Here is a 72089-nt window from a genome sequence, read left to right on the forward strand (position 1 = left end):
TATTGGAGATTAGATTTCCAATTTTGTGCATAACGTTGAATTTGACAACTCTTTTGATACCAATTTTTGGGCCATTTGGTCAAGTATTTTGTTGGCGAATGATCTTGATGTTACATATTTAAAGATAAAATTAAAGCTTCTATTAGCTCTAATGATGCAAAGAATTATATGCCCAACTTTAGGAAGAATATCAAGAGACTCGTCTCTAATTTTTAGAATGTTAAAGATCCATCATATTAACAGAGAGCATAATAAAGTCACTGTTGAACTATCTGACGTTCCTCGTGATTTTCCTTTTAAATGTCTCGTGTCTTGGTTTTCTTCCAGGACTATTCAACAACTATTGTTTGGCTGATTGTGTTGGAGCCATCTTCCTCGAGATGATTCTGGACTAGCATGTGTGTGTGTGTTTTTTTTTGTGTGTTTTATTCTATGTTGTTAAAAAAATGTAATATAATTTTAATAAAAATAAAATAATTCTTTTAATAGTGATTTTAAATTAAAATTATTTTTTTAAATAAAATTCAATTAATAATTATTTTAAATATTATTTAGATGATAATTACCAAATACATTTTTCAAAAAAAAAAAAAAAGTAAATCTAAGTATTTATTTTAGGAGACAATGAAAACGATTTATGTTAATGTACACATCTATGTGATGAAAGGAGATGAGTAAGGCCTGATTGGGAATTAGCTGTTAGCTGATTACATTAGCTGTTAGCTGTTAGCTGATTCCATTAGCTGATTTGATTAGCGGTTTGTGTAGACCTGTTTGGTAAAAATTAGCTGATTGATAATAGCGGTTTGTGCAAAAAGACGAATAAAGGCATTAATTTTGGCGCAGGAGAAGAGAGAGTCTATTTATTGGGGTTAAAAAAGTTCATTAATTTTAATATCCCAAAACGCTACTTGAAAAAGCTCCTAAAATGAGCTTTTTCAAAATTAGTGTTTTCATCTCAAAACGCTCTTCCAAACCTCTCTCCACCAAACACTCCAATCAGCGGTTTCAGTGGTCAAACCGTTAAAGTTGGTAAAAAACGCTCTTTTTATCCAAAACGCTCTTTGCCAAACAGGGCCTAAACCGCATAGCGTTTTTGAGAAAGATCACCGAGTATTCAGCCTCACCCATGCTGCCCACTGCTAAAAGAAACAATCATATACTGTAGCAGAACCGCTGCAGCAGGTGAACTCCATTACCATGCCCTACTTTTTAGTTTTTATTTTTTTAATGGCATCTTCCCTTCCGCCTCCGATCCATTACTCATCTGGGGTTTCCTTTTACTATCTTCATCACCACTTGGTATCGCTCTGAATCATTATTATTTCAATATTATGCCTCGCATTTTTATTTTTTTGCATCTTTTCTTGATCCAGCTGTGAAATTCTACAATTTCTTCTTCAGCTTCGTTTCCAGGAGAATTGGGGGCCAGAGGGAAAAACAAGATCATTTAAAAAGTGTTCTTCTTTAAATCAAGAGACAGCAGAGTAATGGGCGATTTTGAGGCTCGGGATTTGATCAGTGATCTGCCTCAAAGCATTATTGAAATCATTCTAACTCGATTGCCCATAAGAGATGCTGTAAGAACAAGCATCTTATCAACCAAATGGAGGTATCGATGGGCTTCCCTTACTCACCTGATTTTTAACGACAAATGTGTTCCAATTTATTGTGACAAAGGGGCTGTGGAAAGCAACCTTATCAATTTTATCACTCGAACGCTCTTTCTTCATCAAGGCCCCATTCATGAGTTCAAGCTTTCCACTTCTTATCTCCAATGTTGCCCTGATATTGATCAGTGGTTACTTTTCCTCTCAAGGTCTGGTATCAAAGAGTTGAATCTTGAATTAGGGGAAGGAGAATGGTTTAGGGTCCCTTCAAGTCTTTTCAATTGTACCAAATTGACCCGTTTGGAGCTTACTCGTTGTGAATTTGATCCACCTCCTAGCTTCAAAGGATTCTTATGTTTGAAAAAACTCAATCTTTATCAAGTTTTGGTTGCTCCTGAGACAATTGAGAGTTTGATATCCGGTTGCCCTCTTCTTGATAGTCTTTCATTGTCCTATTTTGATAGTTTGGTTCTTAACATTGATGCCCCAAATCTGAAGTACTTGTGTTTGGAGGGTGAATTCAAGGATATTTGCCTTCAAAATACCCCACTTTTAGTTGCCATGTCTGTTGCCATGTATATGACTGATGACATTGCTGAGCACTTCGAGCAAACTTCAACTTGTAATTTTATCAGGTTTCTTGGGGGCGTGCCGCGTCTTGAAAGACTTATTGGCCATATCTACTTTACTAAGGTAGCAACATGTTTCATGTTTTAGTTCAGATAGTTGATCCAGTTTGTCTAGGTATATATGTTTTTTTCATGTTCATTCAAATGCAAGCAAATCTTAGCATTAGCTAATGAACTAGAATGCTACACCTCATATTTACTTATTTCTTTCCTTTTGGTTTGAAGTATTTGAGTATAGGTGATTATCCAGGACGACTTCCAATTACTTATAGCTACCTGAAAAATATTGAGCTATACCAGGTTAGTTTTGAAGATATGAAAGAGATACTTGTTGTTCTTCGCTTGATCACCAACTCTCCCAATCTGAAGGAACTCAAAATTTCGGTAAGGGATCATGTGTTGTGGCTTATTGGTTTGTGATTCTGTGCATTTTATCATCTTGGTTTGTGTTGCAGGGGTCTTCAAACACTCTGGCTGCTATAGAAGCACCTGATTTGGATTTTTGGACAAAAGAATGCCCCAAACCATGTACTTTCGAAAACCTTAAAGCAGTTAAAATGACTGATATGTCTGGTGTGCCACATGAGATGGAATTTATCAAATTTTTGCTTGCAAATTCACCCCTGCTTCAGACCATGAGTATCACTCCCTGTGTTTATGTGATGGATGGAAGATTGAATATGCTGATTGACTTATTAAGGTTTCGGCGTGCTTCTGCTTCTGCTGAAATTGTATTCATCAAAGATTAACCCCTGTCTATGTCATGTAAAGTACCTTCTTTCTTCCCTTCATGTTTCCTTTGTGAGGATGATGGCTTTTATTTGTCTTTGTTTGTATGCATTACAAAATTATGGCTGGAGTAAATAAGTAGAGTAATAATGTGATTCCAATTTGCATATTGTCCAGATTTTAATTTTTTTGGCTTCTATCGCTGAAATTTCAGGTTGTGTAGGCAAGAAAAAGACAGAAATTAGGTGAGACAACAACATCAAAATCCAGTCTTTTCTTCATGAAAGCATCTGAAGTTTCAGCTGTACCTGTGGCACTGACTGTTGACGTCTCTTCCAAACGCAACATCACATTTATAGAAGCGAGGGGAAGAAACAAAAATTTTATTACAAGTATTATTTTTACAAGCAACCCTTGCAGAAAATCTCCATAGAGAAGAAAAAAACAATAGGAATAGAAGACATGCAACACTCAAGTATATGTCATTTTCAAATTTTGATTCTGTACATGTCAGAAAATATTACACAGTTTTTGACCTCCAATGTGTTTGATATTGTACATGAAGTTTGTTTTCACTTGGATGCTATCACAGATTCTTGTCATAGTGTAAAATGCTTCTCTCTATCTGTTACATAATCATGTCACCTGGGTCCTGATAGCTCCATAGCTTGGACGAGTAACGAAGAGTCATCGGTGAGATCGGAATATCTCTCCGAGGATGAGAACTCGTATGCTCTTGATCTGGTTGCTTCGGCTTTCTGAGATGCCTCCCATTTCTCTGCGAGTCCATCTCCTTCTAGCATCCGAACAACTTCGGACATTTTAGGTCTATGACTCGGAGTATATTGGGTACTCAATAGAGATACACGAACCATTTCTTCTAGCTCGATTCGATCATAGTTGTTCTTCAGATCCTTGTCAACTATCAACTCCAGCTTATTTTCTTGATGAATTTTCTTCACCTGTAATGATAATAATGAATTATCTAATATCATGAACGAAAAATGACTATAATGTATAAAGCCTCAATCTTTAACATACCCAATCAAGCATGGCTCCGCCTTTCTGGTTTGCCGACTTGCCAAACTCCAAAGCTCTCAAACCAGATATCAATTCGAGTAGGAGGATTCCAAACCCGAAAACATCTGTTTTCTCAGACGATTGACCCGTTGAGAGATACTCTGGTGCGATATGTCCCACAGTACCCCTCACAGCTGTGGTAACATGAGAATCTCTGTGATCTAAAAGCTTTGCCAACCCGAAATCTCCTACAACAGCTTCGCAGTCGTCATCTAGCAATATATTAGCGGCCTTCACATCCCTGTGAATTATCTTCGGGTCGCATTGCTCGTGCAAGTAAAGTAAACCTCTGGCAGCTCCTAATGCTATCCGTTTTCTTGTGCTCCAGTCCAATGTTGGTTTGGCTGCAGGAGAAGTAAAGTTGCATTTATTTTTCACCTTCAACATGCTATGATCTGATATATACGAAGAATAAAAAAAACAAGAGCTGAGTTGATAAAAGTTTTACCCTTGAGACGAGTAGCAACACTCCCGTTCGACATGTAAGGGTAAACCAACAGCCTTTCGCTTGCTGTCATGCAAAATCCATAAAGACGAAGCAGATTACGGTGCACCGCTAGGCTGATCATCTCCACTTCAGTCTGAAATTGAATCTCCCCTCCTGTAGATCCATTTCCATCTTTCAGCCGCTTGACAGCTACTATCGATCCATCATGGAGATGCCCTTTGTAAACATTCCCAAAACCTCCTTTTCCTATCAAATTCTTGTTGCTGAAGTTTTTGGTGGCTACCTGAAGCTCTTTGAATTGGAATTTCTTGAGGTTTCCGAGATTGAGTTCCTCCTGGCGCTGTTCTGAAATATCAGAATACACAGAAGCATTTATAAGAATCTGCATTCGTTTATCAATGATGTGAATTATTTGGTAAACTGAAGTTATGGCTTACTAACCATTAACATCAAAGAATATCTGTTGATTGTGTCTTTGCCTCCACCAAAAGAGGAAACCAAATCCAAGAAACAACAGGCAGATGCATCCCACGCTTGAACCGATTGCCAAGGCTATTTTGTTACCTTTTCCATTTCCAGAAGGCTGAGAATCTATAAAATAATAGCAAAATATGTAAAAGAAGAATGAATAATAGTTTTGAATTGCAATAGAAAAATACTATATCTGAAGCTTTTAAAAACATAAAAAGGATAAACAAACATGTATTTAAAACTAAAGTCAAAAGATATACATATTTGACCCAAAGGAACAGAATAACAGCAGCTTTTAGAACAAAAAGATTTGAACTTTAATCAAGTGGAAGAGGAATGAAATTAATTACTTTGTGAATTATTTAAGGACAAGGATTGTGGAGTTTGTATGAATCCAACACATTCTTCTTCAGCTCCACATATGAGAGAGTTTCCTACAATGCTGTGCCAATTCATAAAATAATTATTTAAACAAATAATGGCCTAAAAATTGTATTGTGTTGTGTCAACTTCATATTAGGAAGACAAGTGAAGAGGAAAATAAAATTTCACGATTAACTTACTTGAACGTTCTAACATGAAAAGCAGGTACTGGAGCACTCAGATTATTGTAAGACAAGTCCCTAAAACATCAAATTGAAAGGGAAAAAACCCACATAAGTTTACTCAAATTTAATTATGATCAGGAAAAGAGATTATCTTGATGCAGAGTTTATGAGAATTACAGAAAGGAAAGTTGGCTCATATTAGGCAAAGAGGGAGGAATTGGTCCATAAAGACTGTTATTGTTCAGCCTCCTGATTCAGATTCACAAAAGAGAAGAAAAATGTCAAATTCCAATTAACCCGGAAAAGAAGAAGAAGAAGACATGCGATATATACACTTACAAATACTGTAGATTTTTCAGATTGGATAGAGTAGAGGGAATTTCTCCAGTGAAGAAATTATTAGAAAGATCAAGTGTTTTCAGCTTTGAAAGCCTCCCAATCTCAGACGGTAAGTGTCCTGAAAAATTATTGTTCTGCAAAAGCCTGCAAAATACATTTCATAATTAAATAAGCTTTACTGAAATTAATTAAGAATCATACTTCTCCTAGAGTTATAATTAGATTATGTATACTCACACAAGCTGAAGATTTGTCAAGTTTCCTATGCTTGGTGAAAGAGTGCCAGATAAATATTGGCTTGGTGCTCCTCTGCAGAACAAATTATTTACTTCTTTTTTACAAACAAAAAATCATAATTTAATGGTGTATGAAGTATTTGAAAGGCTCTTACAGGCCAGTGACGAGACCATCCGGAGAACAAGTAATCATAGCCCAGCTGCATGGATCCACAGCAGTTTCATCCCAGTTTAGAACATTATGAGGATCAATCAGTGAATTCTTTATGCTCATCAAAGCCAGCACTGCAAAAAGGATGAAACTTTAAGCCTTAATTATACTCTTAACCAGATTTAAAGATACAAGAAATAGCTCATTAATTACTTACCTTCATAATTAACACCTTTAGGAGACAGCAATCCATAGGCAGTAGACCATAAGCAGAAGAACAGAATGATAATAGAACAAAGAGAACTTCTTTCCCTTGCTTCCATTGAACCCAAACCCAGATTGAATCACAAAGAAACAAGTAAATGGTAAATGGGAATTAAGGAAAAGACAATCTTGGTTTGGGGGTATTATAAATTAATATAAGGAAGGGTAACATAAGCATAAGCAGTAGAGAGTACAATATCTCATGGTTTCCTATAATTGCACACACTCACTTAACTTGCTTGCTCACAAACTTATGTCAGAGACCAAAGATAAAAATAAAAACTGAAGGGGGATTTGGTAGAATAAAAGCAAAAACAAAGTAGCATAGCATGCCTGCCATTGGTTCAGGTTCAGGTTCAGCAAAGAAAGAAAAAAGAATATATATATATAAAAGCTAAAATGCTATGGCCACTCTTCTAAACCAAATCTCAAAAGATGATTGTATAAAAAAGATACATATTGAAAATTCCTTCAATCATGCATTCTATTCCCTTGTTGATTATAAAATGTGAAAAGCAAGTGCAACTGTTAACCATTAATTGTAAGGGATTAAAATAAGTAATTAGTGAGTGAGTGGGTCAGAGAATTTGTTATTGTTGTCACGCATAGAGAGAAAGATATAGGAGCAGGTGTTTGAGATTTGGTAATTTCTACAGTGGACTATGGGGAATCCAACATTCCTTTAGCCTACCTCAGTTTTGAGGTTCTCCATTTTAATTTAAATTTAAATTCTATTCTTTTTCTTTAACTTTTACTTTAGTAGTTCTTATTTGTGAGAATCTCGAGGGATTGAAGTTGAGATGTTTGTTTTTGATGATGAATTATTTAGATATTGTTTCTAAAAATTTCATCTTTTACATTACCCAAGTAGGGTTGGGTTGGGTTGCTTTACTGAATCTGATACACTCTCTATGTCTCCACACTCACCAATATGTCGCTATAAAATATCCAAAAGCAACCAACTTTAATTAAAAGCAAAAGCTTTCATTGATTCTTCCTCATCTTTATTTTCCATTTAATATACTAAAATTGCATAATCTAATCTCTTAACCTTCCTTAATTCAGTATTATTTCATGTCATTTCATTCACACCACAATCCTAAAGATATTCCACATCTAACACAATATTTATATATTATTTAAATTTAAATAAATTACCCAAGATCAAAACTCTAAGGGTACTCTATATGGCACAATTCATTTCAAGCGATTAAATTACAACACTTTAAAATCAAACCATCGAAATTTTTATAAATTATACGGAAGAGGTCACTTCAAAACCCAGGATCCATTATGCTCCATTTTACATCTTCGCGTAGCATGTCAAAACAAGTAACCAGCTCATCAAAACCTCACAAAAACCAAACTAGAATATCTCCACATGATCAATTTGAAAATGTTGAGGATATATATTGAGCCAAGAAACTCTTAAAAGTTTTCATGTCTCACAAGCTCAATTCTTAGAAACACAAAAAGTAATGCAAGACGATCATAAAAAACTTTAGCAATTCTTTCATGAAAGAACAACAAGACCACCCCTTTAAATGAACAATCTACCATAGAAGATGCTTGTTGGAGGAATTCCAGTCACCAATCCATACCAGAATGAAGAAATACCTATGTGAGTACGGATTTACGGTTTCTATGATGTAACCTACATACCCTATAAGAAAAAAGCATTGATTGAGTCCTAAAAAAACATGTGACCAATGGAAACACAAAGGATCACTAAAAGATGGAGCTTCATAAAGTTTGAAATGTCTAGAAAAGCCCCACATTTTTTATGCCGTGAGAATTGTAAGTCATAAAAACCATTTATAAGGATTCTTTGAGTCTATTTGTCCCATCGAGATAGCCAGACCTCCTTCGAAAAGCCTAGTTTCTCTTTTGGGGAGGTCATGGGCCTCGACACCTCAGTTCAGGAGCCTCTACCTTCAGATTGGGGACCGTATAACCCTTATTTGGGGACCATCGACCCTTATAATGGGGTCTGCCAGCCTCTTGTGGTGGATGTTGGTCCCTTGTGTTATGAGAATAAGTTCGGGTTAAAGGAACTATTTAAAATTTTAAGTATTTAAGGTTGACTTGTTTTACTTGTGAGTTGTATTTTCTCACACAGATTAATAGCACAATGATACTGAGTGCGGTCAGAGGCAGCTTTAATTGGTCAACAACTAAAGTTGTTTCTGATATTGATCCAGGAGATAGCACTTATAAGTCTATTCCTGAACACATCACTAGATCAAGCAACTCAACAGGCTTCAGTTGAACGTTTTCTTAGCAAATATAAAAGCAAGCAAATATGGGAGATAAAGGATAGAAGATACTACTCAGCAGTTTATCCTGGTTCGGCCTTCTGCTTACATCCAGTCCCCAGAATTCCTTTTTCGAGCTTTAATCCACTACTAAGCTCTTTTAGGTAGAGCACAAACCCTTTACAATAGTCAGCGAGCAGTTACAGAGTACCGTCCTCTATATACCTACACTCAGCACTATCCAACTCTGATTGCTAAATATCGAATAACTCAGAGTCTCCTAATTGGATTTAGTGATTGATAATGCTTTGTTCTAAAACAAAGAACATTGAATGATCTAATCTATTGTTTACACAAAAGAATAAGAGTTTGTGTAAATATGTCTTTGCTTTGCTTTCAGATGGAACTTCAAGTATGAATTTTCGTAGAGCCTTCGCGTGTTGAAGATCAAGTCTGAATGAAGAAAATGACAGGCCTTTTATAGTGACACTTCAAGGCATCAGTCATTTCGAATTTTGAAATAACCGTTGGAGGGAAATGGCTCTGCTGTCCCTTTCGTCCTCAGCAGCCAGTGCCACGGCCAATCGTAACGAATTCTTCTATGTATCTCTATTTTTTGTTGATCAGCGCTTCAGTTGCTTTACTCAGTACGCTTCAGAGTGTCTCTCCATTTTGGGCAAAGATTCCCGAACAGTATAGCGACAGCTCGTCTGTCTTGTCTGAATCTTTCCTCAAATGGATAGCCTTTGTCTGTAAGTTAGGAAGTCAACTTGAGCCTTGTCTGCTTCCTCTTTTGGTCTTCGAAGTCAGCAACTTCGTTGTGAAGGCATAGGCTCTTCTTCTGGATCCTTCCTTCTACTAGGCTGAGTTGATCTGAAGGCTTTTAATCTGTTTGACTTTCTTCTTTGCTTACTTGGGCCTCAACTTGGCTTATGGACTTGGGCTTTACTTTTAATTTCTTTTTCACTTATAATTCAATTTATCCAAAACACTCAACAAACACATTAGTAAGAATAAATCAAAGCTTTTAAATTTAATGTGTTGAGAATTTATCTTGGGGATTTTGATTCTAATTTAAATAGATTCGTCAAATCAAAATTAGTGTGGAAATTGTGTTTCAACAGTGGGGTCTCCGACTCCCTTATTTGGCGACCACCCTTGTCGACCATTCCATTTTAAGGATTTGAGCCCTTATAAATAGGGGCTCCAAACCCCAAGTTCGAGAGGTGAGCTTTATATTGAAGAGATTTCATAAAGAGAAAAAGAAAACAGAGAGAGAGGGAGAGGGAGAGAGAGAGAGAGAGAGAATGAACAAATGAAAAAGAAAGAGAAAGTCCCCAAAATCTCCCAAAAGGCATCTCGTTCTGACATAAGGCGCCAAACATCAGAGATTTATAGAATTCCATCACAAATTCAATCACTCAAAAGGACTCCTAATAGTTTTAACACTTTTGATTCAACTCTCTTAACGTGTATTAGACAATTATTTCGCAGTTAACCCATGAACATTATCAAGAAAAAAATTTCATTTGTTTGTAGACCTCAAAAATAATGAATATATGCATTGAATAAAGCAAAAAAAAAAAAGAAATAACTTTCACACAAGAATGTTTCATATCACCAAGAGTAAGATTAAGACTATACAAGCACAAGGTATGCATAAACTTTTGGATTTATTTCAAGAAACCACTTTTGAATACCTTGGTGTTTTCCCTTCAAGTTGGAACCATTATCATAACATTGACCCCTCACATTATCAACATTAAGATCAAGTGATTTCAAAACATCATGTAGTTCATTAAAGAGTCATATTCCACACGTATCATCCACTTCTAGAAACTCCAAAGCGAACTCCTCAATTTTAATTTGGTTATTTGACATATTCACACATCAAATTACAAGAGTCATTTGTTCTTGATGACTTAAAACAAGGGTACATTCAAGAATTATGGAAAAATATGTTGCCTCTTAGATCATCTTAATGATAGAATTTCTAACACTTTTTTACAAAAGGGAAATAAACTCATTTTGAATTTTATGCCCAAGATAATGATAATAAATTTCTCGATCTTGAATGCGTCTAACATGGTCATGCATAAATGAGCTTAAACGACTCGGCAAGATCTTCACAGAAGAAGAGCAAGTGAAGAAAATCTTGAGAAGTCTACCCAAGAGCTGGCAAGCTAAGAAAATAGCTGTGGAGGAAGCTCAGGACCTGACCACGTACAAATATGACGAGATGATCGGATCTCTACTGACTCATAAGATCTCAATGAAGAACTTTGAAGCTAAAGAAAAGTCAGAAGACAAGAAACAAAAATCACTTGTCATGAAAGCTGACTCAACAGAAGCTGACTCATCAGATGATGAGGAGATGGCAATGTTTACCAGGAAAATGAAGAAGCTGTTCAGAAAGAATGATAAGAACAACAAAAGGCCATTCAGAAGAAGCGACAAGTACAAAGCTGAGTCCAGCGACAAATACAAAAAGGACAGCTCCAAGCCTGTCACATGCTTTGAATGCCACCAAACTGGGCACATTAAATCAAGCTGTCCAAATCTAAAGAAAGAAAAGAAAGGTAGCAGAAAAGCTATGGTGGCCACATGGAGTGACAGTGATGAGTCAACTTCATCAGAAGCTGATGCAAATGAGATAGCAAATATATGCTTCATGGCCGACGACGCTGCTGACCACTACCGAACTGAGCAAGCTGACCTCTCGGATGACACTGACCAAGAGGACCACTCCAATGAGGTAACATCTTTACTCTTGCTTAGAAATGAAATAGTTAACGCCCTGAGTGATTTATACACACTGACTAAAAAGTTAACAAGAAAATAAAGGCACTCAGCAGGCGATGTGATGAGATTGAAGAGGTCAAACTGAGTGACCTCCGATATCTTCTCCAAGACAACACCAGGCAAGATGAAAATCTAAAAGTCATGCATGGTTTTGTCTCGGAAGTCCAAACTGAGTCAAAGAAGCTGAGAAAGGACATCACAACCATACAGGACCAGCTGAGTAAATCGGCTAAGAAAGGGTTCTATCCCAATGTTGAGTACCAAGGTACTGGTCAGCATAGACGGTTCACTCAGTGTGACTGTTGTGGGAAAAAAGGACACACCATTGATGTGTGTTGGTATACTCGACGGAATGTCCAATGCAACTTCTGCGGAAAGAAAGGGCACACCACTAAGGTATGTTGGCATGCTCAGCACAATCGTGCTGACCAGAAACAAAATCACCCTCAAAAGGTGACCTATTGTGACTTCTGTGGTAAAGCTGGCCACACAATAAATATATGTCGTCACAAATTAAAATATGATGTTTCACCTGTTCATGCTAACAAACGAGGACCCAAAAAGAATTGGGTACCTAAAGATGAATAGTTCAAAATGCAAGTGAGCCTGAGGTGCGTGGAGAAGTCAAAGCTTTGGTATATTGACAGCGCATGCTCGAGGCATATGACCGGTGATGAAACTCAATTCATCACACTTGAGCGTAAACGAGGTGGAAGTGTAAGCTTTGGAGACAACAAGAAGGGTAAGATAGTAGGTTCAGGTACTATCAGAGGTAACCCTACTATTGAGTTAGTCTCCTTAGTCAGCGGCCTCAAATATAACCTATTGAGGTGGCTCAGCTATGTGACAGTGGTAGAAAGGTTGTATTTGATGCTACTGAGTGTCGGATACTCGAGGGAAAAACAAACAATTTGATTTTAACTGCCCCTCATGTTGATAATGTGTACATGTTGAGTTTAGAAAAGAATTTTTCGAAAAACATATGTTTAGTGTCAAAGGAGGATAACTCCTGGCTATGGCATAGGAGACTTGGTCATGTAAGCATGGATCTCCTTGCCAAATTAGCAAAAAAGCAATTAGTTGAGGGATTGCCCAAACTTAGATTTGAGAAAGATCAACTATGTAATGCTTGTCAGCAAGGTAAACAAACCAAAAAGTCTTTTCAAAGTAAAAATATTGTCTCAACCAAACGACCATTGGAATTGCTACACTTGGATCTTTTCGGACCGGTCCAGCCACTCAGCTTGGACGGTAAGAAATTCTCCTTAGTCATTGTAGATGATTTCTCTCGGTATACATGGGTACTCTTGCTGAGTAGCAAGGACGAAGCCTTTGAGATGTTTTCAACATTAATAAGAAAACTTGAAAATGACAGAGATTTAAAATGGCTCACATCCGTAGTGATAATGGCGGAGAATTCAAAAACCAACAGTTTGATGAATTTTGTGAAGTCAGCGACATTGACCACAATTTTTCTGCTTCTAGAACTCCTCAACAAAATGGGGTTGTTAAAAGGAAGAACATAACTCTAATTGAAATAGCTAGGACAATGCTGAGTGAAAATAGGCTTCTAAAGTATTTATGGGGTGAAGCTGTCAACACAGCATGCTATATACTCAATAGGGCTTTAGTTAGACCTATTCTTAAGAAAACCCCCTATGAATTTTGGAAAGGACGAAAGCCCAATATTGGATACTTTCGTGCTTTTGGTTGTAAATGTTTTATACTCAATACGAAAGACAACCTAGCCAAATTTGATTCTAAAGCTGGCGAAGCGATCTTTGTAGGGTACTCAACTAACAGTAAAGCATATAGGGTGTTCAATAAACGAACTCAGGTTGTAGAAGAGTCTGTCCATATAGAGTTTGATGAAACTGACCCTGTAGGAAAATCAAGTCAGTATGCCGAAGATGACCCAAGCTCAGCTTCCGCTGACCAAAATGGAGCCGCTGAGTCATTACCGCACGGGCTGACCAAAGGTAAAAGCGAACCCGAAATTACCTTTGCTGACCAATCTAAAACTGCAGAGATTGTTGAAACACCAGCTGCTGACAACTCAACATTACCCAAAGAAATCAAAATTCCAAGAGGACATTCGGAGAAGTCCATTCTTGATGCTGCTGAGAACAACCTGATGACAAGGAATCAACTCAGGAGATATCTTAGCAATGTTGCATTCGTCTCAGTCCATGAACCAAAGAATTTTGCTGATGCTGAGCACGACGAATTCTGGATCAACGCCATGCAAGAAGAGCTTGATCAATTCAAGAGAAATGAGGTATGGGATTTAGTACCAAAACCTAGGAATCAAAAGACCATAGGAACTAAGTGGGTCTTTAGAAATAAACTAGATGAGCAAGGCAATGTAGTCAGAAACAAAGCCCGACTTGTAGCTCAAGGCTATAGTCAGCAAGAAGGCATTGACTATGGTGAGACCTTTGCTCATGTTGCTAGGTTAAAGGCTATACGAATATTGTGTGCATATGCTAGTTTCATGAACTTCAAACTATATCAAATGGATGTCAAAAGTGCTTTTCTTAATGTATTTATAAACGAAGAGGTATATGTCAGTCAGCCTCTAGGGTTTGAAGATCCAAAATTTCCAAACCACGTTTATAAACTCAAGAAGGCCATGTACGGCCTGAAACAAGCACCACGTGCTTGGTATGAGAGGTTGACCAGTTTCCTGCTGACCAGAAACTATGTCAGAGGCAAAGCTGACACAACCTTGTTCATTAAGAAAAAGGGTAAAAATACCCTGCTGGCACAAATTTACGTAGACGATATAATCTTTGGTGCTACTGACGAATCTATGTGCAAAGAATTTAGTAAACAGATGCAAACTGAGTTCGAGATGTCAATGATGGGGGAACTCAACTTCTTCATTGGTCTACAAATCAAGCAAGGGAAGAACGTCATCTTCATAAGTCAGTTGTTGAGCGATTTCCGCAAGTGCACGGTATACGCTTGTAGTAATAAAAGATATCGATCCCACAGGGAACGTTTTTCGAAACAAAACTTATTTATAATCGGTTAAATTTACTTGAAGGTTTATAATATGGAAAATCGTTTAATCGGTTTTGGTTTTGAAATTGCTAGAATGAGAATTAGGTTAGAGTATGAAAATGTTAGAAAATATTCTGATTTAAGAATGAATTTGCAAGATAGGAACGTTCAGTACTTTTTAGACAAGTAAACAGATGTATTTGTTTGCATTAAGCAAAGAAAACAACTTTAAAATGACGGAACCTCTAATTATTTGGCTTTGAACATGACAAAACCCTATCCAGGATAATTGCCCTTAATCAAATTAAAACTCTTCCGAGATAATAATTTGCCTAAGTGTTCAACAAAGTTTTCTTGTAAAGATTTTGAATTAAATACGTTTTAATGAAAACACCAGCATCAATCCACTTCGGATCCTTTACCAAAGTGCTACATAAAAATCTATCGAATAGAACAGACTTTATTAGATGAAATATAAATTGATACAAGTTTACAGAGAACATGGAGCATGGAAACATTCAACGGCTTGCAAGTGAACAGGTTGTCAATCCTTTCCTTGGGTTTCGTTAGAGTTTGTCAGGCTCCAGGGCGGATCCTCTACTCAATCTTCTCGTTGAATCTTCGTAATAGAGACTGGGTCGGTCTACTACCAAAATAAAAACTAAACTGGAACAATGTCTAAACGCCACTAAACTTGTTATTATTGAATAAACAATGTGTGTACATCATATTGCTTTTTTACAGAATCGAAATCTAACTTCTGAATCACTTGACTCGGAATTTCTGCATAAATTCTATACTAATATCTTTCTTCTACATATCTTCAACTCTCCATCAACTCTTTATTTATAGATGTTGAAGAGTCTTGATTGAAGTGTCGTGTCCGTTGTGAAGGATCGTATCCGTTGTGAAAGGACGTCTTTATCCACCCGAACGACCGTGTTTCGTCGAAAACGAAAGTGTGTAACTAGGCTTCTACAAACTCCTGCTCGTACCGAGAATGTTAAATTCTCTACCGAGAATGGGGGAGCATCAATTGGTCTTCAAACGAAGGGAAGGAGAAGCTGAGGAACGCGTGTTGCGACCGAGAATATGGGGGCCGCGGTCGCGGCACGGAATGTTTTTCACCTCTTTGGCTTTCGTTCGTGTCCTCGATTTGGAGTTATTAATTTTTGTCGTCTTCGACTCCTTTTGTAGGGTTTTTCTTCTGTTTTTGAGCTCTTTTCGTTCCTATTTGGATTTTACCAAATATTTATGTACCTTACAAGAAAGAAACATAGTCGAGAGTAAAAGCTTTCTAAACAGTTATAAATAGCATAAATTCGTAGCAATATTGATGTAATTATCGATGATATTTTAGGTATATTTTGGGCTTAACAAATCTCCACACTTAATCTTTTGCTAGTCCCGAGCAAAATTTCTCTGAATTTATTCTTTAGCTAATCTCTTTATGAACATAGAACATATATCTTAGTATTACCTTTTGAATTAGTTAAGCCGAAAAAACTTACTTCGCATGGCAAATTTATACGCAAAACATCAAACTAACTTAGTACAATATACGATATATCACTCGTCTTGTATTTCCAATTTTGAATTGAAGCATTCGGGACGATATAAGCACACATGTTATTGAGTCTTTCGTCTCAAGGCATTTCAAAGCACAAAATTTCTTTCCCAAACCTAAACTAATATATGAGATATATTATACATTTAAATAAGTACTTGGGTTAATTATTTGCTTAGTTACGCCCGAGATAAGGGTGGTCTTGATCGTAACTTTATACGTATTTTATTGCTTTGTGTTTGCTTAAGAGGTACCGACTATGCCATGGGTGGACGCAATCGTTACTTTAAACTTATACACGCTTATTATTTTTTTTTCTTTTAACGTTCCTTCCATACCTCGATTGTGATAAGGGTGGTCGCAACCGTGGCCAAAATTAAACGGTACTTAATTATTCTTCCCTTTCATACCTCGATTGTGATAAGGTTGGTCTCAATCGTGGCCAAAAGTTAAGAATTCAACTAATTGATTAATTAATATGAATTTTGTAAAATTGTAACTTTGGGAAAAAGAAAGATAGCACATTCATCATATATTGACTTTAAAATTCAACATGCATTATGGCTAAAATTTCCTTAAAAACTTCAATTGGTGTTAATGTAAGACGAAATCAAACCGAGCTAAAAATTGTTAGTTCAATTTAATGCCTATAAACCTAATTGAAAACTTAAAATAAGATTTATTGTATCATGATTTGCATGATATAAAATAGAGATTGAAAATAAAGAATTTTTGTTACTTAAATACATTCACTCGAGACAGTTTTACTTAAAATCGTATCGGAGATTTGTGAAAAATTTAAAAAATATTACCCGTATACGTATAGAAATATTTTTTCTAACGATTGATAACCTAAACAAATAATCATATTAACTTATAGTTAATTTATGAACATATGAAAAATGTCAAGTTTATAAAAATAGTGTGAAAATAAAATGTGTTGCAATATATGTTGCATTTGCATAAAAATTATTCGTTGCATTTATTCGTTTTGCAAAATAATATTTTCGTTGCATTTATTCGTATATGTGGAAATGATATATGTATATCTCCTCCCACACTTAAATTGGACCATGTCCTCATTGGTGCAAAAATGGAGAAAACATATAAAATAAATACGAAATAAGGCATACGAAACAAAGATTGAAATTGTAGCAAATGAAATATTCAACATAAAATTAAAATGGAAAATTGTACCAAACATAGGAAAATTAAATTTGTACCAAATTATAACAAGATAAAAAGAAAATAAAGAAAACAACCTATGCTTGAGGCGGGGAATCCGGAGGTGTAGGTGAAGTCTCCACATTTCGGCGTCGGAAAAAGGAAAGCATCCGATGCCGAGTTGATCTATGCTCACGCCTCAAAAGGTTGAGGTTGTCATTCATCACCATGTTGTTTTCGACCAAATCATCAATTCTTAAGTTCATTTGACGATTGTTGGAATTGATTTGGTTCAAAATCCTCCGCAAATCCACCGGATCATCCGCTTGAGGTGTTTGGGGTTGTGGTTGAGCTTGGGGTTAATCCTCCTCTCCTTCTGCCTCTCCACCGCCTTCGGTACCTGCAAATTGAGAACTTGAAGTGCCACCACCCATAGTGCCACGAAGGTGGGCAATACGGGAGGTATACGAAATAAAGACGGGGGGACCTTACGGAAGCAATAAATGAGCCCGCTCAAGAGCCGAAATGTCCAAAAGTGGAACATACCCACGGTAGGTGGACATGTCAAAATCAGGCAATTCACCCCGAGCTCCCAACACAATAGCGGTGATAAAATTACAAAGAGGGATTTGAATGGTAGTAGCCCTCGAAGCACGGAACAAATTATCGAACAACATGCCAATGCTATCAATCCTCAATCCTTTAAACAAACTATCCAACACATACAAATCCCGAACCTGAACCTTTGAACTCTCAACACGCCCAAACAAGGAGAAACTCAAAAATTTGTGAAAGAAGAACACACAATTGTCCTTAACCAACTTGCTTGAAGTGTTTTTGGAATTAAAATAGTCTTGGTTCGAAAGAGTTTGCCAAACAGCATCATTATCAAAATCTTTAGGCTTATCATAAAAAGCAGAAGTAGGGAAACCAAACATGTTGCCCATTGCTTCATAATCAATGGTGTATGTGGTACCATTATTCCTAAAAGAGATTGAGGTTTTCTTCTTGTTCATGGTCAAAGTGACCAAAAATTCCACGACATACTCATTAATACGCGGAAAACGCATATTAACGAATTCTTGCCAACCCAACGCCTCAATAAAAGCATCAATTCTAGTAGAGAAATTCAATGCTCTTACCGAATGGAAGTCTAGGAAGTGCATGTCCACAAATTGGCGGTCGGCTTGTGAAAAATGTTTGAAACGAGCGGCTTCCTCCTCCGAAGCGATGTCGAAATAAGCTCCACATTGAACCCGAAGGCGATTAGCTTCCGTAACAGCTTGCTTGTTACCAACACGCTTAGTCCTTACCATGGTGATGGTGTTTAGTGTGTTTAGGGTTGGAGAAAAAAAAGGAAGAGGAACAAGGAATTGAGAGAGAAAGAGTAAAGCTTGAAGATGCGTTTGGGGGTTGTAATTGGAAGTGATTGAATGGAAAAGAGGATAGAAATTGGAGTGAATAAATTGGGAAGAGTAAAAGTAGGTTTTTGGGGAAGAGTTTGGAGTAAGGGATTGGATAAAAATAGAGGTGATGTGAGGTTTGTATAAGAAGTAGGTTTATATAGGGTGATTAGGTAGATGTATATGTAGAATAGGAATAGGAATGGGCAAAAATTGTGTCAAAATCGGAATAAAAAGGGCATATATCACGCGTGTCGCGACCGCGAATAGCAAAGTCGCAGTCGCGGCACGCGATTTTTAGGGAATTTTTCCCCTGAAATTCGTCCGTTTTTGCTGCTCATACCGAGAATTATTCAAAATGTCCAAAAGTGGAACATACCCACGGTAGAGAATTAGTCAAAATGGCCTATTTGGATTCCTATTTACTTGGTTTGTGCAATTTTTGTTGATGGAATGGTTCCTGAACTTAATATAAAGTGTCCCTGCACTTAAAAACTAAAATAAATGACATTAATTGCAAGGAAAACCAAAGGTTTAACCTTAATAAATTGAATTAAAGTGTAATAAATTGGTTTATGAAGAATTAATGAAACTTAAATATTCATTTATGCATATAAGTTAAGAGAATCATATTAAGTGCATAATAAGTGCATATAAATATATATTAATAATATGAATTTAATCAATTGAATGAAGTAATGTTTTTAAACTCAATGAATGAAGTTTGTGAAATTGGATTAAGTGTGAATATATGTGTGTTAATTAAGAAAACCATGATTGTTCAATATTATTTAACCATGATTATATAAGAAATGGAATCAAACATATATCTAACCTTTGTAAAATTAATAAATGAACTAAATTGAAAATAGAACTTTATTGAATAAAACAAAATATAAAAACAAAGAATGAAACTAAATAACACAAAATACACAAATATTTACAAAAAGAAAACCTATAAACCTAAACTATTCTATATACTCATCCCTATCAAGCGGGATATTTCTAGCCTTAATACGATCAATTTGAAACTGCACGAAAGTTTCACGTTCCGGTGCAGACAGAAAGTTAGGCCCTGCTCGAAAGACACGTTTCACAAGTCCTTCGTGCTCGAGAAATTCATAGTCAATTGTCGGGAAGAATTCATCATCACTCCATGGAACATCAATGGTACCCTTTGTACCAAGAATTATTCCACAGATTATATTGCCGAACCCAATCTTCTTATCCTTGGATCGAGAAGCGTCGACAAGACCCTCCATCAGAATCTTTGAAGAATCTACTGCATTTCCCTGGAATATATCTCCAAGAACATAAAGATCTGTGTCACGGACCACACTACTGAATGTGCGACCGAATAAACTGTGACACAGGAATTTGTGCAAATACAGCATGGAGTTGGAGCGAAAGGAGTGATTATAGGCGAGTTTTGAATTGAATCGCCAGAAACCGGTGAGCATTCTCCAAACATCCGTAAATGTCATGTCTCTTCCAGGATGACGTTTGATTGTATCCCTCGGGGGAAAACCAAACCAAGCATGCAACTCGGGATAGCTGAAAGTGAAGATTTCGCCATCTCGACGAAAACTAAAACGTACCCGTCGTTTGTTAGTGAAACGAACGGTACAAAAGAATTCGAGTATCCAGTCGCCTATTATTGGAAATCGCATTTTGGCGAATTTTGTCCACCCTAGGCGTTCCATATAACGGCTCATGTCATCAGTAATGCCAAGTTGGTTGTTAAGAAAATCATCCATACACAACATTCCAGTGAAGAATTTGTAACGAAGATTCCAGTAACGCCTACCTTCATCGTGATTGAAGATAGGAAAAGGCGCCCTATATCGTTTGGATAAGTCTGGGCGTTTGTTGCTTGAGGCAGCATTGTGCCTTGAAGGTTTGTATTTGGTAGGCATGGTGTTGAATTCAAAGAAACAAAGTTTATGTTACTTAATGAAAAATGGTGTTTTGAAGAAATCAGAAATCTGACAAAGATGAAAAGAATTGTAACAGAACTTGAATCCTCTAGGACTAATTTATAAGATTTTAGGATGAAGAGAGGTGTTGTTTTAATCATGAAAAGTTATAAAATTACACCTTTCGGGAATGAAGAAACTTAAGGTTTCGTTTATCAAAGGGTTCGTCGAAAGGTTTAGGATGATTCAGACCTAAATGTGCAGGAAAAACGCGTGTCGCGACCAAGAATTCCAAATTCGCGGTCGCGACACGCTGATTTCCTTGCGGAAATCAGGCGTCGTAAGCCATGTCCTGATTCACGGTAGAGAATTTATTATTCTCGGTAAGTCCAGAGAAAATCTAACCTATTTGGACAAATCTGAAAAATAGAATTCTCGGCAGAGAATTCCAAATTCTCGGCAGAGAATTGCCTGAAACTTCAATTTCATTCTAATTCCCTAAAATTAATTCTAAAATCATGAAATAAATATATTTTATGCATTTAAATCATAACATAAAGTCATCTAATCACAAAAATTGGCATTTGGAAAAATAAAATAAAATAAAATAAGATCAATTAAAGATAAAATAAAATGAACAAAAATAAAAGAAATAAAACAAAATAAACTGTGATCGAAAAACTGAGTGATTTATATGTCAGATAATCTTGTTACGAACGGAATTCCTATTTGTGAAATATTTTCGTAATAGATTTTACATCGATTACCATTAACTTTGAAACGAATTTCGTTAGGACCTTCCAGTTCTAAAGAACCATAATCGAATGTTTTAACGACTAAATATGGTCCTATGCATCTGGACTTAAGTTTGCCTGGAAATAAACGAAGTCGTGAATTAAATAACAGCACTTTATCCCCAACATTAAAGTGTTTGACTTTAATTTTGGCATCGTGCCATTTTTTCACTTTTTCTTTATAAATCTTTGTGTTTTCGTAAGATAGATGGCGTAACTCATCTAACTCATTTAAATCGAGCAAACGTTTCTTACCTGCTTGTCGTAAATCAAAGTTAAGTTCCCTAATAGCCCAAAAGGCTTTATGTTCTAATTCGATTGGCAAATGACATGCCTTCCCATACACTAAGCGGTATGGAGTCATTCCTATTGGTATTTTAAATGCAGTACGGTATGCCCATAATGCATTATTTAGTTTACAAGACCAATCTTTTCTTGAGGATGAAACTCTTTTCTCTAGAATCCATTTGAGTTCTCTATTTGATATCTCCGCCTGACCATTTGACTGAGGATGGTATGGCGTAGACACGCGGTGGCGTAATCCGTATTTTTTCATAAGTGTTTCAAAGCTTCGGTTTATAAAATGAGTACGGCCATCACTAACGATGACTCTTGGACAACCAAATCTACAAAATATATCATCAAGAAAATTTACGACAACTTTAGAATCATTCGTCGGGGTTGCAATTGCTTCAACCCACTTTGAAACATAATCAACGGCAACTAATATGTAAGTTTTACCATTAGAAGGAGGAAAAGGTCCCATGAAATCTATTCCCCACATATCGAAGACTTCAACTTCTAATATGGTTGTGAGGGGCATCTCATCTTTCCTTCCTAGATTTCCTGTTCTTTGGCACTTATCACAACGAGTAATAAATGAACGGACGTCTTTAAACATCGTAGGCCAAAAGAAACCACATTCAAATATTCTAGCTGCTGTCTTGTTAGCTCCATTATGTCCTCCATAAGAGCTAGAATGGCATTCTGACATTATGGATTCAAATTCATTTTCACCAACGCATCTCCTAATTATCCAGTCACCACAAGTTTTGAACAAAAAAGGATCTTCCCAAAAGTACTGTTTAATGTCGAAGAAGAATTTCTCCTTTTGGTGGAAATTTAATCCTTCCGGAACAATATTGGCTGCAAGATAATTAGCAATATATGCATACCATGGTGACATGACGCTTTTCATTTGATAGAGATGTTCATCAGGGAAATCATCTCGTATACCGATAGTTTCACCTATGGGACCGTTCTCATCTTCAAGTCTCGATAGATGATTGGCGACAAGGTTTTCTACTCCCTTTTTGTCTTTTATTTCTATATCAAATTCTTGTAACAATAAAACCCATCTAATTAGACGCGGTTTTGCATCCTTTTTAGCAAATAGATATCTTAATGCTGCATGATTAGTATAAATAATAACTTTCGAACCTAACAAGTATGACCTAAACTTATCACATGCAAAAACTACAGCTAACATTTCTTTCTCAGTTGTGGTGTAGTTTAATTGTGCACCGGAAAGTATGTGACTTGCATAATAAATGACATGAAGTTTCTTATCCTTCCTTTGACCTAAAACACATCCGACAGCTAAATCACTTGCATCACACATAATTTCAAATGGTAAATCATAATCGGGTTTAGCAATAATAGGTGCACTGACTAAAGCTGTTTTTAATGTTTCGAAAGCTTTAACGCAATCTTCATTAAAATCAAAGGTGGAATCTTTCATGAGTAGATTAGTGAGTGGTTTGGAAATTACAGAAAAATTCTTAATAAATCTTCTGTAAAAACCGGCATGTCCTAAAAATGATCTTACTCCCTTAACAGTAGTTGGAGGGGGTAATTTTTCTATTACTGAAGTTTTTGCTCAATCCACTTCTAATCCTTTTTCAGATATTTTGTGACCTAAAACAATTCCTTCGTCAACCATGAAATGACATTTTTCCCAGTTTAATACCAAATTTGTTTCTTCACACCTAGACAAAACTTTATCCAAGTTTTCTAGGCACGAATCAAAAGAATCTCCATAAACTGAAAAATCGTCCATAAAAACTTCCATAATATCTTCAATGAAATCATTAAAAATCGCAGTCATACAACGTTGAAATGTTGCAAGTGCGTTGCATAGACCAAAGGGCATTCTCCTATATGAAAATGTTCTGTAAGGACATGTGAAGGTTGTTTTATCTTGGTCATCCGGGTAAATGTATATTTGAAAGAATCCGGAGTAACCATCTAGAAAACAGTAGAAAGCATGACCAGCTATCCTTTCGATCATTTGATCAATGAAAGGAAGAGGAAAATGATCTTTTCTAGTTGCTTTATTTAGATTTCTATAATCTATACAAACCCTCCAACCAGTGGTGGTTCGTGTAGGTATTAATTCACCTTCTTCATTCCTTACAACTGTTATGCCTCCCTTTTTAGGTACGCAATGGATTGGACTAACCAATTCACTATCCGAGATAGGGTAGATGATTCCATTGTCCAGAAGTTTAGTAATCTCATTTTTGACTACTTCCTTCATATTGGGATTTAGGCATCTTTGCCTATCCGCTTTAGGTGGCTTATCTTCTTCTAAGTGAATTCTATGCATTACAATGCTCGGATTAATACCTTTTAAGTCTGAAATTTGCCAACCCATACTTCCTATCATATTTCTAACAACTTCTTTCAATTTCTCTTCTTGAACTTGTGTTAATTTGTTAGAGATAATTATAGGTAGAGAATCGCCTTCCCCTAAGAAAGCGTACCTCAAATGACTTGGTAATTCTTTAAGTTCTAATTTAGGTGGAACTATAATTGAAGGCGGAACTGGTCCATCTTCTCGAATCAAAGGTTCTGGGTCCTTATCTTCTAGTTCCTCACTCATTATAGGTTCTATTATTTCTTCTTTTTGAACAATGTCATTTACACATTCTTCAATTAAATCAAGTTTCATACAAGCGAAATCCTCCATAGGATATTTCATCGCTTGATTCATATCAAACTCAATCTTATCATCGCCTATTCTTAAAACTACTTTCCCTTCCGACACATCAACTAGAGCACGTCCCGTATTCATGAACGGTCTACCAAAGATTAGCGGACAATTTACGTCATAAGCAAAATCTAAAATAACGAAATCGGTAGGAAAAATAAATTTGTCAACTTTAACTAAAACATCTTCAATTATACCGTATGGTCTTTTAGTGGTTTGATCCGCTAATTGCAAAACCATATTGGTACGTTTGATGTCTTCTTCTAAGCCTAACTTATTAAAAATAGATAATGGCATCAAGTTAATGCTTGCTCCTAAATCACAGAGACAACTGGGAAATTCAATATCTCCCAATTTCCACGGAATGGTAAAACATCCGGGATCTTTAAGTTTAGTGGGCAAATTGCTTGACACAATTGAACTACAATCTTCAGTTAGTGAAATGGATGAAATTCCTTCCCAACTGATTTTATTTGAAATTAAATCTTTGAGGAATTTACCATAATTGGGAATTTGCGTAATCGCATCCATAAACGTTAAATTAATATGCAAATTCTTAAGTTTGTCTAAAAATGTTAAAAGTTGTTTGTCATAGTCCTTATTGCGGACTTTGTGTGGAAAAGGTGGTTTGGGTACAAAAGTTTTTGTATTAGAGTCAATTGGTGCATCTTTTTGTTTTAATGTATCTTCTTTGGGCTTCGGTAAATCAGTTCCAGGTAAAGTCGAATTTCCGGGCATTTCCGGGCCTAAGTAATTTTTCCCTGAACGAAGAGTGATAGCCTTAACATGCTCTTTCGGATTTTCTTCCGTATGGCTTGGAAGACTTCCCTCTTTGCGGGATGGAATTGATTTAGCGAGTTGTCCAATTTGAATCTCCAAATTATGGATGCTAGATGATTGGTTTTTAATAAGCTGATCGAATTTATTCTCGATCCGTTTAAAACCATCGTCGTTATTACTTATTTTTCCACTCATAGCATCAATAAATTTATCGATTTTAGAAGATAAAGTGCTAATCGTATCTTTTGATTGATTTTGATAATTAGCAGTACGATTTTGATTAGCATTAGTATTATTATTATTATCTCTCCAGTTAAAGTTATGATGATTTCTCCACCCAGGATTATATGTATTGGAGTAAGGGTTATTAGGTTGGTTTTGCCCTTGGACAAAGTTTACCTGTTCAATTTCGCTCATACTTTCGTAATCCACATACGTTTGGATTGGCTTACCATTAGGATCACACGGTGCCATAAACCTATCAATTTTGTGCGATAAGGTAAAAAATTGGGCTTGCAACACCGCTACTGGATCAAGATTCACTATACCTTTAACCGATGAAGTTGCTGAGGATGATGGTTTCGCTAATGGTACGTGTCCACGTTCCGCGGGCCACATACTGCTGTTGATTGCCATTTCCTCCAAAAGTTCTTTTGCTTGGGCAGATGTTTTCTTCATGAATAACCCTCCAGACCTAGCGTCCAATGAACTTCTAGTTGTAGGATTTAGTCCATTATAAAATGTTTGCATTAAAAGTTCAGCAGGCAATTGGTGGTGTGGGCATAAACGTTGAAGTTCTTTAAAACGTTCCCAAGCCTCATAAAGAGTTTCATTATCATTTTGAGAAAAAGATGTTAACTCTTTAATGACTCTTGCGGTTTTTGCTAAAGGAAAAAATTTTGATAAAAATGCTTGGGCTAATTGCTCCCAAGTCTCAAATGATGCGGCTGACATAGAAGTTAACCATTCTTTGGCTCGATCCTTCAAAGTAAAAGGAAAAAGGCAAAGTTTGATTGCTTCTGCAGTTACATCAGTAATTTTAAAAGTGTCACAAATTTCTAAGAAATTTGTCAAATGGGTATTAGGATTTTCGTTAGGTAACCCGTAAAATGTTACGTTATTTTGCAACATATTAAGCAATGATGGCTTAATTTCAAAATGGTGTACATTAATTTGGGGTCTAACTATACTGTTTGTTACACCGGCCACTCCTGGCCTAGCGTAATCCATAAGTGTGGCCATAACTTCTGGCTCGGTAATTCTAGTTTTTATTGGAGTTTTGTTTTTGTTTTTCTTTTCTTTCTTGTTCTTTTTAAGAGTTCTTTCAATTTCTGGGTCAATAGGATCTGGTGACGTGCCTGAACTTCGAGAACCACGCATGAACCTGAAATTTCGCACGAACCGAAACTACCTACAAAACAGAATTTGAAAAATAAATATGTTAGTAATTGAAAATTAATAAAATATAAAAGTTTGAATAAGTATGAATAAACCTATATTCGAAATAAAACACGAAAAATTTAAAATTTTGTCGAAAATTTTGGCGTTCCCCGGCAACGGCGCCAAAAACTTATTGAGCGATTTCCGCAAGTGCACGGTATACGCTTGTAGTAATAAAAGATATCGATCCCACAGGGAATGTTTTTCGAAACAAAACTTATTTATAATCGGTTAAATTTACTTGAAGGTTTATAATATGGAAAATCATTTAATCGGTTTTGGTTTTGAAATTACTAGAATGAGAATTAGGTTAGAGTATGAAAATGTTAGAAAATATTCTGATTTAAGAATGAATTTGCAAGATAGGAACATTTAGTACTTTTTAGAAAAGTAAACAGATGTATTTGTTTGCATTAAGCAAAGAAAACAACTTTAAACTTTGTATGAATTATAAAGATGAAATAAATGACGGAACCTCTAATTATTTGGCTTTGAACATGACAAAACCCTATCCGGGATAATTGCCCTTAATCAAATTAAAACTCTTCCGAGATAATAATTTGCCTAAGTGTTCAACAAAGTTTCCTTGTAAAGATTTTGAATTAAATACGTTTTAATGAAACACCAGCATCAATCCACTTCGGATCCTTTACCAAAGTGCTGCATAAAAATCTATCGAATAGAACGGACTTTATTAGATGAAATATAAATTGATACAAGTTTACAGAGAACATGGAGCATGGAAACATTCGACGGCTTGCAAGTGAACGGGTTGTCAATCCTTTCCTTGGGTTTCGTTAGAGTTTGTCAGGCTCCGGGGCGGATCCTCTACTCAATCTTCTCGTTGAATCTTCGTAATAGAGACTGGGTCGGTCTACTACCAAAATGAAAACTAAACTGGAACAATGTCTAAACGCCACTAAACTTGTTATTATTGAATAAACAATGTGTGTACATCATATTGCTTTTTTACAGAATCGAAATCTAACTTCTGAATCACTTGACTCGGAATTTCTGCATAAATTCTATACTAATCTCTTTCTTCTACATATCTTCAACTCTCCATCAACTCTTTATTTATAGATGTTGAAGAGTCTTGATTGAAGTGTTGTGTCCGTTGTGAAGGATCGTATCCGTTGCGAAAGGACGTCTTTATCCACCCGAACAATCGTGTTTCGTCGAAAACGAAAGTGTGCAACTAGGCTTCTACAGACTCCTGCTCGTACCGAGAATGTTAAATTCTCTACCGAGAATGGGGGAGCATCAATTGGTCTTCAAACGAAGGGAAGGAGAAGCTGAGGACGTGTGTCGCGACCGAGAATGTGGGGGCCGCGGTCGCGACACGGAACGTTTTTCACCTCTTTGGCTTTCGTTCGTGTCCTCGATTTGGCGTTATTAATTTCTGTCGTCTTCGACTCCTTTTGTAGGGTTTTTCTTCTATTTTTGAGCTCTTTTCGTTCCTATTTGGATTTTACCAAATATTTATGTACCTTACAAGAAATAAACATATTCGAGAGTAAAAGCTTTCTAAATAGTTATAAATAACATAAATTCGTAGCAATATTGATGTAATTATCGATGATATTTTAGGTATATTTTGGGCTTAACATCAGTCTAAGTATGCCAAAGAAATGTTAAAGAAATTTGATATGGAAGAATCTAAGCCCATATCTACCCCAATGGGCACTGACACTGTCCTTTGTGCTGACGAGAAAGGTAAGTCAGTAGATAGTAAATTATATCGAGGTATGATGGGCTCTCTACTTTATCTTACTGCTAGTAGACCTAACATTCAGTACTCAGTATGTTATTGCGCAAGATATCAAGCTGGCCCCAGGGAATCTCACCTTATAGCTGTAAAAAGAATTTTTAGATATTTGCAGAGCTCAGTTAATGCAGGTCTATCGTATCCAAATACAAATGACTTCACACTCATTGGATACACTGACGCTGACTATGGACGAGATAAGCTAGAGCGTAAGAGTACTTCAGGAGGATGTCACTTCCTTGGAAGCTGTCTAGTATCTTGGTTCAGCAAGAAGCAATCGTCAGTGGCCCTGTCAACAACTGAAGCTGAGTACATTGATGATGGAAGCTGTGTGGTCCAGGTCCTATGGATTAAGCAATAGCCGGAGGATTACGGAGTACAAACTGACACAATTGAATTCAAATGCGACAATGAGAGTGTTATTGACTTGTCCAAAAATCCAATCCAACACAGCAGGATGAATCATGTTAGCATTCGACATCACTTCATTAGAGATCATGTACTCAAAGGGGAAATCAAGCTGACCTACGTACCAACAGATGAACAACTTGCGGATATCTTTACGAAGCCTTTGGCTCGTGAGCAATTTAACATACTAAGGGAAGCTATCGGTATGTCTAATCCTCTTCAATAAAATACTATGCTTAAATTAAATGTTGAGTGATTATCATGCTGAGTGAGTTGTGCTAAATTAGTAACTATTGCATGCTGAGCTAAATATGAATTATATCACCCTATGCTGAGTAGACACACATATTGAGTGATTATCATAAACTGAGTTACTAAGCACACGAACATTCCTTCTACGTAAAACTGACTTCCTAGTATCTCAAAACGATTAGTATTCTCGAAACTGAGTAAAACTCTCATGCACAATAAATGCTAGCACGCGCATTAATAGCCACCTAGGATGACGTAGGCGCAATAATTAGAAAACACATGCGCCGAATGTGTCATAAATGCCAGGATAATTGTCGATTGATCATCTCGAGGTCAAACCGCCACTCCAATGTATCAGATCAACTCGGCATTTCTATAAATAGTGGACGAATTCCAACTTGTCTCTCTTTACATCTGAAATTTCGAGATGCATGGGTCAACTGTCCATTAGCTAAAAGACGAAATTGGCACTAAAAGACGAACCTATAGGAAGAAGACAAGCCTGACGCCTGCGGAATTCAGACGACAGGATTGGCCTGTAAATTCTGAATGCTGACCAAGGGAATGACGCAATAGATCCGTTTGAATCCAACGGATACTTCCAGATTCAAATCATTAGAGCTTCAGAATCAACTATAAAAGGACAAGTCCATCACTTGGACTAATTGCCGAAAAAATACAAGAGAAAAAGATATACATACAAAGCACATTCAAACAAGAAAAAGATCTTACACCAAATTTCCATTTCTGTGTAAAAGCTAGATCGAATTTGTATTCATCTAAAGTGTTCTTCATCTAGAAAGAACAAGTTTGTATCAATTGTAAAAATTGAGAGAGTGGTGCTGAGTACTCGGTTTTAAGTACTCAGCGGTAGACAGAAATCTGAGTGTTCGGTTATAGCGCTCAGTAGGAGTTGAGTAGACGAATAGAGGAAGGTACTCTTGCATAGTCAACTGCCTTGTAAACGGTTTGTGCTCTACCTTTAAAGAGCTCAGTATTGGATTGAAAAAGCCCGGAGGAATTCTAGGGACTGGACGTAGGCGGAGAGGCCGAACCAGGATAAGTCTGCTGAGTAATTTCTAACTCTCTCTCAGTATATATATATATATATATATATATATATATATATATATATGTGTGTGTGTGTGTGTGTGTGTGTGTGTGTGTTGCTTGATTAAATTGCTCAGGATATAAATTGTAAAAGCTGACACTGAGTAATCTTGGTGCTGAGTTGGAAGCTGACCTCAAGTGTTAATTCCCAACTCACAAGTAAAACAGTTCTAGTCAGTATCTGACTAAAGCTGTCTTACATCTCTCGGCCGTGCTGACCTAAACTAAGTTAAGTAACTTAAAAAATTGATTAAGTCAGCATACTTAAGCGAAAAAGTTACATTAGTTCCTAACCCCCCCCCCCCTTGGAACTAATCACACAGGACCAACAAAGGGGTCTATCCCTTTTTAACCGTAGGCATCTCGTCAATTCATATATCAGTAATCCGTTCCGGAGGGGTTTATCGTGGTTAAACCTCGATATACATATAACTTGCACTATGGGCCCACCCAAAGTGTCCGTCGGGATTCCACCCAAATGGAGACATCCGCCTTCACGGGGCCAATCCGAAGGCCTAGCCAATGCCCCGAGTGGCGCCGAGGTTTCCCTGAGTCTTGGCCAGCCAACACCATCCGAAAGGGTCTATCCCTTTTTAACAGTAGGCATCCTGTTAATTCATATATCTGTAATCCGTCCCGAAGGGGTTTATCGTGGCTAAACCTTGATATACATATAACTCACACTATGTGCCCACCCAAAGTGTCCATCGGGATTCCACCTGAACGGAGACATCCGCCTTCATGGGGCCAGTCCGAAGGCCTAGCCAATGCCTCTTGTGGCACCGAGGTTTCCTCGAGTCTCGGCCATCCAACCCCATCCGAAGGGGTCTATCCCTTTTTAACCGTAGGCATCCCGTCAATTCATATATATGTAATCCGTCCCAGAGGGGTTTATCATGGTTAAACCTCGATATATATATAACTCGCACTATGGGCCCACCCAAAGTGTCTGTCCAGATTCCACCCGAACAGAGACATCCGCCTCCCTTCCCGAAGGCCGGATGCCCGACTCTCCTAGTCCCTAGTGGACTAGGGTGGATCACTTAAACTAGTCCCGAAAACTGGCCCAGGGGTTGGCGGAGATCCAACGCCTTAGACCCTATCCCCCCTATAGTGTTTCTTATGCCGACTCCAGTCCCTTTGACAATGGACACTCATATGTTCCATTCGCCGCTCGTCGATGTTCTCCTCCAATCGACATAGTCGATAGGTCCGATCTTCCCGCCGCTGCCGTAACTCCTCGCTAAGGGCTTGGTCTACCACAATTCTGCTGCAAACCTTCCCCAATGTCTTTCCTACGCTAATGTCAATGCCTTGTCCGAAGCCACGGGCTGAGATTTGCCTACGGCCAAATCTCCGCTCGTGACATTCTCCCCCACTTGGATTATCAACGTCCTCGTTGATGGATTTGAAAGGAGAACTTCCCTTGAGCCAAAACGACGATCGAGGTTCCGCATGAATCGACCGCTACTTCAATCAGATCGGTTTTAGTTTGGAGAATGAAGCAGCGGCCGATTTATGTGGAACCTCGATCATCATTTTGGGTCAAGTGAAGTTCTCCTTTCAAATCCATCAACGAGGACGTTGATAATCCAAATGGGGGAGAATGTCACGGGCGGAGGTTTGGCCGTAGGTAAATCTCAGCCCGTGGCTTGAACCAAGGCATTGGCATTGGCGTAGGAAAGGCATCGGGGAAGGTTTGCGGCAGAATTGTGGAAGACCAAGCCCTCGGCAAGGAATTACAGTAGCGGTGGGAAGATCGGGCCCATTGACTATGTCGACTGGGGGAGAACATCGGCGAGTGGCGAATGGAACATATGAGTGTCCACTGGCGAAGGGACTGGAGTCGGCATAAGAAACACTATAATGGGGACAGGGTCTCAGGCGTCGGATCTCCGCCAACCCCTAGGCCAGTTGTCGGGACTGGTTTAAGTGATCCACCCTAGTCCACTAGGGACTAGGAGAGTCGGGCATCCAGCCTTCAGGAAGGAAGGCAGATGTCTCCGTTAGGGTGGAATCCCGACGGACACTTTGGGTGGGGCCATAGTGCGAGTTATATGTATATCGAGGTTTAACCACGATAAACCCCTCTAGTACGGATTACAGATATATGAATTGACGGGATGCCTACGGTTAAAAGGGGATAGACCCCTTCGGATGGTGTTGGCTGGCCGAGACTCGGGGAAACCTCGGTGCCACATGGGGCATTGGCTAGGCTTTCGGACTGGCCCCATGAAGGCGATGTCTACATTCGGGTGGCATCCTGACGGACACTTTGGGTGGGCCCATAGTGCGAGTTATATGTATATCGAGGTTTAACCACGATAAACCCCTCCCGGATGGATTACGGATATATGAATTGACGGGATGCCTACAGTTAAAAGGGGATAGACCCCTTCGGATGGTGTTGGCTGGCCGACACTCGGAGAAACCTCGGCGCCACATGGGGTATTGGCTAGGCCTTCGGACTGGCCCCGTGACAATAACCTACCAAATGATAAAATTTTACTTAAAATACATAAAACTATCCTATACAAAGTAATTTTGGGATGTAAAATCAATAAAATACTTACATGAAGAGCTTGGATATTGGATTGGTATATGAAATTGAAGGATTGTAAAGGATTGGAAGAAGGAAGAAAGAAAGAAAGAAAGAAACAGAGAAGGAAGAAGAAATGGCTAATTTGCTATATATATATATATATATATATATATATATATATATATATATATATTCCATATTGAAATAGTCTAGATATATAGAGGGTGGTGTAATGAGTCTAAATATATAAATGGGCATCCGAATTGGGCCAGATTTATAATTTATCCTTGTTATCTTTATATAATCTTTCATTAGATCCTCGAAATGCAAGATTATGTTTAGCAAAACATTTCATAAATGAAAATATTTTATGTAAAACTTGTCTCCAACCGTCTCTCTTTCATAATCTCTTCTTGCAAATGTTTATCGATCGTTTGATTATTATCTAATCTTACTCTCAATTCATTCCAAATAACATATTAGTCATATGCTAAGCACTAAGTTCATATATTCTTAATTCTTTTTCCTATTCGCGTGTCAAAATATTACTATTTTTTTAGTGATTACTTAATTATGCTACAAGACCATGTTATGAATAGTTGATTTACGCACGAATACATACTGATAACCCTCAAAATTCAAGAGAACTTTAGAAAAACGAAATATGTTTATTGAATAGCAAAAGCTAACTATTATAGCCGAAATTATTTCTTAAATAGCAAAAGAAAAACCCTAAAATTGATTCCTAAATGGAATAAAAAAGACATAAAAAGGAAAATTGTGCAAAATCCCCAAAAACGGTAGTTTGCAATTTTGAAGGCCTAAACAAATGAATTTGGTCAAAAAAAGCACGAATATCACATCAAAGCAGTGGGTTTTTCTCTTTGACTCGTTTCCATCCAAAATAGGGTGTAAAAACCCAAAACTCCAAAATTTGACAGAAATTACAAAACTACCATTGCACTAAAATTTATCGAATTGCTCCATAAACTAGCAAATCAATTCTTCAACAGTATCACTTACTCTCTGTCGGAAGTAACATCAGAAGAAAGTCCATAAGAAGCAATTTAATCCATTCTTTAGGGAATATCCACGAGGTCTAACACCTCATAGTGGCGACTCCGATAAGGAATTGAATACAAAACTTTCAGTTAAACTAGTTAATTAGATAAACAAAATTAATTAATACTTTTTAAATAGTAAAAGTAGCATCGAGGAAAAAAGTGTCTCGCACTGAGTACTCGGTTTCATGAGGGAAGTTTTAAAGTAAGAGTTAATTTAAGTAAGTCGTACTTTTGGCAATCCTTAGTGGTCTCGATGAAAGGTGGCTCTATCACACCAAATGTCGAGCAGCCTAATGAAGCTTCGAAAATATGAGTAAATCGTTTTCTTAATTATCTAATTAGTTATGATTTGTGTGTTTAATACTTAGACAACACCGAAATAACTAATTGTTAAAACTTTAAATTTGTCTAAATGGTTTTGCTTATTTGCATTCACTAGACTTCATATGAAGCACTTCTAATCCCTTTTTAGCCTTGATGTGCACGTAGTTGCTTTCCATATTCTCCTTGAGGCATGGAAGTAGGTGCATGTACATCACTTATAATCCAATATCGCTTACCATCATTTGACACTTAAGTGGGGAGACGTAGGTATATTTTGTTATAGGAGCCTTGATGTTAACACAAGCCTGTCGTTATTCAGTTCTTGAGGCAGCCATATCAATCTCTGCTAGGTTACCAAAACTTGTAAGTATATATCCTCTTCCTATGAATTGTATCCTTTGCCCTAATAAAATTGAGCATGGTGCTTTAGTTGTTATTTCGCCCTCCAATGTTGGACAACAGTTTGTTTAAGAGCTCTTGGTGAGGAGTGAGGAGTGGGAGTGGATCGAAGATTGGGTTATCCATATATGTGCTTCTTCGAGTAAGGATACTGCTAGTCGAGTTGCAGTCATCCTCTAGACGATTTGGCAACTGAGAAATGCTCAACTCCGCGGATGGCTAGCATAGAGCTCTGATTGAGGTTGTTAAGGAAATTTTGTTGTTCCTTTTGGATTTGAAAGTTGGGCAGAAAACGCATCTTTGCCCATAATTGAATAGTCAGGGGAGTCAAGGAGCTATGTGGAGAGATTGGTGATGGGTTCTTTGAAATGCAACGTTGACGTTACAATTTTCTAGGAAAATTCGGAATTTGCAATGGGTGCTGCTATCTGAGATATTATGGGTGATGTCATTAATGGTTATAGTTTTGTATCGAGTGGTGTAGTAACTGCTAAAGCTCTATCGAGGCTCTTGCCCATGAGTGTGGGAATGATCTTGAGAATATCCGACTTCTTCTACGTAATCATCAAGATTGTTCTATGATTTTTATCTCGAGATTAGTCAACGGTGCGGTTCATATCATGACCCGAAATGCTCGTTTCAATGCTAGTCTTTTTGGTTTTTTGTTATTTCTGTTTTCCTTGAAAGTGCTTGTACAAAGGATGTTTCTTCTTTTTCTTAATAAAGTGCTTTTTTTTCTCTCTAAAAAAAATATCCTAAATTTTTTTATACAATTTAGATCTTGATATTTTTAATAAATGGGTCCAAAAAATGAGATATGCTTGTTTATAATTTAGAATTTTAGACAATAACAAAACAAAAAATTGACATGCATATTATTTAGAATTGACTTGTAAAAAATAATAACCTAATGAACTCAAATTTAGTCATTATCTGAAACAAAGCCAAATAATCATGTAATTAGTGTATATTACAGTCCAAAACAGAACATATGGTGATGGTGATACTAATACTTATCAATCAAACAGTACCTATAATATTGTTATGAAAGAAAAAGTACTACATTTTTTATTACAAAATTGGAAGTCTTTGGGTCCCACTCCCACACACACTTAATCATAGTACATAGGTGCACGTGCAAAATAGGCCCCACATTGACCCGTTGACTTAGTATTCAAAGCTCAAAGACTTGCTTGGACCAACGACTGTGATGATGATCATCATTTGGAAGAAAATTAGCATCTTTGTGTATGAGATTAGGATCATGATTATTGTTATTAATGATCAGACATAAAGTATTTATGGAAAAATTACACAGAAATTCATCTCTTAAAAACTATTTACAACTATATCAAAACTATATCAAGTCATAATTTTGGATCATGTCGAACTAGTAAAAACAGTAAGTTTTAATATATTTTAAAAATTAGAATTTATAAATTAAAAATCTAGAATATATTTTTTAGAATGTATGATTTATAAATTGGAGTCTAGAATTTTTAAATTATGGTGTAAAATCACAATATATAAAGAATAATTATATATTAAAAATTAAGTTTTGTGATATGACTTAGTTGTAATATTTTACTTAATTATGATATTCATGTATTTGACTATTATCAAGATAATACAGACAACTTAACTTAAAATTGTAAATTAGGGATTGAAGGAGACATTAAATTGAATGGAGTGTTTGGAAACGAGCCCTTTTGTTTGTATTCCATGGATTAGCATGGCACCACATCTTGATACCAACGTTTCCTTCAACTGTCCCTCTCATTCTCAACTCACACCTGGGGAATATCTGCCAATTTTGACTTTATCATTATTAAAACTGGTACCCAAACAATGTGCTTCTCTTTCCCATTTTTGGTTCATGTTTTTCTTTGTGTTTTAAAGGAATGTCAGTTTGTAATGTTACTAGTTTTTCTTTCAAGGATATTGCTTTTATTAGGTCGAATTTGTTTCATTTAATTTGTTTTATTATACAGTGGTTAAACTATTAAGATTAGTTTAATTGCATAACTAAAAGAGTATATATTTTCTTGGTTTAATTATTAAAATCATGTTGATCATTTAATGAATAATTTGATTTTTTTAATGAACAATGCTAATTAACCAAAATGCTTGATCTTTTTAGAGAAAAGTTGTTAAAAACCAATTAGGAGATTTTTTTTCTGGTGAGAAAAAGAAGGCTAAACACCCGAACAGCAAAAAAAAAAAAAAAAAAAAAAAAAGTCAACCACGAACAACACGATTGAGACTCGTCCCACATATATCACCAAATAACGCATAACGCATCACACTCATGATGATCCAGGAAAAAAGAACTTGCGAAATTCGTCATCCAATCATGTCCTCGTGGTGGATGTGAGTGAATGTGAGCTCTCATTCTTGATTGCGGAGGTGATAACAACCATTAATAAGCCAAACAAGAGGGTGATAAAAAAGAACAACCCGAGTCCATCTACACCTTATTACAAACCAATTAGGAGATGACAATGAGAATGCATCCAAATAAAGTAGGAAACCTAACCCATTTTTTCCAAAAGAAATGAGAGTATTTTATATGCATGGAATTTTTTTCCAAGCACTAAGTTAGGGCTTTGCAGGCAGGATTTCCAGATGATCAAATATGGGTCCAACCAATTAATTGGCACTTAAAAAAGCAGATAGCTAATCAATTGTTATGATTGGAACATAGAGCTCATATAATTATGATTAGAACAAGTATAGGACAGTAGGACCATAGCTTTTACAAGTAAATTTAGGAGCAGCTAACTTTACTTGCATCCACACCCAATAAGCAATGAATTTGGTGGAATCTTGACAAAAGATAATTCCTTTTTAATTACAAAAAAAAATTGATAAAAGAAAGCAGTAGTTAAAAATACATGTAACGATAAGAATTTTAATTTGTCGATGGCATATTAAGTCTAGCACAAAGGGTAGGAGTCAAGATAGGTGGGGTAAGTAGACAAAACAATCCTACTAAGAGGATACCCATGCCCATATGAGTAGCAAATAATTGATGTTTTTGTACCACTACTTCTTTTTTAATCAACATATAATATACATAATTATACATGTTGCAAATGTCATGATAAAGGGTCACTCCTATATGCCTCTCTTTAAAAATAATTGGATACATTAATATCAAAGTGAAGTACATTAATAAAAGGAGGGAAATAACCACCCACATATGACAATTAAATCGACAGCCGCTGAATCCGGACACCCGAACAACAGAAAGTGTAACATAGTTCATTGACCATCAAGAAAAAGATACTTGGTAGTATCGAAAATAAATTAACAAGAATCTACAAACTAGATCCTTGAGACGATAAAGAGCCCCTGATCCTAAACTTTGATAATACACATTTAGAAGTCCAAAAAAGACTAATCCAAAGTGTACGCTCAAACCAATCATAATCATCCCTAAAAATACACTCTAAACAAAAACTGAAATGATCGACAAAACATGCAACATCAAAATTACAATTTAGCTAAAAATTAAGTGGAGGAGACTCATGATAGAGCGGAAGTACTTTCATAAGAAACTTAAAAAAAAAACTCAAAAATATCCTATCCCCACCTTTTCCCTCCCTGAGTTTCTTTCATTCATTGGGTTTGTTTTCTACCTAATATATCATCACTTATGATATTAATTTGAACCTACTCTGCAATTTTTTATTCTATACATGCATGATGAAGAATGATTCTATACTTTATGCCTATTCATTCCAAGGACAAATTAAATATACAAGTTGTATATGTTAACGTTAGTTAATAAGAGATATTATAAAAAAAAAAAAACAGAGTCCAACTCTAACATGAGACATTAGTCAAGGAGCTCCAAACCTGTATAATATGTTTTGATGATTATGAAGAATAAATTCTATCTCAAAAGCTGCCTGCCTCTTCAAGAGCTTAGGATTCCATGTCCACACACGTAACCCTTCTTTTTCTTTTTCGTTTTCTGCATATTTTATATTTTTATTTAACTTTTGCTTTCTCTTTATTTATATTAATATTTCTATTGAGCTCTTATTCACTACACATGCACATGTATTCAAAATTCTACAATCTAGTAAAACCACTTCATCCAACGACTGTAAACCATTGCATACAATAGCTTTTTTTTTTTGTAAAATGACAACAATTTTTTTTTTGTAAGTTATCCCTCTCCTATTTAGTAAGTTCACTGATTTTTGAACACAATTTTCATTTCTAATAAAAGTAGAAAAGACAACAACGGTAACCTGCTCTTCCTCTTTCTCCCGTTGGGTAAAATTGGAATGTGACTGATACCATAGTAGTAACCAGTCAATAAGGTAAAGATAAACACCCATGATGTCATGTTCTACTACATAGTACCAAAACGTTGTCAAAGTGGAGAGTTTTGTTACACAGGGGTCCTACTAACTCTTTTGTTGAATCATTTTGATCCCTTTAACACACGAGAAGCAGAGCTATACTATTTTGGTCTAAAAACTTTGGTTTCCCCCTACTCATTTTGTCACTTTGTTTTCATCTTTTTAGCTGGTACTCACTTAGGTTCAATCAGTCACTAAACAATATCTAATAGTAATTTAAGCTTTTTAATTTCCTTTAACCATAGTTAGATAGCCTCTAAGACTAAGTAAGAATGAATATCACAGTGCAAATCAATCTCTTTTCAGAATCCTTTTACTGATTTAACATCTTTTACAAGTATTAGAGAAAACTAGAACATTAAGTGGAAGGAACAATGCCAAGACAAGAAAAAAATTCCAAGATTAAAGCTAGCACTAACTAAAGAAAGGGAAATTTTTTATATAAAACAAAGATTTGCCACTAAAAGTTTCTTAAATATTAAATGTTAAATCTTTACTTTTTTTTTTTTTTTTTTGGTTAGAATTAAATCTTTACTTTAGTAAAGGGATAATAGACCTTTCACTTGATTAAAGGCCTATATGTTAAATGCAAAAGAGACAAGCTTATAGTTTTTGGGTAAGTATCAATTTAGCCTCCACGTATAAAATAGCACCAAAATAGACTTAACGTTTGAAAAAGATTACAAATTTAGACCTCCATAACGGAATGTGACACGCCATTCATATTACTTCGTTAAGTTCTGATAATTTTACGTGGAGTGAGAAGTCAAAACTTAACAGAGCAATATGAATGGCATGTCATATTTCGTTATCAATGCCTAAATCGGTACTCTTTTTTACACGTTAAGCCTACTTAGTGTTATTTTGTACGTAGAGCCCATATTGATATTTTTCCAAAAACCTTAGACCGATTTTAGTACCTTATCCCAATGCAAAATGACAATTTAACTGATAGTGCTAAAAACATAGGCTATTTTTCTAGTAAATATCTTATCAAATGGAAAGTTGCTCTCTGGTTATTTTTCATTGTTCAGAGGTGATTCTCAAAAGTTAAATAAAGAAGTTGTTAAATGAAACTAGTTCAAGATAACAAAAACTTTTCTTATATTAATTGATATGAAACCCTATTACCAAAATTTATAACACATATCAAATGAGCAAACAATAACAAGAGTATATCAGGAAATGAATCCCCCAGAAGATGGACACTTGCACTTTACCTCTATTTCCTGTCCCATCCCATGTAACAATCATGTATCAAGGAATTTATTTCAATGAAAAATGCATGTAGAACATATAAATATATAGGCAAATATAATAAATGCACAAAATCTCTACTCATTCTAATTGTCAAAGACCAAGTTGTAAGAGAGAAAAATCCTTACAATGTTTTACATAATGTAAAACATCATGAGAGATGCCTAATAAGTTAACAAATTTGTAGGGCTTGTGATGTCCCAAGAAAGGCCACATCCATATGGACCAACTTTACAAGAATATTCAGTAGAAAATGCTATATCTTTTTGTGCTAAGTTCTTTGAACCTTGTATCCATAGGCTCCATGGATGATTCTCACCCAATTAACATGGCAAAAAGCTAACTCTCTTAGGCAGCAGTAGCTGGAGGTTTTGGCATTAAGAAAAAGTAGCAGATAAATTATTTCACAAGTATGCATTTCTCTGCTCCGAGGCCAATAAATAGGTTGGAGGAAACACAATTGATCATAAAGCTTAATCTACAATATCCAGGACTGAATTTGTTCCTCTCCAATTAAGTTTTGATAACATCTATGTAAGTTTTGCTTTACAGCCTTCACTGTGCTGCCTGCTTAAATGTATCAGGCATTTCAAATGCTTGACAGTCAGCTGAAGTTGTCCGAGGATTTCCACTTCGTATAATGACAAATCATGATAACCATGGAACAGATCATTTCTATAGTTAATGGAAGAAAAAGTACCAGAGCTACATTTTTCTTTCAGAAAAGTGAGGATGGGAATTCAGGTACAGCTTCTGCATAATCTGCCCTTTTTTTTTTTTTGGTAGGGTTGGTAAACACTAGAACACAGCATGTAGGCCTCTTGGTGGCTCCAGCAGTGACAACTGGCAAGGTCCTAAATGGTAAATTGTCAAGCAGAAACTTAAAAACGCATCATGTCTGTTAAGAAAATTCTTCCACTTCAATAGTAGATTACCAAGAACTCAATAAATTAAATCAAGAATAGTTGGAGTGGTGATCTCTAAAATAACTAGAAGTGGAAACTTGCAAAAGCTACCATTAACAGTACAAACATGATAAAAGTTGGAACTGATTCCTTAAGCAATATGAATGTAAGTGTAGACGAATCTGGCAAGATGACAAGTTGTGGGATATAGCACAATGGTATCTCTTTATATACTAGTGGTTGGAAATATGCCTTAGTTCATGAACTAAACGTTTTATTTGATGCTTGATTTAAAGAAATAAGGTTGTTTTTAGCATGATTTGGACTTCGGAGTAGTTATGCTGTAGCGGATTATGCTTAGAAGTTATGTAAACATGATTGTTATGTTTTATCTATATATATTCAGTAATAAATAAGAATCTGTGCGTGCTTCAAAGTCTTAAGTAAGTTGGTCTCTTTTGACAGCTATCTCGTGTTTTATATCCTTGTTTTTTTTCATAATGTTATACTACAGTAGTGACTAGTGACTAAATTGATTCTATGATCAAGAATTAATGTGTTAATTAGTCTCTTCAAGACAAGATTCTTAAAATGTAAACTCAATATATGAACAAAAAAATATAGAAAAACAGAAACCGACTTTCTCATACAGAAATGGATTAAATCGTAAATCGAATACAATTTCATAAGAAAGAAAGTTACTTAAATGGCATCAAAGAAGGAAGGAAATAAAGTGGTGAATCCGAGATTAAGTTTTGAATTTGTTTTGATAGAACATGAATGCATCATGTATGGAACATCAGCCTCTTCATGTAAGATTGGAACTTGAGTTATGGCATCTAATAGTGAAGTGTTTGCTGCTTCTATGCATAAGAAGTTCCAAAAAAGGAATTGCTAACACATGAGAGCCATTTATCTATTAAGCTACAAATTCAGCACAACTAAAAGCTACAACAGCAAGGAGACATATATAAATGAAGCAAAAGGGGAAATTCTTGCTTCTTTTTTGTGAATAAGCTGCTGCTGGCAATCAAATAAAGCAGAATTCATGAAATAATACTAGAGCGTTTACATTTATCATCAAATTTCACAGACTTGTGCAATTTGATTTGGGATTTTCAACAAATATAAGTCTCCTAAACAAGAGAATGAGGGTAATTCATTCGCATACTTTAGAGCCTAATAGCTGCCTGTATAAACATTAATAAGCCTTTCACCATGGTTTGGTTGTGTTCTGCGTAAAGCAAGAGGTAACAACATATTGCATAAATTTCTTAAAAGGCACTGGACCAGAAAACAATTTAACATCCGAGTTTGATTAAAATAACGAAGGAGAAAAAGAAAAAGGCTGACCAATACCATTACTAACTATGATTCGAATTCCAAAACAATATATGATATCTGGATCATCCAAAGAATGAAGCCGAAAACAGATTTTCCGAAAGCATTCAAAAATTTAGAAATATGAACGGCAAAGGAAAAAAAAAACCCTTGAGTGGCCGCTCCCTCCACTCCTCTCTTCAATTCAAGCATTCAAATTGTATCCAAAATCGAACATGAAATTCATATTCAAGACAACAAGGAAATGAACAAGCAGTTACCAAATCGCTGGAGGAACTTCCGAGCTTGAGTATTTTTCTGGCTATTGGTTTGGCAAACAAACTTCTTTCAATCAGTTCTCAAAAAAAAAAAAAGAATAATAATCAAACTAGAATTATATACTATGATTTCAAAAATAAGATATGTGGCTGCTGGGATTTGAGCCCAGGTCTCTACGGCCACAACGTAGAATTCTTACCACTAAACTACAGCCACAACATGTTCATGCATGAAACAATGTGCTATGTGTAATATAACTAAACAAAAAAAAATTGAAGATTTGAATAAAAAAATGTTTCGCAGAAGTGTGGCTGCTGGGATTCGAGCCCAGGTCTCTACGGCCACAACGTAGAATTCTTACCACTAAACTACAGCCACAAGACATTCATAAATGATCAAAATTTTATTTAACTAATCATAATACAATTTTAATAAAATTATGTGTGGCTGCTGGGATTCGAGCCCAGGTCTCTACGGCCACAACGTAGAATTCTTACCACTAAACTACAGCCACAGGACGTGTCCAAGCATTACGTACAGTGAAATACTAATAATCAAAGTGTGATCACAAGATTCAAAACATTTTTTATTTTAATTTCATGTATCATTTCATTATATCTAAAAATACAAATGCACCACAAAATTTAGGAAGAATAAAACCTCACAAAAACTACTATAATGGGAAAGAGTTCAACTTTTAAAATTAATAGAGAAAATATAAGATTTTTAAGAAAGAGTTAACTTAGACTCTACTTACAAATCAATATAAATTTCAATATTTATCAAATATTGTAAGTAAAGTCTTATTAACAAAAGTTGACAATTGTATCGTTAATCTTTCACATTAGAAGTCCATATTTGTAGATAATTTTGATCAGCAAACAATTTTGATCCTTCCTTCTCATAAAAAACGCATCCAATCTATCAATTCCTACTTTAATTACTGATAATATTCATAATCGACTCCATCATAAGCAATGCAAGAACATATGAAGAAGGAAAAATATTGCTTTTTGTGATACTAATTGCAAAAGAAAATCCTTATGGGATCCCCTCAACTCGAGATGGTAAAGATTCTGTCTGATTCATTTACGAGGATGGATGAATCAGTCTCCGTTTTTAACATGTCCAGTTACAACCTTAAGCTTTTATCACAGAGGAACATTCACGGTGAGGAAGGGTTACAAATTTCTTATGAATCCTTTATTGCTATTCATGGTCAAACTTTTCCTTGGTGGTTTAAGTTCTAGAATAATTTTGTCCCTACCAAACTCAAAGATTTATGTTAGCGAGCGATTTCTACTTATATTCCCTTGATGCCAGTTTGTGACTCTTATATCATAAAGATATTTATCACTTCCAAATTACTTGTGACTTTGCTAGAAATGTTTAAAGTCTATTTAGCTTTAAGGATAACAGTGTTAGTATTCAAATTTTAGAATATTTTTCTCTGTAGCTCAAAGAAAGACATTGGTACTAATTAGGGTTAGATTATGCGTACTTTGTTTTTAACAAAGTAAGCTTTACTTTGTTTTTTCCACCATTGGATGGTGATGAACTTTGACAAAGTAAGCTCATCCAATGGTAGAAAAAACAAAGTAAAGCTTACTTTGTGAAAAACAAAGTAAGCATAGAAGGCACATTATTTATATTCTTTCTAGTCTTTGATCCAATCATAACAACATTGTTTGATGAAATGTCCTTCAGGCTCCAGCTTCAATTTTATACCATGCGATATCATCACTCTCAACTTGGAGACAGGCCCAACTTTAAGTGGTTAGAAATGACAGTTTGTTTGCGTTAGTTCTTATTTGAAAGATTCGCCTTGTAAATAGTTAAAATGCAACTTTAACACCACATGCTTTGCCAATTCAAATAGCAATGGAACTCGTCTTGTCCTTCAAGATGAGAAAGGAAGGTTTTTAGGTGTTCATACTGTTTAGTTTTTCTCGAGATGTGCTACATGCTTTTACTAAGTTTTGGAGTTTAGGGAAGCTCTCACTTTTGACTTAAAACCTCAATTATGATAGTATTTGTTGAGTTCTATCACTTCAAACTTTTCATAGTAACTTTTGAGACTATTCTTATGAAATTTGTTAAATGATTGGAAGTCTTCAAGTACTCAGTAAGTTATGGCTCTCATTTTCTCAAAAAAAAAGAAAAAGGTATGGCTCTCATCCATCCTCAAGATTGAAAGGTTTTGGCTCTCATTTTTTTCAAAAACAGAAAAAAGGTATGGCTCTCATCCATCCTCAAGATTGAAAGGTTATTCCTCCATCTTCTATTGTTCACGTGTCATAGTTATATTATTAATGATTAAAGATGCACATGTAAATTAAATTATACCAATTCAAAATATACAAGCAAAACGAACCTATCGACCAGAAAGAAAGAATATCATCTACTGTAAAATAATTTCCTTTTTTTATTAGCATTCATGAGATTAGTGATCGTAAAACAAACCCTTGATGAGGAGTTGAACATTTTGTTTTTCTTCAATGTAATTCTAATTCCAGGCGGGCAAGGTACCGGAGGATGCACCTTGTAAACAACATGAATTCTCACAATATTAGTGAAAAACCAGTCACTAAATTATTCTATTCAAATAATTCATTATGATATCTTGATGACAAAGAAGCACATGTCAAAATAAGCATTGTCCAAATCTTCTTAATTTAAGGACATCTTAAAAAAGAACACCCAATTCCTTGATTTTCTTAAAATATACTTCCAATTCCACCCCTCTATTTCTTTTCCTTGCATGCACACACAAATCAAGCATTTAAACTGAGAAGCGAACATGAAAAGCAAATATAAATTGAAATAAATTGAGTACAGAGAAGAATGTTTACATATGAATATCCAGGACTCTATACTCGAAGATAGTTAGTGCCACTGGCACATGACTGAGCAAACAGGCAACAGAACGAAAATCAAACAACCCAGAAATACTGAGATTTAACACTACTTTCATGAGGGGATGCCTGATGAAAGCAGATACTTTATTTAATAATAGACGACACAAACAGACACAACATAACAGAATACTTAAACTAATACTCTTCTTCCTCTTCTTCCTCTTTCCAACAGCATTTCAGAGTGGACCGAGGGGAGCCAGAGTCCGAACCAGAGTCACCAGTCCTATCGAACTTCTGGTAGACAATAGAGCCACCACTTCCAAGCTCTTCAAGGCTTCTCTCTCCACGACAGTATCCCTTGACATCCACTGAGCAAGTGCGCATTAGCTTCTTACCACCAACTCCAGCATGCACAGATATTGAGAATTGGCTTGGCTCAAAGCAAGCCAATACCCTTTCAACCAGCTTGTTGATGTTCACTTCTTCAGGATCGTATCCTACTGATTCAAAGCTTGCATAGCTGAACCCATCTTCTGGAGTAACATGAATGGTAGAAATACAATCTCCTTCAATTGAGTTCATCGAATATCCACACGGATCAAAATCAAAGTCACAAATCTTGGAGTCTGGAAGAATACTCCTTATACCAGAATCAACAGTCATGATATTTGCATAAGCTGACTGGGTTTTGAAGAAAACTGAAGCCTTTTCATGGTCCAAACCAGTCATGCACATCTCTAAAGTGTGAACAGTGTCACATGAGATTGCAGAGTTTGCAGATGCAGTGTAAACGTGCCATTTCTGTGGGTTGTTGTCCAACCCTCCCATTACATAAGCATTGCTGCCACCACCAAGTTTACCGAAATAACCATCTAGAACAGCAACTTCTTCAGAGAAACTGCGATGAGGGTAAGACTGAGCCCCAGGGAAAATGAAGCTTCCTCGAGTGTATTTCACAGATTTCACATTAAGAGTTAAGGCAGCAGCCAGCTTCAAGATAGGTGGGATAGCTAGAAGTAGCTTTGTAGTCCCACAGGTTTTGATGATCATCTTGTAAGGATAAACAAAGAGGCTGGACTCTGAAAGCACATAAGAGTCCACATGATCATTCGACAGAGAGTCAACAATGGTGCATTCAGCAGGTCCAAGAATCTCATCCAACTGAGACTTGGACAAAGATCGAAGGCCTTTCCCTTCAGGATCAACAAAAATGCCTAGCTCAAAGAAGGTTATCTCTAGCCTCTTTTCATAACCTTCAAACCCAATGGCAGACGCCATATTAACCATTATAAATTATCAAAGAAGTAGCACGCGTAAAGTTTTGCAGTAGCAAGGAGATCAAGTTTCAAAATCACAGTTGGAGATGTCACAGTTGTCAGGAAATTGCAGTCGCGGAGAGAGCCAGATAGGGTAGAAGAGGAAGAAATTACCAAAAACGAAATAAAAACTAATTAACTAGAGCTATTTTTTATTAACCACTTGCAAGTGGCCGGGATTTTCTTCTAATACAGACTATCAGGATGGTTTGCGAGCGCACTGCACGGGAAAAGCAAATTAGAATCAATACATATTTTGATCTAGCGTTTACTGTCAAAACTAATCATTAATACCCAGATCCATATGAATACTTACGTTGGAGTAAGCAGCAGATCGGAATTTCTTGATGCCACCGTTTGGTCGGATGTCTTCGATGCTGTAACCGAGGGGAGCTTCGTAGAATAAGGAGTTACTACTAGACTTTTTCCCACCTTTCGACTCCATTAGAACATTCAGTTCTGCGAATCAACCCAGTAAAGAACACAAATCAGTTATTAGCAAAATAAAAAGGAAAAAAGAAACTGAACAGCATAAATTGGATCGGACAAGAAAACAATAAAACAACTCAAATAGAAAATCAATGAACACAAATTTCAACGCCTGGGAAAAGAAAACAAATAGCAAGAGATTTAAAAGAACCAAGCAACACATAAATCGCAAGAACAAAACAAATCGAAAAAGCCTACTGCTAATAAAATAATACATTACCAAAAACATGGATTCTATTATAATATAAATTCCAGAAACAAAAATCGAATCCAAAACAAGTCAGGATCAAACCCCAGCTGCAATTGCTTTTACTCATACAAATAATTTTGAAAAACAATTGGATGACGTAACATTGAATACATAATGCAAAATCAAATAACATAAGAAATCCACTTGAAAAACATAAAATATCAGAACGAAATCAATCAGAAATAAAATGATAAAACTCAAGCACATAAAACAGCAATACTTACAAATACAATAGAGTAAAGTTCCTTGAAAGCAGATCTAATCACAAGAACTCTCGATCTTACGCCAAATCCTGCAACCGAAAGGGAGAAAACATCAGTAAGAAAACCTAAAAATTTATAAAAAAAAAAATGCAAAAACAATACATAAAAATTAAAAGATGCTCAGATCACAAAAGAAAGAAAGACGCACCAGCTAGGAGAAAGAATCGATAATTTTGATTGCAAAATTATGACGATCCCTAGAAAGTTTAGAGAAGGTAAAAAGAGAGTAATTATAGGGTTGTGTGTTCCTGGTTTTCTGCTTTTCCTTCGGCAAAAGCTATGAATTTGTTATGAGGAAGCGGCTACCATCCATGCGTTTATAAATAGATTAGGGATGGGAATTGTATGCCCTGTTTTGCTGAAGTTACGCTTTTGCCCTCCACTCGGTTCCTGGAAGTTTCACTTTTTAAGCGTTGTTACTAAACTGCCCCCATTTGTCGTTCAAGGCAAATATCAAATATGTGCGGCTTCGCTGGCCCTAATTAAATTTGTAGTTTTTGAAAAATCTCTGAAATCCTTAATTAAAGTTCAGATTTTTTATTTAATTCCAGATTCTTTTCGGATTCTTTTCAGATTTTGATAGATATAAAAAAGACTAATCTTCAGTAATAAAAAAGAAAAATGACATTAAAGCTCAGATTCTTTACAGATTTTGTGAAAAAGGGTAATCTGATTTGAGATATGGTATAAAAATAATACCTTCAAGAATAATTTTTTACTTTTAACTTTGTAGTAAATAATATAATTGTGGGTATATATTGATAAGTTTATCAATTTCAAACATTATTAATAAATAAATAAATTATTCTTATTTCAAAAAATAAAACAAAAATTTAAATTAGATATTGAAAAATGAAAAAATAAATATTAAATTTTAATTACTAAGAGTCCGTTTACTGTTGCTGTTTGCTGTTTCCTGTTACGGTTTGCTGTTTGCTGTTTGAAAAGGCTGCTGTTCCAAAAAGCAGGGATTCCCTGCTTTTATAAAAAGCTACTTTTCGGCTACAAAAGGCAAACAGGAGGTGTCTAACCAAACACCTTAAACTCTCCTTTTCAAAGTGAAAGGCAAACAGGAGGTCGAAAAGCAGCTACCAAACACCCTCTAAATATTATAATAAATACTCAATTTAAGAGAATTTGTTGATCTTAAGATTAAGATGAGAAATAATAGTACTATCCCTAAAATATGGTCAAATTCTAAAATACTCTTAAATGCTTAGTCCTCTTTTAAAAATAAATATAAAGAGATAACCACGGGGTTGTGGTTGAGTGGTAAAGACTTCTCCCCCCTTAACCAAAGGTCCAGGGTTCGATCCTCGCCTTTGGGAATGGAAAGAATTTCCGTGGCCAGCAGTCTCACCCATATTACAAACCAAATTGTTAGAATTTTAAAGTACGGAATACATTTTTAATGTAAAAAAATGAAATTTTATCCTCATCATGTTTACTATAAAATGCAGAGTGTCTAACCAAACACATAAAACTCTACCTTTTAAAATGAAAAGTCAAATAGGAGATGAAAAGTAGGTAAACAAACACCCATATAGTAGCAAAATTGGCCTTGCCTAATTGGGATACGAAAAATAAACCTAACTTGTATGATATGAGCTTCTTATTCTTTTTCCATTTTGAGGTGGAAGTGAAAAAAAATGTACTACTTTTTGGACTAGTTAACATTGTTGCGGGAGGAAAGTGCTTCATAAAAAGTTGATAAGTAAATACATTATACAAATTTTAAAAATGTAAAGTTATTAAAAGTTAGAGGCTACTCGAATTCGTCGACTTCCGAAATGTAGAATTACAAATTTTTCCTCGGGAGAGTGTGGATTTTAGGTTTTTTGATAAAAAAAATGAAAAGGGCGGAAATGTTAAATAGGGAACGGTGATAAGTATTTTTGGAACAGTATTTAGCAAAACCCAATTAATAATGTTAGTTTAAGTATTTAAGGCTGTCAAATTACTTAAGTTAAAGTTAGTGCACTCTTGCTTCTGTTTTTATGTCCAAGTTAAGAATATCCATTTAACAAAACTTCATTAAAATAAAAATGGAACCAAAACATCGATAAGGAAAATGAAGTGGACATTTTCACATTCCACGAATAAATAAAAAAACTAACGTCTTAGCTAAACAATGGGTTGCAGAATTCATTGAACGCTTTACATAAGAGATTGACACGTTATCTAACTTTTTAATGAAATTGACACACTTCTAAACCACATTGGCTAAATATGATAAATAATGAGCCGATTTACTAATGGTTTGGCTAACCGAAAGGCAATCTTATTGAACTACCACATTACTTCTACCTAACAATTTAATACACTATAATGCTTCCTAAATCGGTACTACCTCTGTCATATTATATTCCGGAGCACAAAACCAAGACTTTGTATTTTCATTAGCAAATAGAGGAATAGTCATTATTGCAATCCTCATAGACTTCCATCCTTATTGTTTTGGGGCTGAGATAACTATTCCTTCCATTTGCAAAACAACCTATTGAATTCTTCCTTAATTGAATCTCCATTAATAGGAGTAACTCTCATATTTACTACTTTTCTTATTACGCTTTTAATTGAATGGTTACTATCATCATAATGATCTGTTATGCTTCTAATTGTGCATTTACTACCAGTATAATTATCAGTTACGCTTTATTTGAGCTGTTACTGTCACCATAATTGTTGTCTTGTCCTCTGACAAGTTTGTTTTGTCTTGTGCTCTGATAAATTTGTTCTTTTTTTTAATTCTTGTGTGAATATTATTTTTTGTCCATCTATGGCATTATCAAGTAATCTTGAATCGATGTATTGCTCTCTCATTGAAAGATGAGGAGAATGGTGGAGCAACTTGTTGAAACACCTTTCCACATAATTTTGATTTGACAAAATTGTTTAAGTATAATTAAAAACATATTCTAAACACACTAAGTTTAAATGCTTTGATTTATTCTACTAATGTGTTTGTTCAATATTGAGTTAAATTGCTTATGAGACATAAGGATTAAAAGGCCCAAGCCCAATACGAAAGTCAAAGCCCAAGTCAAACAACTCAAGACAACTCGGCCCGTGTTTATCAAAACGATGTCGCTGTGTACAAAACGCAACTCAGCATAAGAAGGATCTAGAAGACCTTCTGGGAATAACTTCGGGACGAAGCTGCTGAGTAGATTCGACAAAGCGTACAAGACAGCAGCTGGCTAGAGAAAACTTCCAGACAAAGTGTTTCCACTTTGGGTAAAGTTCAGACGACACAGTATGCTGTCCAGTTGACTTTACCATAAAAGGAGAGACATTCTGCCGAGCTGACCAAAAGCTGACCGAGGACAGAAGATACTCAAATTTGATTGGCCGAGAGCTCTGAGCAAGTCAGGATGACAACGACAGGAAGCCGTTTCCCTCCAACGGTTATTTCGAAATTCGAAATGACCGATGCCTCAAGACGTCTCTATAAATAGTGCCATCAGAAGCTTCATTCTAGACAGAACTTGATCAAGCCATTACGCTGACCAAATTTCTACACAAGTTCTGCAAGCAAAAAGCAAAGCAATCTTACACCAAATTTCATATCTTTTGTATAAAAGTCTAGAGTGATTATTCAATCATCTAAGGTGTCTTAGCAATCATTGTTTAGGACAAACACTTATCATTTCTAGAGAATAGAAATGAGAGGCTGAGTACTCGGTTATAGTACTCAGTGAGAGATTAGGATTGAGTAGAGGTATAGAGGAAGGTACTCTTGTTATACTCAATTGCTAAGATTGTAAAAGGTTTGAGGCTCTACCTTTAAAGAGCTCAGTAGAGGATTCGAAATCTCGAAACGTGTTCCGGGGACAGGACGTAGGCTTAGAAGCCGAACCTGGATAAATCTGCTGAATAACGTATTTCTTACCTTAAACTCCTTATATATATTGCTTGCTTAATCAACCGAAAACTGACCAAGTAAAGAGGTCAAACTGAGTTGTGCGCATCGAACATCTGAGCTCAGGAATAGACTCTAAGTGCTATATCCTGACTCAAGTTAAGAAACTAACCTAGTCATCAGTTGACTAAGCCAGTATCTTGTTGTTTACTCAGCGCCGCTGTTAAAAACCTTTTCTCTTAAGAAAAGAAGTCTGCCCTAAATTAAGAAAAAGTTTAAATAGTTCCTAACCCCCCATTGGAACTATACTTGTAACGTTATAAGGGACCAACAAGTGGTATCAGAGCCTAAAAGCTCACTGTAAAAGGTTTAACAACCTTGAGCTGATCCACACTATGGGCGAAAATAGTACTCGGTTTCTCCCAGGAAACCAAACAACTCAGATATTGCCTGAGGGGCTGTCCATCACTCGGCCTCCCCTATTCTTCGGGTCTAACTATACCTTCTGGAAGAATAGGATGAAAAATTTCATTCAGGCTACAAATATGAGTGCCTGGCTATCTATAGTGCAAGGCCCATTTGTACCTGTCGAAATTGTGGCTGGCCAAACAGTTGTAAAAGCTGAGGCCAAATGGACAGAGGATGATCTCAAGAAGCTTCAAAATCACGCTTCGGCTATTAATATGCTTCACTGTGAACTCGATGCTGCAGAATATAATAAAATCTCAAGTTGTGAGTCAGCGCAAGAGATCTGGAAGAAGCTGGAGGTCACTTACGAAGGAACCAATAAAGTAAAGGAATCCAAGGTGAACCAGCAGATGAGACTGTACGAGCTGTTCAAAATGAACAATGATGAGGGCATATCTGACATGAATGCAAGATTCACCAACATCATAAAGGAGCTCAAGAGACTTGGGAAGATCTTCACTGAGGAAGAACAAGTCAAAAAGATACTCAGGAGTCTTCCTAAAGACTGGCAAGCAAAGAAGACTGCTGTTGAGGAAGCTCAGGACTTAACCACCTACAAATATGACGAACTCATCGGCTCGTTGCTGACCCATGAGATATCAATAAAAAACTTCGAGGTGAAGGAAAAGTCTGAAGACAAGAAGCAGAAATCTCGTGTCATGAAAGCTGACTCCACTGAAGGGAGCTCAACAGATGATGAGGAGATGGCTATGTTCACAAGGAAGATGAAAAGGCTATTCAGGAAAAATGACAAATATTCTAAGAAGCCTTACAGAAAGTTTGATAAGTATAAAGCTGACTCCAGCGACAACAAATACAAGAAAGACAACTCAAAGCCTATTACATGCTTTGAATGTCATCAAACTGGCCACATAAAGTCAAGCTGCCCCACGCTGAGGAAAGATAAGAAGAACGGCAAAAAGGCAATGGTGGCTACATGGAGCGACAGTGATGAGTCTTCATCAACAGAAGCTGAGGCCACCGAGTCAGTGAAGATATGCTTCATGGCTGACGAACTTGCTGAGCCGTGCGTTTCTGAGCATACTGACCCCTCCGCTGCATCTGAAGATGAGGAGCAATCAAATGAGGTAATACCACTTTCCCAGCTCAGAAACGAAATGGGTAATGCCCTGAGTGATCTCTATACACTTATCAAAAAGTGTAATAAGAAAATTAGAGCACTCAGCAGGCGCTGTGACGAGGTTGAAGAGGTCAAGCTGAGTGACCTCAGATACCTTCTTCAGGACAACTCAACGTTACATGATAACATGAAGGTCATACATGAGTCTGTCTCTGAAGTCCAATTAGTTTCAAAGAAACTGAGAAAGGACGTCACAACTATCCAGAACCAATTAAAGGTTCCAAATAAAAGAAACAGTCCTCTGAGAACTCAGTACCAAGGTACTCAGCAGAGATGGAATCCCCAGCGGAATGTCCAGTGTGACTTCTGTGGGAAGAAAGGTCACACCACGAAGGTGTGCTGGCATGCTCAGCACTGGGGTGCTGACCAGTCAGTGAGACAACCTAAACAAAAGGTCAGTTGTGACTTCTATGGAAAGAATGGCCATACTGTCCATGTATGTCGCCATAAAATAAAATATGATGCTTTACCTGTTGCACCTAACAAGCAATGACCCAAAAAGAATTGGGCACCTAAAAGTAACTAGTTACAATGCAGGTAAGCCTGAGATGTGCTGAGAAGTCAAAGATGTGGTTTATTGACAGCGCATGCTTGAGGCATATGACTAGTGATGAAACTCAGTTCATCATGTTTGAGCGTAAACGAGGAGGAAGTGTAAGTTTTGGAGACAACAAAAAGGGTAAGATAGTAGGGTCAGGAACCATTGGAGGTAACCCCACTATTGAGTCAGTCTCCCTAGTCAGCGGACTCAAATATAACTTACTTAGCGTAGCTCAGCTATGTGACAATGGGAGAAAAGTTATATTTGATGCTACTGGATGTAAAATATACGAGGGTAAAACAAATGAGTTAATCTTAACTTCCCCTCGCATATATAATGTCTTTATGCTAGACTTAAAGAAAAAGTTTTCAAAAACGGTATGCTTAGTATCAAAGGAAGAAAATTCCTGGCTATGGCACATGAGACTTGGTCATATAAGCATGGACCTCCTGGCCAAATTAGCAAGAAAGCAATTGGTTGAGGGACTGCCTGAACTTAAATTTGAAAAAGATCAATTATGTCACGCTTGCCAAGCTGGAAAACAAACCAAACAATCTTTTCATAGCAAAAACATTGTCTCAACTAAGCGTCCGTTAGAGTTACTACACTTGGATCTCTTCGGTCCAGTCCAGCCACTGAGTCTGGGTGGAAGAAGATTTTCCTTGGTCATTGTAGATGACTTCTCTCGGTACACTTGGGTCATCTTGCTGAGTAGCAAGGATGAGTCCTTTGAGACATTTTCAAATTTGGTTAGAAAAATTGAAAATGATAAAGACCTAAAATTGGCTCACATCCGAAGTGATAATGGTGGAGAATTCAAAAACTAAAAGTTTGTTGAATTCTGTGAAGCCAGCGGCATTGACCACAATTTTTCTGCTCCTAGAACACCTCAACAAAATGGGGTTGTAGAAAGGAAGAACAGGACTCTGGTTGAAATAGCCAGGACAATGCTGGATGAGCATAGGCTTCCAAAGTATTTTTGGGGAGAGGCTGTTAACACAGCATGCTATATTCTTAATAGGGCTCTAGTTAGACCTATATTAAAGAAAACCCCCTATGAACTTTGGAAAGGACGAAAGCCCAACATTGGATACTTTCGTGCCTTTGGCTGTAAATGTTTTATTTTGAATACCAAAGATAGCTTAACAAAGTTTGACTCAAAAGCTGATGAGGCTATCTTTTTAGGCTACTCAATAAACAGTAAAGCATACAGAGTTTTCAATAAACGAACTCAAGTTTTAGAAGAGTCAGTACATGTTGAGTTCGACGAGACTAACCCTGCAGGTAGATACCAACCACTGACCGAGGATGATCCACACTCAGTAACCGCTAACCAAGAACCAGCTGCTGAGTCATTCACTAAAAGGCTGACCAAGAGTAAGAGTGAACCTAAGATTACTTTCACTGACCAGTCTACTTCTGTAGAGATTGTTGAAACACAGACAGCACAAGACATAAATCTACCTAAAGAGATAAGGATTCCAAGAGGGCACTCAGAGAGTGCAATCCTTGATTCTGCTGGGAATACCCTGATGACGAGGAATCAACTCAGGAGGTACCTCAGCAATGTAGCCTTCGTCTCAGTACAAGAACCTAAGAACTTCGCTGATGCTGAGGAAGATGAATTCTGGATGAGCGCAATGCAAGAGGAACTTGACCAATTCAGAAGAAACGATGTATGGGAGCTAGTGCCACATCCAAGAAGTCAGAAGACCATTGGAACAAGATGGGTCTTTCGCAACAAACTGGATGAGCAAGGAAATGTAGTCAGGAACAAAGCAAGGCTTGTAGCTCAGGGCTACAGTCAGCAAGAAGGTATTAACTACGGTGAGACCTTTGCCCCAGTGGCAAGGCTATAAGCTATTAGGATCTTATGTGCATATGCATCTTACATGAACTTTAAATTATTCCAAATGGATGTTAAGAGTGCATTTCTTAATGGAGTTATAAACGAGGAAGTTTGTGTCAATCAACCTCCAGGGTTTGAGGATCCAAAATTCCCAAACCACGTTTATAAACTCAAAAAGGCTCTGTACGGTCTCAAGCAAGCACCACGTGCTTGGTATGAGAGGCTGACCAGTTTCCTACTGACCAGAAATTATGTCAGGGGCAAAGCTGATACAACCTTATTCATTAAGAGAAATGGTAAAGATACCCTGCTGGCTCAAATTTATGTTGATGATATAATATTTGGTGCAACTAACGAATCAATGTGCAAGAAATTTAGCAAACAAATGCAGACTGAGTTTGAAATGTCGATGATGGGAGAACTCAACTTCTTCCTTGGACATCAAATAAAACAAGGAAAGAATGGCATCTTCATCAGTCAAGCTAAATATGCCAAGGAGATATTAAAGAAATATGACTTGGAAAATTGCAAGCCAATATCCACTCCTATGGGCACTGACACTGTCCTCTGCGCTGACGAGAATGGTAAGTCAGTAGACAGCAAATTGTATCGAGGTATGATAGGCTCTCTAGTTTACTTAACAACCAGTAGACCGGACATTCAGTTCTCAGTATGCTACTGTGCTAGATATCAATCTAACCCTAAGGAATCTTATTACATAGCTGTAAAAAGAATCCTTAGATACTTGCAAAGCTCAGTGAACGCAGGTTTATGGTATCCCAACACACATGGCTTTACACTCGTTGGATACACTGACGCTGACTATGGTTGAGACAAGCTAGAACGAAAAAGCACCTCTGGAGGATGCCATTTCTTAGGAAGCTGTCTTGTATCTTGGTTCAGCAAGAAGCAGGCGTCAGTAGCCTTGTCTACCACTGAAGCTGAGTACATTGCTGCTGGTCACTGTGTTGCTCAAGTCCTATAGATTAAGCAACAGCTTGAAGACTATGGTATTCAAACAAAGACAATTGAGGTCAAATGCGACAACAAAAGTGCAATTGATCTATCAAAGAACCCAATTCAACACAGCAGAATAAAGCATGTCAGCATAAGGTATCACTTCATTAGAGACCATGTACTCAAAGGTGAGATAAAGCTGACCTACGTCCCAACGGATGAGCAGCTTGTGGATATCTTCACAAAGCCACTGGCTCGTGAACAGTTTAGCATACTGAGAGAAGCCATTGGTATGTTTAATCCTCTTCAGTAAATTCCTGTTCTAAAATGTGAATTTATGCTGAGTGAATTACTATGCTGAATGATTTATGCAAATGCATGCTGAGTGATTATTATGCTGAGCACTTAACACAAAATACACATCAATACTGAGTCAATATGCACACCGAGTAGTAATCTTAAACTGAGAAATCATTCTTTCATATACTACTGACCATTCAGAATTCAAAACGCTTAGTATTCTAAACGCTGAGTGTTAGATTCGTTGCACTTATTGCTTAAGCACGCGAATAGCCACCTAGGATGACGTACGCGCCGAATGTGTCATAAATGCCAAGATCTTTGTCGGTTGACAATCCCAAGGCAAAACTGACACGTGGATTTGATAAGATCCACTCTTCACCGCTATAAATAATGGGTAAATCCCCATTCTTTATTTTCTTTACATCCACCGAATTCTAAGGCAAAGGCTTTCTCTCTAAAAACTCTCAAAGCTTCCCAAACGAATTCTGAAACTATGACTAAAGTTTCCTTCAACATTTCCGGTACCGGCCACCCTAAGCCCAGCTCCGATGAAACCTCCAGGCAAACCTCTGTGCCTAAAACTACCAGGGTCACTACGCCGAGTAAAGGAAAAACTAGGCAAGCTACCTCCTCCCAAGAAAAACCGACCAAAACCAAAACCTATACCAAGGTCTTTGGTAACATTAGCGAATGGAAGGTGGACTTCTCACGATGGGTCTCTGAGTCCTTCGTAACCTCCGAGCAACCCTTCTGCGAATGGATATCGCAAAATGGATGGACAGAGCTGTTGATAGACGAGGTGCCGCGACCTAATCTCCCGGGCGGACCGGGGGGTGGACAACCTCATGGCGACGTAAGCGGTGATTGGCGCCGAAAGCAACCAATCGTGGAATCAAGCTGCTCGGCAGGACCGGAGCTCGGAGATATGGAAGAGTCGCCACCCACGAATGGGAAAATGAACACCGATCCCTTGCGGGAGACCGGTGTGGGTTCGGGAAACTTAGGTACGAGCCGAGAAGGCTAGCTCCTTTCCGGAGAAAGGCTACTAGGCACCCCGACATCGCCCGGTTATGAACCATCGGCCTCCTACTCAGCATGTTAGGCGATAACGGACTAATCGTATACTTCTTTAAGTTTGAAATTCATTTGAAACCCTTTTCTTTCTTTTTTTTGAAACCGTTTTGAGCATATATTATTGAAAAGCCATATTAGTAAAGAATCACCCATTTATGTTTATACATACACAGAGAGTGGGGAGAAAGAAGTGATTTATTTACAACCGTATTTAAAAGTCATGTCTAGTGTTTATTCTACACTAACTTATTCCCCCAAAACGAGTTTATTTACATGGTTCGCACCTTAATCGCCGTTGGAACGATTTAGGTGCGTTTTAAAACCCCGTTTGATGAAGTTTACCCGAATCGCCGTTGGAACGACTCGAGTGTTTGAAAACATTGAGATAAAAAAAACCTTTGATAAGAAAACGTGGTTAAACATACAAGTCAATTTTATTTTGTACAAATCATTTAAGAAAACGATTCAAAACTCTATTATTTACAATGAAAACGATTTTAATTACAAGGCTCGCTTAATCCGTCATTTGGAACGGACTAAGGTTTTAAAGCGTGATGTTTTAAGAAACGATTTGAAATGTCAAGAAAACACTATTTATTTACATTAAGAATCTCTAAAAAACCTTTAGTTTAAATAATTAAATTGAAAACTCTTTTTGTGATTTATTTTCCCCCTTTTTCCTTAATGGATTCTCTACTTATTATAATTACAATAATAAACATATTTGAACCAAAATTCACTCCCAAATAAAGCTCATTTGACACATGGACCCCTAAATGGCCCAAAGAAATAAAGAAAGTAATTCTAGCATATATATACATTTAAATAAAAAAAAAATAGAATAAGAAAATAAAAGTTTATACAAAAGAAACTATATGTATATAAAAATAGTAGGTACAATATATCTATACTTTAAAAATGTGAAAATAGTAAGTAAATCCTATAACTAAGAAAATAATATTCACCCAAAAATAATTTCCTTCAATAACCACTAAAATAATCCAAATATCCCAAAACTACATATATACACATCTATTATAGTTTTAAATATCAAAAATAACATATACTAATATATATTAATTATTTCCTAAAATACCCAAGTAAATAATCTTCAAAATAGAATCTAATAGAGCCCAAATGAATAAAAAGAAAGACATATATATACATATACTTATATTGTAAAATAGAATAATAATAAAAAAAGCATACAAATATTCTAAAATAATTACATATACAAAAGGTCTAAAATAATTTGAAAAACATATATTACATAACTATACATATATATATTAAGGATTAAAAGCTTAAAAGTTAAGAAAAAGGGACTGAAATGGCATTTTTTACGTTTTGGCAGATTTACCGACGGGAAATCCGTCGGTAAACAGCATTTAGTGACAGAAATGACAAATTACAGCAGCACTCCTAAATGTTTCCAGATTTATTCAAAAGCTTTAAATTAAATCTAATTCAATCGTTTTGGATTTCCGAACTACCCAAGATGGATCATAGTCGAAAACGGAAGTTCCTAAACGACGTTTTTTATTTCAAAACATTATTTAGAAATTTCTTTTAAATTAAAAACTTATAATTACAACGTTTCGATACCCGAACTACCTTTTTATCGGATCACGGTTCGTATTGGGATATCAAAACGAGGTTTTTTATTTTAAAACAAAACCAAATTTTATTCAACACGAGATGAAAATTAAATAAATACGCTAATTAAATAAAATGTGACAACATAAATAAATAACTAAATCAATAAAAACTATAACATAAAAATAAATAGGAGAGGAAGATAAATAAAATAAAATAAAAGAGAGTCTAGTCCTCGGATAATACCTTAAATTCGGTATCTAACAGTCGAATCTGATTGATTCCACGAACCACGATCTTCCGTTTTTAATGAAAATTTAGTAAAAATTGAACTTTAGGAAATTTGGAATTTTTGAGAAAAAAAATATTTTTCTCAAAAAAATCACTCTCTCTCTCTAAAAATGTTTAGAGTGAGAAAGCTATCCAAAAAATCCCCTCTCCTCTTTTTTTTGCATGGGGATAGGTGCCTTTTATAGGCAAACGGGTCCCCGGACCAATGGGCGACGCCCAAAGGAAATTGGGCGTCGCCCATTGGGGTTGGGTGGCCGCCCAACCTTGTTGGGCGGCCGCCCAACAAGAGTTGGGCGGTCGCCCAAGAATCATTGGGCGAGCGCCCAACGCAAGGTTGGGCGCCCGCGCCCGACCTTCGTCGGGCGTTCGCCCAACGGTCATCGGGCGTTCGCCCGACGTGGTTGGGCGCCCGCCTGACGACCCTCGGGGCGTGCCTCGCGCCGTCGGGCGTGCGCACCCCGCGGCCGCCGAGCGCGCGTTCCGCGCCGCCGGACGCTCACACGTCGCGGCCACCGAATGCGCGCTTCGCGCTACCGGACGCGTGCGCTCAGCGGCCCACGAGAGTGCGCACCGTGCCACCAGACCCGGGCATTGCTCGGACGTCGAGAGCGTGCCACTCGCGGTGCGTCCGACGGACGCCGAGCGCATGTCCCGTGCCGTCGATTTTCCTTCGCTTATTATCCTTTATATATTTTTTCAAAACTTTCGGAATCAATCGCTTCAACCGTCTTGTTTTCAGGTTTTCGTCACAGGTCCTCCGACTCGGTGTCTATAGTTGCCCCTACTTTTCTATTTTGGCAGTGACGTGTGTGTTTCGAAAACGTTTTTTGCTAACGCCACACATGCAATGTAAAACATATAAAAGTAAAAGACACGTAAAGAGTAGGAGGGAACATACCTGACCTTCGCGCTGCGCGTTCCGGTGTCATCCTCTGATTCCTTCCATCGTCACCTTTGGAATGGCCATCAATGAATGTTCTTTTCTCGGAATCTAGCGTACGTTGGTTATGGCTCAAAAGCAATTTCGGTGTACGACCGCTAATGGGATGGCTCAAAAGCAACTCAGGTCTGCGACCGCGAGTAAGATGGCTCAAAAGCGACCATGGTCCCGACCGCGGGTAAAATGACTCAAAAGCAACTCAGGTCTGCGACCTTGAGTAAGATGGCTCAGAAGCAACTCTGGTCTACGACCGAGAGCAAGATGGCTCAAAAGCGACCCTGGTCTACGATCGAGAGTAAGATGGCTCAAAAGCGACCCTGGTCCACGACCGCGGGTAAAATGGCTCAAAAGCAACTCCGGTCTGCGACCGTGAGTTAGATGGCTCAAAAGCAACTCTGGTCTACGACCGAAAGTAAAATGGCTCAAAAGCGACTCTGGTCTACGACCGAGAGTAAGATGGCTCAAAAGCGACCCTGGTCCACGACCGCGGGTAAGATGGCTCAAAAGCGACCCTGGTCCACGACCGCGGGTACAATGGCTCAAAAACAACTCAGGTCTGCGACCTTGAGTCAGATGGCTCAAAAGCAACTCCGGTCTACGACCGTGAGTCAGATGGCTCAAAAGCAACTCTGGTCTACGACCGAGAGTAAGATGGCTCAAAAGCAACTCTGGTCTACGACCGAGAGTGAGATCGCTCAAAAGCGACCCTGGTCTACGACCGCGGGTAAGATGGCTCAAAAGCGGCCCTGGTCCACGACCGCGGGTAAAATGGCTCAAAAGCAACTCAGGTCTGCGACCTTGAGTCAAATGGCTCAAAAGCAACTCCGGTCTACGGCCGTGAGTCAGATGGCTCAAAAGCAACTCCGGTCTGCGACCGTGAGTAAGATGGCTCAAAAGCGGGGATTGTCTCTGGATTCTTCTACAACACTGTGGTCTGTATTTTCTTACTGGAGCTAGCATCTCGGAGGTTTAATGGGGACGTATTTTAATCTGGAATGATATAGACTAACGATTATTTTTCTGTTGACTGTTGTCTGTATTTTGACTAGTGTCACTGTTCCGTAAAAATTGACTGTTGTCTGGAGTTCATATCTTGACAATGTTGGTCGCTGTCTGGGAGAAATGCAGGCTGAAATGGACTGCAAATCGGAGGTCTGTGCACCTAGTAATTAATTATTTACTTTTTACCTTTATGTCAAATCGTACTTTTTTCACTATTTACGGGAATGCCATTCCCTTTTCCTATATAAGGTGGTGGAGTTTCATTTCAACCCCACACATTTTCTCTCTTCTTTCTCTCACTAGACTTCAATTTGGATTATTCTCGGGATGGATTTAGATGAATGGGATGGCACTCGAGGCATGGACGAGGTTTACGTAAACCTGGATAGAGTGGATACTTTCCACGACCCTATGACGCATTTGAGCAGGACACGCTGCAACGAGGTAAGTAATTTCTCACTTTTATTTGATTCGAACTCTAGGCTTTAGCATTCCTATTCGAACATGATTTGCATGCTAACCCTTAGACTGCCTTAGAGGACTTTAGCTAGAAAACGTGAATTCCTTTACTTACAAGTAGCACTTGTTTATTTTTGTAAGAATGCGCGCTATATGCATGTGAATAGTGACACTACAAATTTATGCATGCTAACGGTACAAACAACGTGAATAGTGAAGATGTGAATAGTGCACGTGAATAGTAAAAACATGAATAGTGCACGTGAATAGTAAAAACTTAGCTAATGCACGTGAATAGTGAAAACGCGAATAGTGCACGTGAATAGTGAAAACGCGAATAGTGCACGTGAATAGTAAAAATGTGAATAGTGCACGTGAATAGTAAAAACTTAACTAACGCACGTGAATAGTAAAAACGTGAATAGTAAAAACTTAGCTAATGCACGTAAACAGTAAACCTAATCTATGCTCCTTGTCCCCGCAGACGAGGGTGGATTAAAGAATTGACTAAACCCTACGTGAATGACCCTACAGGAGAGATTTTTACAGAAAATTGGTCCTAACTGACCGGATGTCTCTATGAAAGAATAGCTAGTCTTAACACGTTCTTATCAATTGCATGCTTTAGGAGCTGTATTTAAATTTTCTTGTCTTGTTCTTTTTAGTTCATTGAGATTTCGGGGACCACCGCCGAGATTCACTCGTGGTACGATAGGCTAGGTGCCGCGGCGAGAGCCCGCGTGCGTGAGTTGGGCTTCGAGCCTTTTATTGCAGCGTTGCCCCGCACCAACGGGGTATGCGATCGTTTCGGCCTGCGGGCCTTATGTGAGCGGTGGGTTGACTCGACCCACACCTTCCACCTTTCTTTTGGGGAGATGACCATCTCGCCCAGAGATTTCTCACTGCTGACAGGGTTGCGAGGGAGCAACACTCCCGTTCCTTTCCATTTCGATATGATGCGACCACGGGTCGACCTTGCTAGGCTCGCTGCCTTGATTGGATCGGGAGTTCGTCTTTGCGCCAAATCTACTCCAGCGAAGTTTATTTCCACCGCGAGCCTCTTGAGTCGGTGAGATTTCTGCGAGACAGACGATACCGACTTGGCGGTTCGCAGCTTCTTAGTGTATACTCTGAGTGAGACGATTTTCCGCACGAAGGGCGAAAAGGTACACGCAGGTCTCATTCAGGCGCTCAGCGATCTGGATGCAGCGGCTTCCTACGATTGGGCGGGGGCAGGCTTAGCCTTTCTCTATAAGTTTTTGGATCTGACTTGCAGGAAGCGCAAGGATTTCGGTGGTTACACCTTTGCTCTGCTGGTACGTGACGCCTTCTTGACTTGCCCGTCTTATCTTCTTCGCGTTTTTCACACTCCTAGTCCTTGTTTTTACCGCAGGTGTGGGCGTATGAGAGGCACATCCTTCCCAGCCGGTCTCGATCTCGACCATGAGTACCGAGGCCGCCTTTCATGACTCGATGGAGGGATTTTGACTTGAGCGCCAAAAGGAGTCGGACGGTGCCACGGCTCTTAGATTGGATCGACTCGCTGACCCTCACACAGGTAGATTTTGCCTAATCATGCTCGGTTTTTGTTTGAGTCTTTCTGACTTTCTCTTTGTGCATTTTTAGATTAAGTTCAGGTGGGACGACCTCGACTTCGGCCCCGATTATACATATGTATCGATGATCCAGGAGAAGCAGTGTGTGCTCACTGGCCCCTGCGTGCGGGCATGGTATTTAGGGGATCGAGGCATCACTGGAGTTAGGGACGCTCACTGGACACCGGGTGAGATCCCTGTCTCTATATTCGCGGTGCGGACCATGCCCTTATCGACCGTTCATCGGGACTTGACCCGTCGGTTTGTTGGTAGAGCGGTGTGGATTCACACCGGGGGCCGTGAGCCTTACTTATCTACTCTGCTGAGCGCGAGGGATGCCCCGGCGGCAGCGATGGAGGTGGATCCGGTGGCAGATGTATTTTCGAGGGAGGCTGTCGCGACAGTCTTCGGTCAGGAGGAGGTCCCGGTAAGTGGTTCCATCCCCTTCTTATTTTACCTTTCATTCATGAGATGTTTAGGGGTTTTTATTGTGTTTTTTTTTTGCAGGAGGGGTCCTGGAGGAGTGCCCATTTATCTGATTTCTTTGACGGTACTCGAGCTCAGACGCTTGTGTGCGAGTAGCCCTACTATGTCGGCGAGTCCTCCAGCGCTGCCCGACCGGAGAGGTCTTCCCTAGGCTTGCCCCTACCAGACTACGGGAGAGATTATGCCACGATTTGCTATGACGAGTCCGGGGCAGCTTATGCGGGATTCGAGGCGGCTCCTCCTATCTTCTCCTCGAGGGTCCCATTTGATCCTTCAGACGCTTCTCTGACCACGAGGGAGACTTGTACGGATTACGTGGGGCTGTCTGGTTACCTACGAGATCGCCTCAGCTTGCGCTGCACCGATCACCTGGTATGTATCATTACTTTACTTTAGTGTAGTGGAATGTATGCATGTATGTATGATTTATGTTTTTGCCTATGCTGCTTTTTATCTGTTCTTCTTTTTTTTTTCTTTTTCTGTAGAGTGATCTGAAATGCCCACGAGCGGAGGCAGAGCGAGTTGGTGTGGGAGGCCGACGCCCGGGTTGGTCAGGTGTATCAGGAGAGAAATGACCACTGGTCAAGGATGATGCGACGGGAGACTGAGGGTCGCCTTGCCATCGAGGAGAGGGCACGTGATGAGTCGATCAGGCGCCTTGCTGCAGAGGAGAGAGCACGAGCTGCTGATGAGAGAGCACGCGCCTCTGATGAGAGAGCGCGAGTTTCTGATGAGAGAGCACGTGCTGCCGAGGAGGCACTATCTGCGGAGCGGGCATCACACCTGAGAGATTTTGAGGACTATTGGGACTTCCCTCCGTATTAGGCTCGTTACGTATTGCTTTGTAGCTTTCATTATTGCTTTGTAGCTTTTATTAGAATTTCCCCGATGTATAGCTGATGTATAGGGAGTGGGGTGGATAGTAGGTAGGCTTTTTGTGAAAAGTAGGATTGGAAATGTATAACTCGTGATTCATATTACCATGCATTCAGTAGATTATGATGATTCCAATCATTCTCGTCAAATATATTCATGCCTTTATTTATTTACAAACAACAGAAATACTTAGTCTCTTATACATTGTTTTTATAATTGCTCAAGTCATAACTATTGTTACCAGGATCCGCCTTTCGGTTTTCGGATCCCGGCGATTTTTCTCCTCTCCTTTTACTATCCCGGAATTTTTAAATGAGTGCCCTTTCGGGTTTTCACCCATTGGGATTTCCCTTATTGTTGCATAGGTCGCCCTTTGCGGGTTTTCAACCTATCGGGAATTTTTCTTTATTTTTCTTTTTTTTTTTTTTTTTTTACGAAAAGTATTTCTTAAGCCTATCCAGGTTGGTAGGTTCGGAGAATTCGATGCCGTCCATTGTGGTTAACTTCATCGCTCCTTTGCTTAGTATCTTCTTCACGACGAATGGTCCTTCCCAGTTAGGCCTGAACTTCCCCCTCGGGTCGGTGTGCGTCACACGGATCTGTTTCAGCACAAAATCTCATTCTTTGATAGGACTGGTCTTGACCTTTTTATTGAAAGCCCGAGCCATCCTTCTTTGATATAACTGTACATGGTAAAGCGCTTCCATCCTTTTTTCGTCAACTAGAGCCAACTGCTCACATCGCTTCTTCGTCCATTCCGCCTCGAAAATTTCTGCCTCCACTGCGATTCTCAACGATCGCTTTTCGATCTCAATCGGCAAGACTGCTTCTGTTCCATACACCAAAGAGAATGGCGTTGCCCCAGTTGAGGTTCTAATTGTCATGCGATAAGCCCATAATGCGAGTGGGAGCTGCTCATGCCAGTTCCGATGTGATTCCACCGTCTTTACGAGAATCCTTTTAAGGTTCTTATTAGCTGCTTCTACTGCCCCATTAGCTTGTGGACGGTACAGAGAAGATCTGTGATGTTCAATGCCATATTCTCGGAACAGATTCCTTACTTCCCCCTGAAACTGGACCCCATTATCCGTAATCATGTGATGAGGCACTCCAAACCTGGTGATCAAGTGTTTTTCAATGAACTTTCTCATCTGCTTGGATCCCAGTTTGCTAAACGACTCTGCTTCTACCCATTTGGTGAAATAATCGATGGCGACAGCAATAAACTTATGTCCATTTGAAGCGTTAGGCCTTACTTCGCCGATGATGTCAATGCCCCAGGCAGCGAATGGCCAAATAGGTGCTAACACATGTAATTCCGTGGCCGGAAGATGACTGCAATCGCCGTGGATTTGACAATCGTGACATTTCTTCGCATACTCGTTACAATCTCTTTCCATGGTGAGCCAATAGAAGCCTTGCCTTATGATTTTCTTTGCTAACACCGCTCCTCCCATATGGGCCCCGCAAATTCCTGAATGCACCGATTCCATCACCTCGCGGGCTTCTCCTGCATCTAAGCACCTTAGCTGTAACCCATCGATGTGCCTTTTGTAAAGTAAGTCATCGTGGATGACGAACTGACGAGCTAACCTTCTAATCACAGCTTGATCCCTCGGTTCTGACTCTGCCGGATATGTTCCATTTTTCATGAAGTTCACGATATCGAAATACCACGGTTTTTCATCTGCCTCTAACAGCATTACGTCCTCGTAGCATGGTTTGTGAGATCTCTTTAATACCAATGGTTTCGAGGCAAGGTTCCGGGGGTTGTCCCAAACTGACACCAAAGTGGCTAAAGCATCCGCCGCCTGGTTCTGCGCTCGAGGAATGTGATAGAAACGACACTCCTTGAATCTTTGTGCCAACCCTTCTAGCTGATCTAGATATGGACGTAGCCTTTCTTCCCTCACTTCCCAGTTTCCTTGTGCCTGTTCGATGATCAACTTGGAGTCACCCCAAATTTCGACATATGATGCTCCCAGTGCCGCTAATGACTCTAAACCATAAATGCACGCTTCATATTCGGCCATATTATTAGTGAGAGGGAAGGATAACTTCTTGGCCATCGAGATCCTTTCTCCTTCCGGTGAGGTAAGTAGTACTCCTACTCCGGCTCCATTCGAATTAACTGCTCCATCGAAGAACATTTTCCACAGTATAACTTCGATTGCGTTCAAGTGTTCATCGGGGAAATCATAGCTTATCTCTTCTTCCTCTGCATTCAGAGGTTGGTTGGCCAGAAATTCTGCCACGGCCCTCCCTTTGATAACCTTCTTTGTCACATATTCAATGTCAAACTCGGATAAAAGCAATAACCATCTGGCTAACTTCCCCGTCAAGGATGGAGTTCGGTATAGATACTTCACGGGGTCCATCCGAGAAATAATGATCACTTTATACGATTGGAAATAGTGCCGCAGTTTCTTTGTCAACCATACCACTGCCACACATGTCTTTTCGATCATGTTGTACTTGAGCTCGTACTCCAGGAATTTCTTACTCAAATAATACACCGCGTGCTCCACACCGGTGTCTCCCTCTTGAGCCAACATTGCCCCAATAGATCGCTCCTCAATTGCTACGTAGAGGAGAAGCGGCTTTCCCAGTTTAGGCGGTCTCAGCACTGGCGGATTAGACAAATAGCTCTGGACACTCTCCAAAGCTTGCTGACACTTATCATTCCAAACAGCGGGTTGGTCTTTCCTTAGCAACTTAAAGATTGGCTCGCAGATTGCGGTGAGTCTTGCTATGAACCGACTGATATACTGAACCTGCCCTAGAAACCCTCTCACTTCCTTCTCATTTCTCGGCGCCGACATCTCCTGTATAGCCTTCACTTTATCAGGATCCACCTCGATTCCCTTATTTTCGATTACATAGCCTAAGATTTTCCTCGACGAAACGCCGAAAAAGCACTTCTTCGGGTTTAACCTTAGCTTGAATTCTGTAATTCGGGCCAAAAAATTCTCGAGCGCGGCAAAATGCCTTTCTCTTGTCTCTGATTTTACCATCATATCGTCCACGTAGACTTCTACCTCCTTGTGTATCATATCATGGAACAGTGCTGTAGCCATTCGCTGGTAAGTTGCCCCGGCATTCTTCAAACCAAACGGCATTACTCTGTAATAGTATGTCCCCCACTCAGTTGTGAACGAGGTTTTTGCTTTGTGCTTTTCGGCCATCTGGACTTGCATGTAGCCCATGAAACCATCCACATTCGTGTGTAATACACTTGACGCTGTACTGTCGATCAATACGTTGATGTGAGGCAATGCGAACTCATCCTTGGGCATGCCTTGTTAAGATCTCCGTAATCAACGCACATCCTCACTTTGCCGTCCTTTTTCGCAATTGGTACCACATTTGCGACCCAAGGGGGATAGTCGATCACTTCGATGAATCCTGCTTCTAACTGCTTCTTCACCTCCTCCCTGATCTTATCTGCCCATTCGGGTCTCATACGTCGGAGCTTCTGCTTTACGGGCTTTGCTTCGGGATAAGTTGGAATGCGGTGAGTTACGATAGATTGATCAATTCCAGGCATATCTTCGTATGTCCAAGCGAATACAATTTCGTATTTTTTAATTATTCTCTCAAATTCTTTTCTCTCTTCAATAGTTAATTCTTGAGCAATTTGTATAAGTTTAGGATTTTCATCCGTACCAAGATTGAAAGTTGACATTTCTATCATATTGATTTCAAATGTAGGCATGTTATATGAATGAGAATGCATGGAATGATCATGATCAACATCAAGCAAGTAGGCAAAATCAGAATTCATTTCATTGATAGCATGGGTGATTACATCATCTGATTCAAACAAAGCGGTAATACAATTTTCATCATCAGGGTTCTCGGGCTCCTCATGAACCTTGGAGGTACTGGGCTCGTCCACCGCTCTCGCAGTTGCTTCAATGGTGATGACTTGCTCCTCGACATTCAAATCCAGCATCATAATCTCCTCGACAAAGTAGCTCGCCTTTCCTTTGCCCCAGTCGACAACATCATTGAAGATTTCGAACCCTGGCAGAATCTTCCCTTCTGTGCTAGTAGCCACTTCCGACTCATCATCAGACTCACCCCAGATGTTGATCGGAACCCTCTGATTGATACCTCCCTCGTCGGAGGAACTTCCCCAAACGTTCACGACCATCAGATCCATTATGTGAGGGACATTCGGATTTATGTAGGAAGGGTCCGACGATCCATACCGAGCCCAGCCTATCAGTTCTTCATAGTCCTTGAGGAACACTCCATTCATTCTTCTAGCCACGAGTGGAATAGCACCCTTTCGGATGCACATGAGTTGCTCCTGATCACTCAAGGTGACCCGACACGAGGCATACTTGAACCTCCATCTTATAGAATAATCCACAAATGGTTCCTCGGGGAATTGCCTGATCCTTTCTAAATCTTCCAACGACCCTGTCCACGGAATGTACCTCTCATACCTCTGCACAAAGGCCTCCATGAGGGATCCCCAGTCCTCTTTTGTCTTTGCCGCGAGCATTCGGTGCCACATCAAAGCTTCTCCTATAAGTGTCTTTGGAAAATGCTGGACTAACTCACTTCGGTAGAGTCCCGCGTCAAACATGTAGGCCTGGAAACGGTTTATATGATCAATGGGGTTCTCATCTCCCTTATACTTAGACATGGCTGTTACTGCTTCAAGTGTCTCCTCTTCGGATAATGCAGGCATTTCCTCTGGACATTCCCGTGCGGCGTATTTCTTGATGAATCTCTTAGCCATTTTTGCCCAATCTGCTTTAACGTGCATTGGAAGAGACATGTAGCACACTAGTGACTCTCCTGCCAGTGAGTTGCAAAACAAGTTCGTGATCTCCCCCTCTTTGAAACCTAGAGGACCCACAGCCGACAGATAAAAATGCAAGTGCTCCATGGGGTCCTTCCCTTCATTATACTTGTTGACAGTCGGAAACGGACGTTTGATAGGCCCAATTTGCATTGCGCTATATTCCCCTGCCCGTATTTTGTCTCTTCGATACTTTATCAAAAACAAGCTTGACACCAGTGACCAATCGTGCTTAGTCGCGTCAGGTAGCGATTGAAACCACTTCAAAGGTTCGCCCACCAGCGAAAGATGGAACCATGGAGCGACCTCTTCCACTTTGTATGGCTCTCCAAACATAGCACACACGTATCCATACAAATGAGCTTCGGGGTCTTCTACCCCACTAAACAATTTCAACACAGGCATGATCCTCCGAGATGAGACTTCCTCGGTCTCCTCAGTTTCAGTTCTATCATCCATCACTTCTTCTGTTGGCTCCTCTTACAAAGCCGACACATACAAACCATCTCCCACATTATTCTTCTCATCGGAGTCCAACAATTCCTCTACGTTCTCCTCGAAGGATTCCATCACTACACATCCTATCAAACCAACTCCGATCATGCTCACCCTATGATTAGGCAATGGATTACGCCTAGTGGAAGGGTTTGCTGACGAAGGATCGGCTATCTTTTTCTCCTCGATTAAATCCTGGATTTCATGTTTCAGCCTCTCACAATTCTCAATTGTATGCCCATAACTGCTGTGGAACTCACAATACCCTCTAGCCTGTATATGCGGAGTAGGTTGAGCTTTGTTATACGGGGTAAGGGCCTTCAACAATCCCTTTTTCTGCAGACGCTCAAAAACTTTTGCGTAAGTCTGATCGAACTTGGCGAACTGCCTCTTTTCAATAGCATTAAAATCAACCACTTTCACTGCTGCGGATTCCGTACTCGCACTAGGCCCTCCGGCACTATATCCAGACTTCGTCCACTTGGTATAGGCTTTCTTTGGCTCCCCATCCCCTTCAACAGTCAAGGCACAACTATACATCTGATTGAAATCAGTAAATGGCATATACCGCAACTCATTCTTGATATACGGCAACGTGTTGCCAACCACCATTCGGATCTGATCCTGCTCGAGCGGTTTTTGTTTCATCACTGTGGCCTTAGCCCTCCATCTTTTCACAAAATCGAAAAAGGATTCCCCAGCCTGTTGCTTAGTGCTCTCTTGTTGGGGTTTAGTGTCCTAAAGACAATGGTTGTAGGATGCAAACTTATTGTAAATGAATTGTTCTTTGTATCATTTGTTTTAATAAGATATATGTTTGATAACTATATAAAGGCAAACCCTTTTACAGCACTAAATAAAGTCTAATAAAAGGAAATCCGTAAGTTTGTTAAAAGTGATTACAAAGTGTTCATACAAGCATGAAGTGAGACAAGACTTTATAATAAACTAATAAACTTAAAACCACCCCAAGTCAAGTGAGATGTTTAGGATTGACATATCACTGTTGAGACTTGTATGTAACAATGTCTTCTGTCCGACAGAAAGCTGATCTCACAAGCTTCACATATATAGATATCTGGACAGTTACATAGATCCGATGAAACGTCGTTCATTAGGATTGGGGATCCGATTTGAGATAACAGGATGGGTAGATTCGTCCTTGTCACATGTTCATCTCATTGGTATTAATAGGTATAAATAATCCTCAGACTCAAAGGAATGTTAATTGGTCATCCTGAATTACTGAATGTGAGACTTTGATCGCGTGGTCCCACGATCCTTAACAGAGATGACTCTGGGGTGTGAACTGCAAAGGTTGGGTGTCACAGGAGGTAATGTCAGGGTAGTTATACATTGGATTGAGCATTTATCACTCCCGACGAATGGGAGATACGTCCAAGGATCGCTTGTGGAAGACTCTACTCTAAATCCTTGCAAGGTGATAGCTTAAGAGTAGAAATACAGATTTCACTTAACCTATCTATTTGAGTTGACTCGGCCTGTACAAGTAAAATGAACGTCTCGCTATATA

The 72089-nt window shown here is 38.1% G+C and overlaps 3 protein-coding genes and 4 non-coding genes across 11 annotated transcripts; 2 read left to right on the plus strand and 5 right to left on the minus strand.

The window, feature by feature from the left end:
- The first annotated feature begins 1094 nt into the window (after window positions 1-1094).
- Window positions 1095-3557, plus strand: LOC136234168 (F-box/FBD/LRR-repeat protein At1g13570). 5 transcript variants are annotated; one of them, XM_066023969.1, is made up of 5 exons: window positions 1095-1185; window positions 1377-2303; window positions 2465-2623; window positions 2695-3004; window positions 3183-3557. In XM_066023969.1, the coding sequence occupies exons 2-4, from the start codon at window positions 1491-1493 to the stop codon at window positions 2986-2988; spliced, it is 1266 nt and encodes a 421-aa protein (XP_065880041.1). In that variant the 5' UTR covers window positions 1095-1185; window positions 1377-1490; the 3' UTR covers window positions 2989-3004; window positions 3183-3557. The 5 variants fall into 5 exon arrangements, with proteins under 5 accessions (XP_065880041.1, XP_065880057.1, XP_065880034.1 ...); XM_066023985.1 differs by having other exon boundaries at window positions 1104-1185; window positions 1405-2303; XM_066023962.1 differs by having other exon boundaries at window positions 1164-1302; window positions 1405-2303.
- LOC136234157 (protein NSP-INTERACTING KINASE 2) lies at window positions 3425-7085 on the minus strand. Its single transcript, XM_066023943.1, has 11 exons — window positions 6459-7085; window positions 6246-6375; window positions 6092-6163; window positions 5855-5998; window positions 5693-5764; window positions 5531-5590; window positions 5318-5409; window positions 4938-5087; window positions 4497-4841; window positions 4010-4392; window positions 3425-3930 (listed from the first exon to the last, which is right to left on the minus strand). The coding sequence occupies exons 1-11, from the start codon at window positions 6562-6564 to the stop codon at window positions 3610-3612; spliced, it is 1875 nt and encodes a 624-aa protein (XP_065880015.1). The 5' UTR covers window positions 6565-7085; the 3' UTR covers window positions 3425-3609.
- Window positions 7086-25950: 18865 nt separating this feature from the next.
- LOC136215969 (small nucleolar RNA R71) lies at window positions 25951-26057 on the plus strand. The gene has a single exon (XR_010682970.1). It is a non-coding gene; the product is annotated as a small nucleolar RNA R71 (small nucleolar RNA).
- Window positions 26058-42772: 16715 nt separating this feature from the next.
- On the minus strand, window positions 42773-42844 carry TRNAH-GUG (transfer RNA histidin (anticodon GUG)). Its single transcript has one exon. It is a non-coding gene; the product is annotated as a tRNA-His (tRNA).
- A 90-nt stretch (window positions 42845-42934) lies between these two features.
- Window positions 42935-43006, minus strand: TRNAH-GUG (transfer RNA histidin (anticodon GUG)). The gene has a single exon. It is a non-coding gene; the product is annotated as a tRNA-His (tRNA).
- A 64-nt stretch (window positions 43007-43070) lies between these two features.
- TRNAH-GUG (transfer RNA histidin (anticodon GUG)) lies at window positions 43071-43142 on the minus strand. Its single transcript has one exon. It is a non-coding gene; the product is annotated as a tRNA-His (tRNA).
- Window positions 43143-45429: 2287 nt separating this feature from the next.
- Window positions 45430-47006, minus strand: LOC136234200 (S-adenosylmethionine decarboxylase proenzyme). The gene has a single exon (XM_066023991.1). It carries the CDS (start codon window positions 46771-46773, stop codon window positions 45682-45684), a length of 1092 nt encoding a protein of 363 aa, XP_065880063.1. The 5' UTR covers window positions 46774-47006; the 3' UTR covers window positions 45430-45681.
- Between the last annotated feature and the right edge of the window lie 25083 nt (window positions 47007-72089).

The sequence above is a fragment of the Euphorbia lathyris genome, chromosome 1 (genome assembly GCF_963576675.1).
Source record: "Euphorbia lathyris chromosome 1, ddEupLath1.1, whole genome shotgun sequence".
NCBI lineage: Eukaryota > Viridiplantae > Streptophyta > Magnoliopsida > Malpighiales > Euphorbiaceae > Euphorbia > Euphorbia lathyris.

Excerpts from the sequence above, each read along its gene's own strand:
- LOC136234168 (XM_066023969.1), top strand. The coding sequence starts at position 1,491 with ATGGGCGATTTTGAGGCTCGGGATTTGATCAGTGATCTGCCTCAAAGC. Across the intron at positions 2,304-2,464 it reads GCCATATCTACTTTACTAAG|TATTTGAGTATAGGTGATTA; the intron begins GTAGCAACATGT and ends TTTGGTTTGAAG. Across the intron at positions 2,624-2,694 it reads TGAAGGAACTCAAAATTTCG|GGGTCTTCAAACACTCTGGC; the intron begins GTAAGGGATCAT and ends TTTGTGTTGCAG.
- LOC136234157 (XM_066023943.1), bottom strand. The coding sequence starts at position 6,564 with ATGGAAGCAAGGGAAAGAAGTTCTCTTTGTTCTATTATCATTCTGTTC. Across the intron at positions 5,088-5,317 it reads GTCCTTAAATAATTCACAAA|ATTCTCAGCCTTCTGGAAAT; the intron begins GTAATTAATTTC and ends ATTATTTTATAG. Across the intron at positions 3,931-4,009 it reads GCGGAGCCATGCTTGATTGG|GTGAAGAAAATTCATCAAGA; the intron begins GTATGTTAAAGA and ends TTATCATTACAG.
- LOC136234200 (XM_066023991.1), bottom strand. The coding sequence starts at position 46,773 with ATGGTTAATATGGCGTCTGCCATTGGGTTTGAAGGTTATGAAAAGAGG.